The sequence below is a fragment of the Lissotriton helveticus genome, chromosome 1_1 (genome assembly GCF_964261635.1).
Source record: "Lissotriton helveticus chromosome 1_1, aLisHel1.1, whole genome shotgun sequence".
NCBI classification, from domain to species: domain Eukaryota; kingdom Metazoa; phylum Chordata; class Amphibia; order Caudata; family Salamandridae; genus Lissotriton; species Lissotriton helveticus.
In genome coordinates this window covers 1691501993-1691574081 of record NC_136057.1, presented here as the reverse complement: position 1 = coordinate 1691574081, position 72089 = coordinate 1691501993, and positions in this window count along the sequence as shown.

Below are 72089 nucleotides of genomic sequence, written 5' to 3'. Positions count from 1 at the left end.
CTAATTTCCGTACATAACTCAAGAACAACCTGCAACATAAAATTGCTAATATTTTCCCTTTCGGGGTTTTCAGTACCACCCGTACTGGTGCCCTCTTGTGGGGGGTCACTTTCTTTGCCCCCTCCCCATATATTCCTTTTTCTTCCTTTTCTGTTCCTTTCTAATCCACCTGTCTCTAATCTTATGTAAATTACTCCATGACCTCCTCGTTAGTCTTCCTCGCCACATGACTAACAAAGTGAGTTTCAGCTCCACACCAGAACCCTCCAAAGCAAAAAGTCAGCCTCCCATGCCTCCCATTCCTTCCCAATATGGCCGACCAAATACACCCTTGACCTCTATAAGAGGCGGTCCGGCCCAACCCTTCAGCCTGTTTTTTTTGTTCTGCGCAAGATTACTCTCCAGATGCGCGTTCAGGTAAGTGGTTCCTGCAGTAGCAGGTACATGGGTCCCTGGTCGGTGGTCCTGCTCTAGCGGGCCTGTGGGTACCCTCTTCCTTCCCCCGGTATCCTACAGGGTCGGTTAGACTCTGCTGTAGCGAGCCAAGGGTTTACATGGGGGCGGCCGGGGTGGTCTGGGGCTATGCCTTGCGGCTCCTTCTGCCGCCCGTCCGTCCGTGTGAGTCAATGGTTTTGGCTTGGCATTAGCTGTCATACATTGTTTTTTCCAAGCCTCCAGTGGGTTGCTCCTGTTGTTTATGTCTTTGCATACGGCTAGGGCAGTCAGGTGCAAATCTGGGAACCGCGTTCGAGCCTCAGCGATCTCCCCGTGCCTGACATGTACTTTTGTATCCACTGGTACTCCAGTAACAGCGCTCCGATTCATTTGGGTCAAGTTCGCGCTGTAAAACTCAGACAAGTACTGTTCTTGGCTATGGCCTTGGGTGTTGGGCGGGGGGTTCCGGCGGGCTGTTCTTTAGTCCCCGGCCACGCCCCCCATTTTCCTGAGTTCTCCCGCTCACTGCAGCGTGCTGTCCCGCGTTAGCGTTCAGCGCGGGCTGCAAGTGGGGGCCTGGGGTCTTTGACTGCGTCCGAGCTCCTCGGAGCTCTAAAGGCTTACCTGTTTGCCGCCGGGACAGATACTGTTCCCTGGCCTGACGTTGGCTTGTTCCTCAGAGGCTCACTAGGGGGCGAGGTGCCTTAGGGGGCCGCATTTATGGTCTGGCACGCAACGCCCATAGGGCTGAAAGGGCTTTACCACTACCGCCCATCATGTGTCGCAGCCCGGGCTTAGTCGGCTCCCGGGCACCTGAACAGCCGCACCCCAGCACTTCTCGGGCCTTTAAATTACCTTGTGCATGTTAATGAGGCTTTGATGTTGTTTCACCCCTTTCAAGGGCCCCTGCAGCTCCACTCTGCCTATCGTTTGAAATTTCAGCCCCTCCCGGATTTTTCCTAGCCCCCTCCCCCCGAAATGTGGCTCTAGTTGCACCTCTGGTCCTGAAGGGTTTCGGACGCGCAGTTGCGGTGGTAATGTGTTTGTCTAGCTGTTTTTGTTGGTTTGTATTGGTAAGTTTCCTGCTTCAAATCGCATTATGTGATGGACTAGTGCGCTATGGCATGGTGGTCAGTCTTGCGCCGCTGGTGGCACCGGCTCTCCCAGGCCGTGGGTTCGTGTTCTGCCTGTGATCCACATTGCGGCTTTGTGCTTGGTGTACGTGAATTCTTCCAGTTTTATTATCTGCTGGTCGTATTTTAAGATTTTCGTATTGCCGTTTTTTTTTTGTAGCGGCATCATGGGGCCGTACGAGCCATATGACATGCGCTACTCGTTGCAACTTTTGGCCTTCCTGGTGTTTTCTCAGTGTTCCTTTCTTCTTGGGTGGACATTGGTATGCTCGTTCTGGTGGCTCAGTGGACTACAGCAGCCTCTGAAGGGGCCTGTGTTCATCCTCATGGTCATGGTTTCTTATCCCGGTGGGTCTACTCGGCCTTTCATCCACCTGTGGTCGATAAATGAGTTCCATTGAGTTGGGTAACTGTCGGTATCTGTTATTCTGCGCATGTTTATTTTGATGTTCTTTTCCATCCTGGTGGAAGCAGATTTTTCATGTCTTTGGCGTACCAGGAGCTGTAGCTCATTGGTAAGTCATGTGCCTGTGTGGGAGCAAGTTCTCAATGTGCGGGGGTTCGCCTCCTGCTTTTGCTGTCACTGTCCTGCGGTGGCATAAATTCCCAGTCTCTGCTTTGAAAAGTTTGCAAGGGCTGTTGGCTTCTGCGTTTCTGATGGGGGCGGGCTGCTATTGGTGCTTGTCTTTTCCCATGGCTGCTTCTGTGGGTACACAATTGGACTGGGATGTTGCCTTCTTTCCTCGTCTGTTTCTTTCATATTTTCTGAGTCCTACTGGGGCTGGGGACACTGTGTTGGGCAGAGGCACAGTGTGATTTCTTTTCTGCCCTCCTCGTCTTCTGTTCGTGTTGTCGCAGGGGTGTGGCTCTCCACGGTGCGGCTTGATTTTGGCCTCCTTGGGCCCGTGGCGGGGGGTCCCCTTTATCCCTGAGGATGCTTCCGTCAAACGGTATGGCCGAGTATGTTTTTCGGCATTTAGTGGGTCTGTTTCAGGAGCCTCGGTTGCGGTAGCTTCTTGCATGCTGCCTCTATGTTAGTTCCCTGTGTCTGTTTGTGCTACCCTGGGCTCGTTTTCCTGCGGGTCGCTTGTTGTGCCTTCTCCTGTCCGTAGGTTACTGTGGCCTCGAGGTTGAGTTTCCTTCTCCTCTGGTATCCTGTGGGGCCCCTTGTGGTCTCCTCCTTTTCTAATGTCCCCCTCTCGATATTGTGGGGGATTCTGGTTGTGATGGGGGTCGTTCGCCCCTTGTTGGCTGGGTTGCATTTGGATGGTCTGGTGAGGTTGTTGGGTGTCACCTTCCTTCCTCTCTGTGGCGCCCTCACGGGTCTCTTTGTCCTTGGATGTGTGGCTTGCTGCAACATGTGTTGGGGTGCTCTGCCTTGTCTTTGGGCGTCTCCTCCTGCTTCCCGTGCTTGGGCTGCCTGGGCGCTGTGACCTTACTACCCTGACTGCTTCTGATCTCGTTTACTCTGTGAGTGTTCACGCCTTGATGGGTGCCTGCCTGGGTCTCCCTGGTGCGGTGGGCTCGCTCTCCTGTGGGGCCCGTGTCTTGTGTGTGTTTTGGCTCCCAGTCTTCGGATTCTTCCTTGTTGGGCCATTGAGCTTTCTGTTCTGGGTTCCCCTTCCCGGATGGTGGCGGCCTTTGCTTTTCTTTGGGGCGTGCATGGGTTCCCGTTCGGTGCTGGGTCGCTTGATCTGGCTTCTGTCAGCCGTTCCTTGGCTTTTCTGGGTTTTGCTTTGCCACTCCGGGTGCTTCTTGTTGCTCTCCTGGACGGTTTCTCTCCTGTCTTGTGCTCCGGTGGGTTTGCAGGGTTCGCCCCTTTTGTCTTTTTTGCACGTTTGTGCTGTCCTTGCTCTACCACCCTGGCTGCACATGTTCTCGTCTGATCTTGGCCGTTCCTCCGGGTCGGGCCTCTTTAGTGCCTGGATGGGTGTGGTCTGTCTTGGTTGGGCCTGGCTAGGTCGTTTGTCCTGTGGGTGGTGCTCGCCAGGGTGCTTCTCCGTTGGCGCCTGCTGCTGCGTTCGGTGGACTTTGGAGCTGTTGCCCAGGGGTCCGTGGTGTACCTCTGTGGGCGTGGGGTGTATCCGGTCCCTGCTTTCTGGCTTACCGTTGTTGGTATTTGTTTCCAGCGGTGCTTTTGGGTGTCCGGGGGTGCTGGATTTCCCGGTTTTCCTCTCCTGGTGGGGGGCCCTTGCTCCTCTGGTGTGGATTTTGTCTCTCGCGTCGGCGGCTCGCTTCCTTCTTGTGGAATGTTTCTGGGATGGTTTGCTTGGGCCCTGTGCAGGTCCTCCGTGCTGCGTCCCCCCACTTTGCTATTAAGAAGTTACAGGAGTGTGACCCATAACCCACGTTGGGACTGGGTTAGGAAGGTAGATAAATAAACAGTATCCCAACAGGTAATAGTATAAGACAAATAAGCATGTCTGCAGCAAGCATTACAATAACAGAAATAAGGAAGCCACTATTCAATTGATTTAAGATTGTTAATCATCTTATATTTCTTCAGAAAAGATTTTTTCATGGTCGGGCATATACAGTTATAGCAGCACTGTATAGAACAAATTGTGTGACAACCATAATGCACATGGTGCTCAAGAACGTGTAAGTGAAGAACGTGGTGACGCAAGTGATAAGGTGAACAGCGTGGACGGCGCACAGTGAACAGTAGTGAAAATAATATACAGTGGGTGGCTCAAGTATGGTGACAAAATGACATCACTGTATTAGGTAATTTGCAATTTATATTGAGCCACAATGGAAGGTGCGCCTAGTATTGCGCTGCAGAGTCGACAGCGTTTCGATCCTCTTGATTTGGGATCATCCTCAGGACGTGGTTGTCTTGCTTGCGAAGTGCTGGATTGCGAGCGGATATAAGGGGGTTATCCGTCTTCAGCAAAGGGCAATGTGTCTGCAAGGAGGCAGGGTTTCCGATGTGCAAGAGGCCGTCTTAGTCTCGGCCATGCGAGGGGCACAGGTCCTTGTCAATCAGGGAGCCTGTGGTGGAGTAAATCCGGGTGCTTGTGGTTGTCAGCGGCGCTATGTTCTTTCTCCTGCTTGGGGGGCCTCTGGTGGCCGTTCGCTTCTTTCGGGTGGCTTATCCTTTGTCCTGGTCCCTTCCGCTCTTCAGGTTCCGTGGGAGGCCTTGTGGGTTTCCGTTTTTTACCTGTTGGCCGGTTGGGTTCCGTTGGTGGCCGGGTTTCGTTGGTCGTTTCCGGCACCTTCCTGGGTCTCTTTTGCCTTTTGCCTGCCTGAGTTCTCCCCTTGGTGTCGCTCTCCCTTCTGGGGGTCTTTTGTGTTACTGTGGACCTGTGTCCTACCTGTTTTCTTTCCTTGCGGGTGGGGTTGTGGTGACCTTCGTTGTTTTTTCGGTTGGCGTGCTGAGTTCATTTTTGCACTCCTGTCCGTTCTTGCAGCTCCTGCCTGTCTGTTTGGTGGCGTTCCTCTGGTGGTTTCAGCTCTCACGGTTGGTGGTGCCCTGTGGGGTGTTGCTGGGTTTGTGTCGGACTACGTCTCCTTTCTGCTGTGACTTTTTTGTTGGGTCACTGTGGAGGGGATGCCCTCTGTTCCTCAGTTCCTCTGTCTGGGCTTTTGCTCCCCTTCTGTTTTGGGCTGTCCGTTGGGGTGTCTTGTGTTTGGACCGACTTACCGCTTTCTGTTCTGGGGCCTGTTGGCGGTTGCTTTTGGCTCCATGCAGTCTGGTCCTGGGCCTTCTCTGTTCTTCGGCCTTTGGTTGGGCAGGTTGTTTCTGGCTGTTCTTCGTGTCTCGGGGGTCCGGGTTTTCATCCCTCCCGATGTCTTTCTGTCCCAAGCTGGTTCTTCCTACTCATGGTGGCCTCTCTTGGGTGGTCCTTCCACTCATCTGGTCTGTTGGGTTTGCCCTCTTTTGTGGGCGTCCGATGGTTCCTTGTGAGTTTCCATGAAGCCGCTTGGCTTTGGTATGGGCTCACTTTGTTAGTCATGCGGCGACGAAGACTAACGAGGAGGTAATGCCCCGGTTACTTACCGGTAATCTTCATTACTATAGTCTTCCTCGCCACGTGAGTCCCCATCCCTCCCTCCCTATTTGGCTATTGCCTTCATGTTTATGCTTGGTAGTTCAGGCTGAAGGGTTGGGCTGGCCCGCCTCTTATAGAGGTCAAGGGTGTATTGGGTCGGCCATATTGGGAAGAGATGGGAGGCATGGGAGGCTGACTTTTTGCTTTGGAGGGTTCTGGTGTGGAGCTGAAGCTTACTTTGTTAGTCATGTGGCGAGGAAGACTATACTCGGAGTAATATAGATTACCGGTAAGTAACCGGGGCATTTCTGTATGCTTACCACCAACTTTCTAATGTGAATCTACATTCCAGAAGTCCTCATAGTGGTAATTATCTCTTCATCAACATGAACCCTGAAACTTCTTTGCAAAGCAGGACTCTTGAGTATATCAATATTATACTTATTAGCAAATTCAGCCAATTTCTCATGTGTCTTTGCAGCATGGCAAGTTATTTCTTTACTTAATAATTGGAGCTCATTTTCATGATTAGTATCCATACATGTGTCTTCAAATTTCCTTTAAGGAGTTCTTCCAAATCCACAACCAATCCAGGAACATCTAAAGGTCTTAAAGTCATTTGAGCCAGTGGACTATCTTCAAGCTCTTCTGTTTCCCCACTTCCCGGAGATGCTTCCCCACTTCGCGGTTGTGCTCCTTGATCAAAGACCCCAGTAGCACCCTGAGCTGAGTTGGTGTTGTGTTCACTAGAGTACGTTCTGAGGCTATAGCTCCTGTTAGCGGATTGGGATGCATGACTACTTGTGAATTTTGAGTCATGGGAACAAAAGTGTTTACAGGAGCTCCAGCAGTTGCACCTGAAATGATGGGAATCTGAGCTGTTGTGGTTGTGTAGCCACAGCGGAAATAGTTACAGTCTGGGCTGTTATATTAAGGTATTCACTCCTGAACTGGTATAACTGGGGGGGGGGAATAGTATTAGGAATTGTCACAATGAGGGTCATCTGGATCTGAGCAGTCACAGTTGATTCACCAGTTACCGGATCCAATGTGACCTGCTACGTCAGTGGTGCTGCATTTCTCACGTGCGACACGCTCTCTACATGCTCATTGCATGTGGTGTCCGATTCACAGGTTGCAACTCTCGGAGGTAGGGCATACCCGTAGTAGTGCCTCATTCTACCTCTTGTGGAACTGCTAAACTTGTGCCTATATGTGACTGGAATGGACTAGTGTGACCCATATCAACGTGCACCAGATGTTGTGCCTCATTTCCAGGGAGGTATGGAATTTGCAACTCTTCATTGTGTGTGACCTTATTGTCTGGTGTGATCCGTATCAATGCACACAGAAATTGTGCCTCATTTCTAGGGATGTTGAGTAATTGCAACTCATCGATGTGTTTGACCGGTATTGTCTGGTACGACCCGTATCAATGCACACCAGAGGTGTTGCCTCATTTCCAGGGAGGTAGAGAATTTGCAACTCTTTGTTGTATGTGACCGCAACTGTCTGATGTGACTCAGATTAACCTGCACCAGATATTGTGCCTCATTTCCACTGAGGTACTGTAGTTTGCGACTCTTCATTGTGTGTGACCAGAACAGTCTGGGAGACTGGTATCAACGCGCACGAGATGTCGGATTCGTGTTCCATTGGGCCCGGATTGCCTGGGTGCTACTTTGATCGACGTGTGTCTGAACAGTTACCTCCTTCTTCCGAGAGGGTCCCCTGCCACATCCCCCTCTCACATCAATTATTCCTTTTGTGCCATCAGTGAGGCGGATCAACTGCCCTCTTCTCACCCATCCCGACAACTTCATGTTGCCCGGTAGTATTGCCCGAATTGGGTCCGAGTGGTGAGAGTAAATGATTGGACTGAGGAACGCTTCCAAGAGGCATCGGTAACATATAAAGAACTGTGTGACACCCATGCTTCTCAGAATTGGGCTGGTACCGGAAGGCACATTGTGGAATCCTTTAAATAAAAGACTATCTCCCTAAGCCAGCTTCTGCTTTGCATCCCATGGATGAACTTCCCAAAGGTGGTGGCCAAACCCCCATTTGTCAACTGCCTTCTAATTAGTCCTGCGGCCTACCGCCACTTTTGTAGTGTAGTTCCTATTATCCCAATAGGCTCTGCGCATTGGAATAATATCTTCAATAGTATAGACGTAGGACAGAGGTAAACTAGGTCTTCTACTGTCGATATTAGACTTAAAGTTTAGTGTTTGCCAGCTAGCTCAGAGTTCACTAGAAACTTTCTCGAATAGACAAGGAGGAGTTTAACCTCCCTGGATAGACAAGGTTTAGTTTCTGACAACCATAGAACATGACAACTTTGCTCTCCCCTAATCAAGAGTGTATCTCTAGAGTCGTGTGAAAACAAAAGACAACTTATTTTACTCAGTCAGTTCAGTGCATTCTTAGTTTCACCAGATTGTAGAGAAAAGGAAGAGACGGGCGTGTTCAATAAAAAGATGTTATTTATTGATCAGTCTCTTTTCTCATACAAGAGAAATGAATCGCTATTATTGCAATACTTATAGTTAAGTAAAGTGCATACAGTAATAACAGAATTATAAAATAATACTGTAAAAGCATTGATATGGTTTCTTAGCCATATGATACTTAAAATGGATAAAATAGATACATACATATATACATTGACTAATCGTACTCAACTGGTGCTTCTAACTATGCCTACCCCAATGTACCTGACCTAAGCCTAATACGTGGGCGGGAGTAGATAAGTAGCAGTTTAAGTTAAGTTTGCTTTGCCAAGGGTCTGCTTCAAGAATTCTCTGCAAGGGGTTATTCAGTTCAGTACCTGGGATTTAGAAGGCTGGAGAGCTGGTATCTCTATCTCAGGTCTTGATATCCCAGCTGCCTGCAAGGGCGGCTGGAAGCGCCGGAGCTGGATTTCTCGGCAGGAGAAAAGGCAGCGTCTCTCTCTCAGCGCGTCAGAAAGGAGGGGCAGCGTCTGTGGGGTTCGCTGTCAGCTGGGCTCCTCTGCAAGTCTCGCTGCTTCAATCTTGTCACCACCTCGTGTGTTTGCTTAAGGCAATGTCGGTATTATTTATACCTGAAAGGTGCCGAGATTGACGTAAGGATGGACATAAATACGTCAATAAGGATGTCATACGAACTGGTCGTTCGCACATTCTTTACTGAAGTTCTCGGTTAAATCAAAACAATGGCTGCGGGGATTTCCCAGGTCGTGGTAGGTTTGATTTGTTTTGAGAACACCGTATGCCTATTAGGGGGCTGGAGAAATAGTGCTTGCCTAATGAGATGGCATGCGCTATGACCTAATCAGATAACGGGTTTCTGTGCCGTTGTATGGCTAATCAGATAACGGGTTTTTGTGCAGTTGAATGGCTGCTAGTTAATTATTAACCAGACAAGGGTCAGAAATAGGGGGATCGATACAGTACCCATAGTAAATACATCACACCCACTCCACGTGATCTATGTCCATATTTACAAATCTAGGCATAGTAAACAAAACTAGTAGTGCATGTGTATACCGAACCACCCCAAAATACAATCAAATGCATTTTGAAAATTGGAAATGCGAAATACACGAAAAGATGAGTATAGTTACTATATGCACTTCAAGCAGTATAATAATGCTAAATCTAAACGCATATTTTTAAATCAGTATGAACGAAATGCGGAAATTACACATGAAATGGCTCTTAATACAGAAGAAAAAGTTCGAGACCATCCCATCACAAAATCATAAATACTTGTGAACATGCTAGAGGGTAGCTAATGTCTCTAGAGTAGCTAAAAATAGAAACTTTGTTCTCTAAGAATAGTTTTACTTTAAGCAGAAGATAAGTGTCCCAAAAAATCGTAAATATTTGGAAATGGAAGGGGAAAGAAAAAAAATTTTTCTCGCTCTCCGTAAAAACTGGTGAGAAAATTTCTTATTGCTTTATTTTCAAAGTTGAAGGCCAAATTCAGGGTGTAGGGAACGCCGTGTGCTAGTTTGCTCAAAGTCATTCTTTCTGTTCTGGTGAAAACATCATATTGTTGAGACTTTCGAAAAAACTGTCAACTGCTTCTTGCGAAAGTTCCACTAACTCTGAAAAATTTTGTAACATGCATTCATGAGCATGACTGCCTTCATTGATGTTTCGATCAGCATAGCTGACAGAAGGTCGTACCTGATCGATGCTGCTTTCATCTTGTACTTCACTACTCTTCAATCGTAGTGGTGAAGTCTCCACGAATGCCGTCATCAGGATTGGTAGCCGCTGGGGACAGTACAATGCATGAGCCGTTACCGGACCCAACAAAGTCTCTGCGTCCATTGGCACATCCGATTGTAGTGTCAGACAGGTGTCCAAAACGCATTCTTCGCGCGCATAGCAAGCACCTTAATACAGGCATAACACAACTTTGCCACATCGGTCTAAATGAAAGAAACCAAGTCATGTTCAGGTCTCTAAGCCGGGCTAATCCAAGGATTTTCGTTATGCGGTCCCTGTAGCGTATGGCTAGGATCGTTTCTTCCATTGTCGCTGGTGTCTTGTCTGTGACGTGGTTTGCCATAGCGAAGTAACAGGATCAAAAATAGGATGCCTGCCACTAGTCCCAAAAGGAGAGGAAGTCCGCCAAAGATGGAATGGACAAAATCAGGAAAAATACCCAGGATGGCTTTGAATGGGGTTAAAGCTCCCGAAAACACTGTCTTAAATACACTCGAGATTCCACTTGTATCAGAAATATTTAAGATTTCGCTCAGTATTTCTGCGAAATGTATGGGGGAATTGGTTGATAACAGTGAATGAATCTCAGCAGTTGTCCTTGCAACTTGGAGATCATACGTTTCTTTTGATGACGTTAACTGGGTTGGCGTCTGTAGGAGCACAGTCTTCATTCTGCTTAAAGTATCAATTCGAATAGAAGAAATTTTCAAACTGGGCCATAACCTTGCCTCCCTGTCTTGAGCATCGTTTGGGAACAATACCCGTTCACAGCACATGACCTTCGTAGTCACGGTTATGAGATAAGGTTTGCCGGGCAGCAGACTGCAACATCTGCGATCTACAATTAGAATGTAACTCCCGTTCGAGAGTCTCTTAAAGAATGGTTCTATTTGTGTTGCAGGTGTGCCTAGCTGGTGACATGAAAGGTTATTTGTAGTCCCTTCACAGGCTCCATGCAAATTAATACCCTGACACAGAAGTGTACCGCTTAGCGACCTTGCACAATTATTGCCACTAAGAAACACATTCTGGCCTTTATTACTAACACATGTGTGTGTATAGGGCAGGTTCCATGTTGACTTAATGTACCCTTTACCCAACCTTTCATACTGGCCTGCCTGTATATATTTTTGGCAGTATTGAAACTGGAAAGTTGTTATCGGAATATTTATTATCCCATGTATTATCCATTCAATGACAGGTCGTTCTGACATTGTCAATGGTAATCTCTCAAGTTTTTCAATGCTCAGAATTGTATAGTCAGCACCCTTCTGTGCCAAACTGATTTGTTTATCAGTAAGGTTAAAGATATTAAATAGGGACGTTGTGTTGATTAAACGCCAAGGCACATAGCCTGAACGCAGATTTTGTAACGTCCAGCCAAGTTGTACAATAGAACGCAATTGGGACTGACCGTGTTGTAACATCAGTAAGTCTTGCTCTATTATATCGATTGCTGAAGACACAATTCTGTCCAGTGAATATATTCTGGAGGACAGAGTCATTAACCCATTGTCCACGACAGAAAGTGATTTTTCCAAATTAATACGGTCAATTTCCCGTATTTTTTCGGCTGTCTCAATTTGAGTTACTTTCCAAGCTTCATTGTAAGCTGCATATATAGAGGCCGCTATGAAACGTTTTTGACACTGTTTGCGTGGTCCCATAATGAAATCACGCAAGTCAGCACTTTCTTGAAGTAAAGTTAGGTGTTGCTTAATTTCTGCCAGTGTGGATGTTTGTAGCCATTGAAGGCAGAGCTTGCCCACACTGTAAGTAGTTACTATCCCTGGATGTTGTCTTTGGGAATATCTAGGGTCTGGCCTGGTCAATTTGAACCCCTGTATTTTGTTCAGGAATCTGTCTTGACAGTTATTTGTGTCTGTGGGCCAGATCAACCATTGTTTCCAACCAGGATGTGTTCTGTTTTGGTTTAAAATATGGTTCACGTCTATCTCAACATCTATAGAGCTATTACTGTTCGTTGTTGGCTTTGGAATAGACGGTTTGTTTAAGTCTTTGATTTTGGCTAAGCCAAGACAGGTAGTTTGTTGAATAGTGTCATTCAAAAATATAATTTGTTCTGGGATCATGCAGGCTCTGAACAATGATTCTATACCTTGTACTTGCCAATCTTTTGTACCCCAAACAGTTTTTGTTTCAATGTTGTTGTTCCAGAAATCAAAACCAAATGTATTCATTTGCTCAAAAAATGAATCTGAATATATCATTTTCGTGTTTGTAAGCATGGTCTTCATACCTGTCTTATTTGACAATTTGAAATAAAATGTTTCTGCATTACTTGTGTTAAACCCTGAAAAATATGAATATTTATCATAAAATGTTTTAGAACTACCCTTTGGAGGAGTAGCCCAATGTTCCCATTGGTTATAATTTAAAATATTTCTAGGTTGTGCAGATTTATGGAGATAATGGTTACCATAGTGGTTGTAGCAGAACATTTGATCATAATTAGACGAACCCTGCAAATAATCATGTTCTGTAAATTTAGCAGACATTACTAGGTCAGACATCATATCATTAATACTTTCAAAGTCCCAATCATCAGCAAATGTGCTTGGTTTTACAAAGTCACTTAACGAGATCTTAAATTGATGTGGATACTTCAGGATTTCAACCGGGCCATAGATTTCATAATCAGTATTGTCCCATGCTATACCGCCTGGTATAGGATTGGCTGTGAAGTTTACTGAAGAAAGTTCTCTTTTCTTGACGTGTGAAGATGTGTGTGGTTTAAGGACCAAGTTGATTTTCTGGCTTGCTGTGTCCATTTTAGCATATTTTCCCTCAATGAAATGTCCCAAGCATAGTACCATGATGAGCCAAAGTATGAGGACAAATGCACCTAATGTCACCCAAATTTCAATCCATGGAGAAGTCAGATAGGTTCCCTTTAGTTGATGAAAAAGTTCCTTTGCTTTGTCTTTAAAAGTTTTTGTTGATGGCTGTACTTCCGGTTCACTTGGATCTTCAGAAAAATCATCGAAGTTGATGAAGTAGCCGGATGCCGTTCTGTCAATTGTTCCAATTGCTTCTGGATTACTTTTTGCTTTTTGATTTTGCTTTGTTTCATTAGAAAACTCTGTAATTACATCATCGTAGGTCGGTGTTTCTTGATGAAAAGCTTTTATTCGGGTTTTAAGAGGTTTAAGTTCCATTGCTTCATTGCATAGTCCTTGTTGTTTCACTGTAGATTGTTCAAATGTGATCAGTCTTTCAGTTTGAACCTCTGTTGATGTAGCAAACTTTGGTGTTCTGCTACTTCTTGGGAGTCCACTTGGCCTACTATTTGTTATCGGCCACATGATTGTGGTTTAACCAGGTCGATGGATATGACTCGGTTCTCCTTTTTACCAGCAAGGGGCGGTAGTACTACTGATCTTGTCCCGTTGATAGACAAGACAGGAACTGCTTTTCTGTAAGAAGGCCCAAATTCCTTCTTTACCGCGATCTTCTCTCTGACCAGATCCCCGACTTTTGGAATCCAGACAGGCCTTGCTGGGACAGGTGGTTTTTCTTCAGTGGTTGTTGGCTGCTGTTTCAACTTTATGTTGCTCAGGTCTTTTCTTGTTTCATTTAAGTCCTGTAAAATAGTCAAGCGATCTTTGATATCAAAGCATTTTTCTTTAACCACTGAAGTCTGACTATCTAAGTCCTGGATTAACATTCTAGTCCCAAACAATAGTTCGTACGGACTGAGTCCTTTCAGAGAATTTCTTGGCAGGTTATTTAGACTACGTTGGACACTTATTAAATGTTTGACCCACCCAGCTTCTGAACCTAATATCTTCGCTGTTATAGATTGCTTTATGCCTTGGTTTTTTCTTTACACCATCCTGTTTCCCTCAGGAAGGAAGTGAGAAGAGTCCCGCAATGCAATGTTCATTCTGGCCAGGCACCCCCCATGAGCTGTTTTAGAGCTAAAGGAAAGATTTTGGTCAGAACGTAACATGCTTCTAGCGTATATGCCATTATAGACTCGCAAATCTTTGTATAACAGTTCCGACGTCAGCCGAAAGTTGGGGTCTACATTATAAGTGAAGATAGTCTCTACATGTTAATATGACGCATTATTCATACTGGGTTTTTATTTTTTTGTTGATTTGATACATTCTGGAGTGAAACGCCATGGTATTAAACCGTTTCTCTTGCCACTGCGATCTCTGTTGCAGTCTGGGCAGTTTTTTACAAAAATGTGATGATGCAGGCTCATGCCTGGCCACCAGTACACTGATTGTAATTCTCCCAGAGAATCTTTTAGCTTAAGGTGTCTGAGACCCTCACCCATATGTGCGTCTGCTATTAACAAGCCTCTCCTGTCCGTGTTTGGAATTACTCTATCCCCCACTCCAGGGATTCGAGCAAAAGGGACTGAGTTTGCATCGATTACGTATGTATAATTGAGTGGGTAATTGATCGGTAGCGCTGAGCAGTCGCCTTTTGATGATGTTTTTACTGCCAGCACAGTTTCACCGTCAATGTATTTTGCTGCACGCTTTTTTGTAGCTACGGAAGCCGATTTAGTTGCTACCGCTGTGGCTGTCTCAGCCAATGAATGCCCTGCAACGTGAACGCCATCACGCCGATGACTCAGTGAATGTATCACGTGAGTTTTTCGTAGTTCTTTCTGTAAAAGAACTACTTGTTCCCAAAGCACTTTTTGCTTTATTGTTGCACCTGTGTCATCTTTGTAACCGTTTTGAATCCATTTCTGTAGATCGTTATTGTATGATTTGACGCAGTAATACGAATCGCACACTATAAGTATCGGGAATTCGCGATCGGCATTATCTAGCGCCATTTTTAACGCTATTATTTCAGTTTGTTGTTCTGAATTATTTTCCACTGATTGTGTTTTTGTAAATAGAGGTCTCAATTTACCTCCGCGCCACACTTCTTTTACAATTTCGCATGTTGCGTTGTAAGCCAGCTCTCCCCAAACTGAGGGTTGAGCATGACCGTCTGTATATATTACACAGGCGTACTGTCGAAAAGGCAGAATGTCGATTGGCAGAGGGTATTCTCTCTCATATTCTAGATATTTTAATTCTTTCATTTCCGGGTCAAAATAGTATTTTACTTTGTCTGTAGCAACAGAATTTAACCATTGTATCCATTCTGGATTCAGTGCAGTTGTCGGTAAATTACATGGTGTTGTTAATGCCTCAAAAGCTGATTCTGCTGTTCTGACTGTAACCTGTCTACCGTCGGCTTGGTATTTTTCTTTTGCTACAGCTGTTTGAACCGCATGAACAATGTTTTCCTTAATGCTGAACCTTTTTTCAGCTTCTGTGTACAAATGTGATTTGCATGCAATTGGTACCTTCTCTCCTTCATTAGAGGTCAGGTATGTGAATCCGCATCTTCCTGGGATGACTCGAATCACAAGGTTGCGTGTGTTATCACGTGTTTGTAATTTTGTTTTAACTAACATATCTGTTTGTAAAGATCTCAAAATTTCTGTGTGTTTTTGAGTCCAATTGATTCTTTTAAAATCTGGTTTTATAAGATCATAGAGAGGTTCAACTCTCTCTGCATAATTTATTATGTAAGTTCTTCCGAAATTTAGGAAACCTAGAATTGATTGTAAGTTTTTTAGTGTTCTAGGTGCTTGGATTACAGCACATTTCTCTAGGAAATTGTCAGCCAGGCTTTTGCCTTCACTTGATAGTTCATATCCTAAAAACAGGACAGTTAGATGGGCAATTCTTGACTTTTTAAAGTTGAATTTGTAACCCTCTGCTGCGAACCCAAGTATTATGGTGTTCACTCTCTTCAAGTGAGTATCCAAGTCATCATCTGTTAGATAGATGTCATCGACATAAGATAATGCCTCATCATCATATATTTGTAGTAACTCTGTTACTCTTGCTGAGAATAATCCTGGGCTATTCTTGAACCCCTGGGGCAAACGACAGAATTGTTTTTGCGCGCCATTTATTGAGAACGCGGTCAAATATCTGCTCTCTGGTGCTATTTTTTGACAGAAGAATCCATTAGAGATGTCTAATGTTGTTTTGTATTTTTTGCGCACTATGTTATTCATTAGTGCAGCACTATGCGAATTTTGTACTGCAAACGTTTTGCAACATGAGTTCAAGTGTCTGTAGTCCAAAACAAGACGATATGAATTGTCTGGTTTGGAGACAGGAAACAAAGGATTATTCATTTGTGAGGTGCAAGTTTCAATCACCCCCTGGTATTCAAGTTGATCTAGGATCTCTTTTACCCGTTTCCTAGCTTCTTGCTTAATTGGGTACTGCCTCTGTGCAGTAGGTTGTGATTTTAACTGGATTTTGTGAGGAGGAGAGTCCTCATCCCATCCCACATGGTTTTTATATAATGCAGGAGCTTGGGCTACTGCCCACTTTCTTGCAAGTGTATATTTTTTATGAATTGGAATATGATTTGAGAAGGCAGGCATAATTATTTCTTCGCCATGAGGGCACTCCCTGACAAACTCTGGTGGCCAGTCTCTTTCAGCTAGAAGGATGTCATAGCCCTTGGAGAGATTATCCCAAAAGAGACCCCTTATTTTCCTAGTCTTATCCCCCTCTATACGCAATGTTATTTCATATATTTTATGAGGTTTGCTAACTCTGGTATCTGCAGTTTCCACCTGAATGTATTCATTCGTGTCCACTGTCTCCAGATGATTCATAAGGATCCTGCGAGCTATGCTCACTTCTGCTGCGCTGTCTAGCATTGTCTGAGCCCATTCTCCGTTTTTCAGCTGTGTCCTCAGTATTCTCGGCATGGTTGATTACTTTAATACTGGCTACCTTCTTTTTTGGAAACTGTAATTTTTTATTTTGATGAGCAGGTTCCTTGTCTTTGGACTTGACGTGCTCTTCCCTGTGTTCTGACCGTCCTCTTCTTTCCGATTTCTGCAAGGAAGTCTGAAAAGATTGAGAGGGACGTGTATCAATATCTTGATATCTATCAGGTTTTTTTATATTATCCCTATTTCTAAGGTTGTATTTTTTCTCAGAGGGCTCCCTCTGGGGAGACTTGTGTCCTTGGTCCGGAGATCTTTCTCTCCGCTGAGGAGACCTTCCTCTGGACTGGAATCTTTTTTCTTTGGGAGTGGATTGTTTATTTCCATCCCAGCTCTTTTTTTGAGTGTTTAGATTATTTTTAATAAATACCTTTTCAGGTTTTTCTATTAGTTGGGGTTTCACTGGTTTCCCAGCCAAACTATCTCTTCCTAGTTCTTCATAGGATTTTTCTATGATTCTGGCAATTTCAAATGGTTGGTCTGCTATATCTGTCTCTTTCAACCTCTGGCGGATCGCCACATTTGCTGCTTCTCCCTTTATATAGGCTAATAATATTGCCGAGACCTGCTTGAAGTCTTTTAGTAATTTCATACCAAGAGTTAAAGCAGGTTCTGGACCGTATTCATCTTGAATTTGTTTTAGCACATCTGGTATTACTGACATGGATGGAACACCATGTGTCTTTGTGTAAATGGAAGCAAAGACTGTACCCCAAGTGTCACAGTCCTCCACATGTGGTGCGATTCCCATTGGAAGACAGATAGTCAGAATTCTGTGTTTCTCAACCGGGGTGGTATCTGGAAATACCGCCTCTATTTGAGTGATTTTTTGTGCTAACCAGAATGGAATTTGTTCCCGTTTTGCGGGTACTTTACCTAGACAGGACTGTATGTTCTGTGGTGTAATTTTATTTGTGTTCCCCTGATGAGGGATCAGCTGTGGAATTTTAATAGCTGGTTGGACTGTTGAAGTCCGCATTACATATTGGACTAATTGTCTATGTATTTTAATTAATTGTTTTAGCTGTGCTAAAAGATCTGGTGCAGACATTTCTTCAATGTCTGGATGTGGTGTGTATCCGGATAGGACCGGCCACGTTGCTCCTGTTCTACCTAGTGGACCGAGCCTGGTGATGTGATTATTATGTTTTAGAGCGCCATTAAACCAGAGCAGGTGCTCTTGGAATTTGAGTGGTATTTCCACCTCCTCGAAAGGAGTGTACTCATTAGGAGGTTCCTCTATTTTGTAATAGTGGAAGTCCTTTGTTACAGCGTTTGCTGCTGCAAAGTTTATCCATGAATAGAATACCTCTGTCTGCCGATATTCGTGTGCCTCAATTACGAATATGACTGTACCACCTCTCGGTGTCAGCCCATTTTCTATAAGTTTTAAAGTTATAGATTTTCTTATGTTGACCGGGATGAGTATTGCATCCGGGTCTTGCTGTAGGAGACTATTGTCAGCCGCTAGCAGTTGAGCTGCTATTCTAGCTGTCTCCCTTTCTTCTTCAGCTTCTGACATTCTACTGTCAAGAAAGTTATTTTGTTTATTTGCAGATCACGTTTCTATGGAAACAAAGATTAGATGCACAATATTTTGGAACAGTGTATCCTTCAACGTTGAATAAACCAAGAACCATACATAGGAGTCTCCTCCTACTAAGTTTGGCGGATATAACCTTTCACCCACTCCAGACGTCTTTGGAGTATTATGGGGAAAAAGGGGTCTGTGTGAAAAAGCACGACTGAGTTACTCTAATGTCTTACGTTAGATTTATCGCCTATCCAAACAGTTGGGCGCCATGTAGTGTAGTTCCTATTATCCCAATAGGCTCTGCGCATTGGAATAATATCTTTAATAGTATAGACGTAGGACAGAGGTTAACTAGGTCTTCTACTGTCGATATTAGACTTAAAGTTTAGTGTTTGCCAGCTAGCTCAGAGTTCACTAGAAACTTTCTCGAATAGACAAGGAGGAGTTTAACCTCCCTGGATAGACAAGAAGGGATTTAGTTTCTGACAACCATAGAACATGACAACTTTGCTCTCCCCTAATCAAGAGTGTATCTCTAGAGTCGTGTGAAAACAAAAGACAACTTATTTTACTCAGTCAGTTCAGTGCATTCTTAGTTTCACCAGATTGTAGAGAAAAGGAAGAGACGGGCGTGTTCAATGAAAAGATGTTATTTATTGATCAGTCTCTTTTCTCATACAAGAGAAATGAATCGCTATTATTGCAATACTTATAGTTAAGTAAAGTGCATACAGTAATAACAGAATTATAAAATAATACTGTAAAAGCATTGATATGGTTTCTTAGCCATATGATACTTAAAATGGATAAAATAGATACATACATATATACATTGACTAATCGTACTCAACTGGTGCTTCTAACTACGCCTACCCCAATGTACCTGACCTAAGCCTAATACGTGGGCGGGAGTAGATAAGTAGCAGTTTAAGTTAAGTTTGCTTTGCCAAGGGTCTGCTTCAAGAATTCTCTGCAAGGGGTTATTCAGTTCAGTACCTCGGATTTAGAAGGCTGGAGGGCTGGTAGCTCTATCTCAGGTCTTGATATCCCAGCTGCCTGCAAGGGCGGCTGGAAGCGCCGGAGCTGGATTTCTCAGCAGGAGAAAAGGCAGCGTCTCTCTCTCAGCGCGTCAGAAAGGAGGGGCAGCGTCTGTGGGCTTCGCTGTCAGCTGGGCTCCTCGGCAAGTCTCGCTGCTCCACTCTTGTCACCACCTTGTGTGTTTGCTTAAGGCAATGTCGGTATTATTTATACCTGAAAGGTGCAGAGATTGACGTAAGGATGGACATAAATACGTCAATAAGGATGTCATACGAACTGGTCGTTCGCACATTCTTTACTGAAGTTCTCGGTTAAATCAAAACAATGGCTGCGGGGATTTCCCAGGTCGTGGTAGGTTTGATTTGTTTTGAGAACTCCGTATGCCTATTAGGGGGCTGGAGAAATAGTGCTTGCCTAATGAGATGGCATGCGCTATGACCTAATCAGATAACGGGTTTCTGTGCCGTTGTATGGCTGCTAGTTAATTATTAACCAGACAAGGGTCAGAAATAGGGGGATCGATACAGTACCCATAGTAAATACATCACACTTTCTTCCCTGGGACCCTGACTAAGTGTGACTCCGGCCGCATGCGGCCTAGTAGCCTAGTATTGTGGGGGGTGGTTGTGTATCTCCAACCCATGGGCGTAGGGTATTTGGGGTTAATTGAAAGGTGGAGGAGGATTGCTTGTATCTCATGTTCAGAGGAATCTGTCTGCACTATGAAGTGCTTGATATAACCTGGAGCTTTTTGAATTGGTACTGGGCACATTACCTCTTTTAGGGTGTCAAAGACCTATTGACAGCTCACTGGTCCGGTTAACCTTTTGGGCATTTTCTTGGAGGTTACTACTGTGAGTGGGTCACAATGGACCCATATCCCCTCACAAACCTCCTGTAGTATCCAATCAAGCCAAGGAATGCCCTAATTGGAGCTACCCAGTCCAGAATAGTCTGGATCCTGGGTCATAGGAGTTAAACTTGGCCTCCACCTACAAGGTGGCCCAAGTACACAACTGTGCCCTGCTCTATCTGGCACTTGCTTGCCTTTATAGTAAGGCCAGCACTCTGAAGAGCCTTCAGGATCACCCTAAGGTAGATTAGGTGATCCTGCCAGGTGAAGCTCAAGACAGTACTATCCTCAAGATATGCTGCACTAAAGGACTTCACCCAGCAAGGAATTTGTTCACCAGCCTTTGGAAGGTGGCAGGGGCATTCTTTATTTCAGAAGGAATCACAGTAAAATGATAGTGCCCATCTGGGGATGAAAACGCAAATTTATCTTTGGCTCCAGAGGTCAAACCTATCTGCCAGTTCCCTGATGTGAAATCAAATGTACTGAGATATTGGGCTGCCCTTAACCTGTCAATTAATTCATCAGCCCTAGGAATTGGATCTGCATCAGTTGTTTTTCATAGCATTTAGGTCTTTGTAGTTTACACAAAACCTAATTTACCTTTTTCGACCCTGGGAGTGAGGTTTGGGGACTAACACCACTGAGCTGGCCCAGAGACTCTCTGGGGGTTCAAGGACACCCAATTACAGCATCTTGCTTACTTCAGCTTTTATATTCTCTTTGACATGATCAGACTGCCTGTAGATTTTATTTTTGACAGGTAGGCTGTCACCAGTGTCCACATCATGTGTACACTGGTTAGTCTGCTCAGATATCAAGGAGATTTAGGACTTGCCTGCAATCAGTCTGCTATTGGGCAGTGAGGGTTTCTGGCAAGACCACTCCTGTAAACTGACCCATTGTAGTGTAGTTCCTATATTCCCAATAGGCTCTGCTCATTGGAATAATATATCCTATAGATTAGACGTAGGACTGAGGTCGACTAGGTCTCTATCGAATATATTAAACTTAATAGTGAGTGCCAGCTTGCTCAGAGGTCACTAGAAACTTTCTCGAATAAACAAGAAGGGATTCGTTTCTGACAACCGCATAAACATGACAACTTTGTTTCCCCAAGAATAAACGTATCTTCAGAGTTGTGGAAACAATAGATAGATATTTTACCCAGTCAATCGTGCATGCTTCGTTTCATCAGAAGTGCAGAGAAATAGAGAGACGGGCGATTTCAATAAAAGGATTTATTAAACAGTCTTCTTTCTCATGCAAGTAAAGTGAACTGCTACAATCGTAAGACAGGCTGCAAAGTATAATGCATACAGTGGGAAGAAGATTATAAAATAATACTGTATGGATTCTAAACCGTAGATAAATACATACATAAATAACAAAGACTAAAAGTACTCAACTGGTGCTTCTAAAATATACCTACCCCGATGTACCTAACCTAAGTCTAGTACAAGGGAAGAAGTAAGTGAGGTGTAGCATAGGTTTAGTTTCTTTGCCAAGAATCTATCCAAGATTTCTCTTTAGGGTCTAATCAGCGCCATACCTTAGTTTAGAATGAAGGAGGTCTGGTACCTCTGTCTCGGGACTCGGTTTCCCAACACCCCGTGAGGGGAGCTCGGAAACCCTGGAGCTTGTTTTTTCAGCGTGAGAAAGGACAGCTTCTCGATCAGTGCGTCAGCTGGAGGGTCGGCTTCCTTCGGCACGTGCTGTAGCAAGCTGCGTCGGGCAAATAGATAGTCGAGCTGCTCCGAACGACTGTGTCTTGCTAGAGCAAATGAAGGCATATTTATACCTTGAAGGTGCCTGGTTTGATGTAAAATTGGGCATAATAATGTCAGAATAGAACCCCAAGGAAATGGTAGTTCTTTGAAAACTCCATGAGTTCTTGGACAATTCAATTTTCAAGCAAGGGGATGTCCCTGACTGCTTAAGCCGATTTTCCATGAAATTGTTGTGGCTTTCTGGTACGGGTGGAAGTAGCCATGCCTGTATTTAGACTGCTGGGCTATGTATAAATATGGGTATGATTTCTATGCCTATATTAGGGCAATGTGAATTGTTCCTATATAAGGGCATGAATTGGGAAATTTTGCTCGGATCCTAAAACGCCATACAACACCCACTCCACTTTATTATGTTCGACATTACTAAATTCTAGGCATTTAAAACATATCTAAAGCATGATGTGTAAAAATCCCACCCAAAATACATAAAATGCATTCGAAATGGTTGTACACGAAAAATGGGCATTTGTGCTGTACGCATTTTAAAAGCAAGGTTTCATTCAAAGCATATAGTATGACATTGGAAATGCTATCCAAATGAATCATGAAATACATTTATGAAATGGCTCTTAAATACAGAAGAAAAAGTCGAGACCATTCCATGACAGAATATATCAATTGTTTTGGTTGTGGACAAGTTCAAATATTGTCTCTTGGAAGTATTCAAAGAATTATTGTTCTCTATGATTAGTTCTACTTTAAGCAGATTACTTTGTGCCAAAAAAGAGTTCAAATTTGGATTAAAGTCAAATCGTAGAAATATAATGTTCTAAAGTTAGAAGTTTTGTTTTGAAAAGTGAAGGTCAAATACAGAGTCCCATAGAACGCTGTGTGCTGATTTCAAAAGTCACTCTCATTGTTTGGAGAAAACATCAAATCTTCTAAGCTGGTAAAGAATTCGTCTACCACAGTAAGTGAAAGTTGGACCACTTCGTTAAGTAGACCGATTGCACAAAAATGTGAAGCATCGCCGTCGGCGTCAGCCGCATTAGCAATGTTCAATAGAGATGGTGATGGTACCTGTGTGCCTGTCGATCCACGTATCTCACCATCAGCAGATTGCATCTGTGAGACCTCAATGAATGCTATCATCAGGATTGGCAGCAGCTGGGGACAACACAATGCACGGGCCGTTACCGAACCAAGCAAAGTATCAACATCCGTTGGCAGGACTAATGGGAGTGTTAGACAGATGTCCAACACTCATTCTTCTCCACATAGCAGGCATCATAGTACAGGTAAGATACAATCTTGCCAGATTGGTCGGAATGATAGAAACCACGTGGTATTCAGATCTCTTAAACGAGCTAAGCCCAGAATCTGTATCATGCGCTCAGGACACTTCTTTGCCAGGAGAGTGTTCTCTATGGTAATCTGGGTGTCGCTGGTGACCGGACTTGCCATATCGGAGCAGAAGGAACAAGAATAGTATTCCTGCTACGAGCCCCAAAATGAGAGGCAGGCCGCCAAACACAGAGTGCATGAAGTTTGGAAATATGCCAAGGACTGCTTCAAAAGGTGCTAACAGTCCCGAAAAAACAGTCTTAAATACATATATAATACCACTGGTATCAGCCATGTTTAAGATACGACCTAACATTTCTACAAAATGTACAGGGCAGTTTGTCGATAAAAGGGCATGTATCTCTGCAGAGAACCTTGCAACTTGTAGTTCATATGTCTCTTTGGACGAGGTCAGTGGCACAGTTTTTTGTAAAAGAATGGCTTTCATTCTGCTTAAAGTATCAATTCTTATAGAAGAGAAATTGAGTGAAGGCCATAGCGGCGACTCCCCGTCTGTCTTAGTTTTAGGAAATAATACTTGCATACAACAAGTGACCGTGGCTGACACAGTTACGAAATAGGCTATTCCTGGCAACATGCCACAGCAGCTGTGATCATTCAACATAATATAGCTTCCGTTAGAAAGCTGCCTAATAATTGGATCTATCACTGCAGCTGGAGAACCTTGCAGGTGGCAAGATAAGTTGGTCGTAGAACAGTCACAGGCTCCATGTAAATTAATACCCTGACATAAAAGTGTACCGCTTAGTGCGCTTTTGCAGTTTGCACCACTAAGAAATACCTCTTTTCCCCCACATTCCCAGGTGGACTTAATGTATTCTTTACCCAACCTTTCATACACGCCAGCTGGTATATGTTTCAAACAATATTGAAAATGGGAAATTGTGACAGGCAGAGTGATTGTTCTGTGTATTAACCATTCTGTTGCCGGCTTTTCTGAAACAGTTAATGGTAATCTTTCCAGTTTCTCAATGCTCAGCACCGTATAGTCTGCTCCTCTTTGTGCCAAATTGATTTGTTTATCTGTAAGTTTAAATACAGAAAACAATGACGTGGTGTATATCCAGAATGAAGATTTTGTAACGTCCAGCCTAAAAGCATTATAGAACGCAATTGTGACTGTCCATGCTGTAGCATGAGCAAGTCCTGTTCCATTATGTCTATGGCAGAGGATACTATGCAGTCCAAATAATAAATTCTGGATGACAGAGTCGTTAACCCATTGTCAACTACAGAGAGTGCTTTCTCTAAATTAATATGATCAATTTCTCGTATTCGTTCTGCAATCTCTGCTTGTGTCGCTTTCCAAGTTTCATTATAAATGGCATATATACCAGCGTATATAAAACGTTTATGATGCCGTTTAGCAGCACCTTGTAAGAAGTCCCTTAAATCAATGCCATCCTTAAGTAAAGATAAGTGTTGTTTTACCTCTGTTAGTGTGGATATTTGCAGCCAGTGAAGGCACAGTTTTCCTACACTGTATGTTATGTTACGTTATGTTACTAATATTTATACAGCGCACAGCTGCCCCAGCAAAGGGGCGTCCTGGCGCATGAACAGGTACTAAAACACAACACGCAGGAAGAGAAGAAAGACGGCTAACCAGGTACAGAAAACAAGAAGGTTTTGATAGCACGCCTAAAAGCGGTCAGATTATCCAGAGCTCGAATGTGCACCGGGAGTGAGTTCCACAAACCAGCGGCAAGCACTCGATAGGAGCGGCCACCCATCCTGCTGAGTTTAAAATGGGGGCAGGCCGCGAGATGAAGAGCCTCCGATCTCAGGGACCTCGATGGGACATAGGGGATAAGCAAGTTAGCGAGTGCAGGTGGCGAAGAGAGCTTCATGATTTTAAAGGCCAGACAAAGCGACTTAAACTTAATTCTTTGTCTGACCGGCAGCCAGTGAAGGGTGGAAATAGTACTGGAAACAGAACAATGTCTGGGAAGGCCAACAATGGCCCGCGCCGCAGCATTCTGCACCCTTTGTAGCCTAGATGCCTCAGCCTGGTTTATCCCCAGCAGCAGCGCGCTGCCGTAGTCCAGCCGAGATAGAACCGAGGCCTGGACCACGAGCTGCCGGGTGGAGGGATCAAAAAACTTAAGGATCGGTCTTAGACCTCGCAAGATGCCATAGCAGGTGGCTGCAACCTTCTTCGTATGGCCCGTGAAGGTAAGCGCCGGCAACCATACCCCTAGGTTCTTTACTTCGGAAGCTGGAACGGGAGTGACGCCCAATTCTGGAGGCCACCACTGATCTCCCCAGAGCTCCGCATGTTTCCCCAAAACCAAGACTTCGGTCTTTTTGGCGTTCAATTGTAAGCAATTGGTTCTCAACCAATTTGCTACTGCCACAAGTCCAGCTCGGAATCTGGGGGCATCCATTTTAGGATCTCCACTCAGTGTCACCGCCAGCTGCGTATCATCTGCATATGAGGTCATCGTCAAACCCCACTGTTTGACGATCGCAGCTAGCGGTTTCAGGTAGAGGTTGAACAAGGTCGGGCTCAACGAAGAGCCCTGTGGAACCCCCAGATCCAAAGGATGGAAGGTGGACTGGCAGGGTGGTATAGCCACCTTAAAGGACCGATCAGAGAGGAAGGAGCGGAACCACTGAAGAGCAGTCCCCGCTACTCCAGCTTCATCTAGGCGCTGAATTAAGACACGGTGGGACACAGTATCGAATGCGGCGCTCAGGTCTAATAAAAGGAGCGCCGCCGTCCGCCCGGAGTCGAGCACCAATCGCATGTGCTCGGTCATGTAGAGCAAAGCGGTCTCGGTGCTGTGTCCCGCCCGGAAACCATTCTGACTCGGGTCCAGTATATGGTTGCGGGAAAGATGATCAGACAGAATGGAATTTACATGAGCCTCAGTGACTTTGGCGGTCCAGTGGAGAAGAGATATGGGGCGGTAGTTCTCAGGCAGGAGCGGGTCTAAATTTGCCTTCTTCAAAACTGGGGTGACTACCGCCTGCTTCCACGAGGAGGGGACCATTCCGGATGAAAGCGACAGGTTGATCAAGGAAAGTATCGGGACACGACACAGGGGGGAAAGGATCCTGATTTGGGCTGGCTTCAGCGGATCCATAGGGGAGCCTGATTTCATCCTGAGGCTCAGCATGTCAAAAGCCTCCATAGACAGGTCAGACAAGGAGGTCAGAGTCTCACAAGCAAGGGAGATAGGACCAGCTGGCTCTGGATCAAGCTGAGACCAGTCAAATCCTCGGTGGATAGACTGCACTTTCTCTAGAAAGAAAGATGCCAGCCTCTCACAATGAGAGTCAGTGCAGAAGTGGCCCTTTTATTCATAAGGTCTTTAAGGACCTTAAAAATTAAGTTTGTGGGGTTAGTACTGGTTTGGAATTCCTGGGCATAGAATGCGGCACGAGTTCTGCAGATTGCCCTATGATAGGTCTTAAGTTTGGCAAAATAAGAGGATTTCAGGCTGAGATCATAGGACTTCCTCCATTCCCTCTCAGCTTTCCGGCATATTTTCTTAAGCTCGGCAAGAGGGTCGTTGTACCTCGGGCTAGGTGCCTTAGAGTGGCATTTCAACCAGCACATAGGTATGAGGGAGTCAAGGGCATCCGAAATCCATTTGCAAAACAGTTCGTAACCTCGTTCCACATTCAGAATGGGGCTCAGGGGTTTCTTCCCCAGTAGCCTGTAGAACTCCTCAAGTTTAAGCTTGTGCCAATGTCTTTTTAGAATCAGCCTATCCACAGATTTGAATGGCGGATCGTCAATGGGACAGAAAACTTCCACCAACAGATGGTCAGTCCAGCCAACCGGGATCGGGTTGGACACCTTCACCCTCTCAAGGGTGGTGAAGAAGGGATCAAGAATGTGTCCCCCAGTATGAGTGGGGAGTGTGACAAGTTGGACAAGTTGCAATGCTTCAAGGTCCGCAAGCAAGGTGTCTATGGCTGTGGATGACCTGCAATCAAAATGAATGTTGAGGTCGCCAATGATGTTAAAATTGGCACAGCTAGGCGCTAGAGAGCTTACCATATCGGCAAGAGCGGCCTTGAAGATGGTGTCATTGCCTGGAGGGCGGTAAATAAGGATACCGCTAAGCGTGAAATGATGACTAAAGGCCACTTTAAAAAGAGCACTCTCACAGGCTGGCAGACCGAGGGCTTTCCATTCCGAGGGGAAGCACGATTTTACTGCCATGGCAATGCCACCTCCTCTCGTGGCGCGATTCAATGTAAACACAGTATATTCCGATGGAAAGGTAAGATTAAGGATAGCGGTATCCGAGTCCTGGAGCCAGGTTTCGGTAAAGAAGAGTAAATCGGGGGAATCCTTTTCAATGAGGTCATATATAAGCTGGTGATGTTTGACCAATGACCTCACGTTAAGGTTCCAGATCCGAAGCACACGGGCCGCGGTGTTATTGCGCGTGGTCGGAACAATCCCTTCCAGAGATCAGATCCTAGCCGGCCTGTCTAGGGACCAACCCATACAGGTACATACATATGGGCCGGATAAGGGGTCCACAGGATCACATGCACAGCCATCGAACCTATACCCAATGGTCAGCAGTTCAGCCCGAGTATAACTAATTGTCGGTGGTGCCTGCATGCTGATAATCGAGCCTGGTGACCAGAGCCCTAACACGACTCGCGCTTCCTCGTCGCTGACGGGCGCAGATGGGCAGGACTCTGGCACGACTCAGGCTACGCGAGGGCGCCCCGACTGCGCGTCCCCGCTGCGCGGTAGAGGACGACTTTAAATAGGCGCGCCGAGGAACAGTGCGAGCGCATGGACGCTCAAAGATGGCGCCCGCCGGGATGAGCAGAGCCCAAAGCAAGATGGTGCCCAAACAGGACCTGTTGTTGTTACTATCCCTGGATGTTGTCTCGGGACTTATCTTGGATCTGGCCTAGCGAATGTAAACCCTTGTGTCTTATTCAGGAATCTATCTTGACAGTTGTTTGTGTTTGTGGGCCATAATAACCATTTTTTCCAATCAGGATCAGTTCTGTTTTTAAGTAAAATTGTTTTTACGTCGACCCCTCCTTCTGAAGTGTTTTTACTATCAGGTGTAGGTGTAGGTATAGACGGTTTGTTCAAATCTTTTATCTTGGCTAGACCAAGACAGGATGTCTGTTGCACAGTGTTGTTCAAAAAAATTATTTGTTCAGGGATAATGCAGGCTCGAAATAAAGCTTGTATTCCCTGCACCTGCCAGTCTATTGTGCCCCAGACAGTTTTTGTTTCAATGTTGTCTCTCCAAAACTCAAAGCCTAACGAGGCCAGCTGGGCATTAAAAGGATGCAGAATAAATTTGCTTAGTATTAGTCAAGATACTTTTCATTCCTTTCTTATTTTAAATAAAATGTTTCCGGATTTGAGACCTTAAAACCTGAGAAGTATGGACATTTTTCATAGAATATTTTTGAGCTGCCTTTTGGTGGCGTTGGACAATGTTCCATTGATTATAAGTATAAACATTACCAGGGTTTGCAGATTTGTGGCAATAATGATGACCATAGTGATTATAACAGTACATTTGTTCATAATCTGATCAACCTTCTAAGTATTCATGTTTTGTAAATTTCGCAGACATCTCTAAGTCTGACATCATATAATTAACAGTCTCAAAGTCCCAATCATCAGAAAATGTGCTGGGTGAAACAAAGTCACTCAAGGAAACCTTGAATTGATATAGAATCTTCAACAGCTCTGCAGGGCCAAAGATGTCATAATCAGTTCGGTCCCATGCTATACCACCAGGTATAGGAACGGTTGTGATGTTCACTGATGTCAATCAATCAATCAATCAGTGGCATTTATAGAGCGCGCTACATACCCGTAGGGTCTCAAGGCGCTGGGGGGGGGGGGGTGCCGCTACTGCTCGAACAGCCAGGTCTTCAACTTCTTCCTGAAGGAGAGGTGGTCTTGGGTCAGGCGCAGGTCGGTCGGGAGGGAGTTCCAGGTCTTGGCGGCCAGGTAGGAGAAGGACCTTCCTCCTGTAGTCGCTCTTCGGATGCGGGGGACGGCGGCGAGGGCGTGGTTGGCTGATCGGAGGTGGCGTTTCGGAGCGTAGAAGTTGACTCGGCTGTTGAGGTAGCTCGGGCCTTGGTCGTGTAGGGCTTTGTGTGCGTGGGTGAGGAGGCGGAAGGTGATTCTTTTGTTGACGGGGAGCCAGTGAAGGTCTCTCAGAGGTCCGGAGATGTGGCTGGTTCGTGGGATGTCGAGGATGAGTCTGGCTGAGGCGTTCTGGATCCGCTGGAGTCTCTTCTGGAGCTTGGCGGTGGTACCGGCGTAGAGGGCGTTGCCGTAGTCCAGTCGGCTGGTGACGAGGGCCTGGGTGACGGTCTTCCTGGTCTCGGTGGGGATCCACCAGAAGATCTTCCGTAGCATGCGTAGGATGTTGAAGCACGCCGAGGAGACGTTGTTGACTTGCCTGGTCATGGAGAGGGAGGAGTCCAGGATGAAGCCCAGGTTTCGTGCATGGTCTGTCGGTTTGGGTGCGGTGCCCAGGGCGGGAGGCCACCAGGAGTCGTCCCAGGCGGAGGGTGAGGAGCCCAGGATGAGGACCTCCGTCTTGTCCGAGTTCAGTTTCAGGCGGCTGGTCGTCATCCACTTGGCTACCTCTTTCATCCCTTCGTGCAGGTTGGCTCTGGCGGCGGCGGGGTCGTTGGTCAGGGAGAGGATCAGCTGGGTGTCGTCGGCGTAGGAGATTATGCTGAGGTTGTGTTTGCGTACGATGGCCGCGAGGGGGCTCATGTAGACGTTGAAGAGGGTGGGGCTCAGAGATGATCCTTGGGGGACGCCGCAGATGACTTCGGAGGCCTCTGACTTGTACGGTGGTAGGCGGACTCTCTGTGTTCTTCCGTAGAGGAAGGAGATGATCCATTCCAGCGCCTTGTCCTGGATTCCGATGTTGCTGAGGCGCCGTACTAGGGTGCGGTGGCAGACCGTGTCGAATGCCGCGGAGAGGTCTAGGAGGATGAGGGCCGCTGTTTCTCCATTGTCCATCAGGGCTCGGATGTCATCGGTGGCGGCGATGAGGGCGGTCTCGGTGCTGTGGTTGGCTCAGAAGCCGGACTGTGAGGGGTCGAGGGCTCCGTTTGTCTCGAGGAAGGCGGCCATCTGCTTGTTGACGGTCTTCTCGATGACTTTGGCTGGAAACGGGAGGAGCGAGATGGGGCGGTAATTCTTGAGGTCGGTGGGGTCCGCTGTTGGTTTCTTGAGTAGAGCGCTGAGTTCGGCGTGTTTCCAGCTCTCCGGGAAGATGGTGGTGTCGAAGGATGTGTTGATGATGTCTCGCAGGTGGGGTGCGATGACAGCGTCGGCCTGTTGAAGACGTGGTGAGGGCAGGGGTCGGTCGGTGATCCGGAGTGGATGGAGTTCATCGTGCGGATGGTGTCTTCGGTGCTGATCGGGGTCCAGGCGTGGAGGGTGGTGGTGGGGGGTGGTTGTTCGGTCATGGTGTGCGTTGGTTGGTTGTTGAAGCTGTTGTGTATGTCCGCGATTTTGTTGTGGAAGTATGACGCTAGGGAGTTGCAGAGGTCTTGCGATGGGGTGATGTCGTTGTTTCCTGCGCTGGGGTTGGAAAGCTCTTTCACGATGTTGAAGAGTTCCTTGCAGTTGTGTGCGTTGTTGTCCAACCGGTTCTTGAATGCTGTTCTCTTGGCGGCGCGGATCAGCTGGTGGTGTTTCCGGGTGGCAAGTTTGAGGGAGGTCCTGTTGTCCGGTGTCGGTTCCCTTCTCCAGACTTTCTCGAGGGCTCTGCAGTTCTTCTTGGAGCTCTTGAGTTCGTCGGTGAACCATGGGGCCTTCTTGCTGCCGGGTCTGCTAGGCGGGGTCCTCAGTGGGGCGAGTTCGTCCGCGCAGTTGCTGATCCACTTCGTGAGGTTGTCGGCGGCCTGGCTGGGGTTCGCTGAGCTGGCAGGAGGGTGCTGGCTCAGGGAGGTGGCGAGCTGGTGTGCTGTGATCTTGTTCCAGCTTCTGCGGGCGGCCTGTTGCTGGTGGTGGTGGGTCGTCGTTCTCTTGAAGGTGAAGTGGACGCAGCTGTGGTCCGTCCATTGAAGCTCAGTGGCGTGGCTGAAGTCGATGTCTGTGCTGGATGAGAAGACTGCGTCGAGTGTGTGTCCGGCGAGGTGGGTGGGGGTGGACACCAGTTGCTTGAGTCCCAGGTTGGCGAGGTTGTCGAGCAGGGTGCTGGTGTTGCGGTCGTTGTTGTTCTCCAGGTGGAAGTTGAGATCCCCCAGGAGGATGTAGTCTGCGGAGGGGAGGGCATGCGGGCTGACGAAGTCGGCGATGTCCTCGCTGAATTGTGTGCGTGGTCCAGGGGGTCGGTAGATCAGGGTGCCTCTGAGGGTGGTGTTTGGGTTGGTGTGGATCTGGAAATGCAGGTGTTCGGCGCTGGTCAGGGTGTTGTCGGTGCTGGTCGTGAGATGGATGGTGCTCCTGTGGACGATGGCGATGCCTCCTCCCATCTGGTTGGCGTTACGGTCCCTCCGGACGATCTTGTAGCCCTCTGGGATAGCGATGGCGATGTCGGGAGCTGAAGAGGTGTTCATCCAGGTCTCCGTGAGGAAGGCAACGTCAGGGGCTGTGGCGTCTAGGAGGTTCCAGAGTTCGATGGCGTGTCTGTGGACGGAGCGGGTGTTGAGCAGGATGCACTTGAGGTGGGTGCTGCTGGTGTTCGACTTGGCGGGTGCTGGTGCGAGGCAGGTCCGGATGCAGGTGAACTTGCAGGCGTGGCAGCTGAAGGGTCCGTGGGTGTGCTTCGGAGTGGCTCGGTAGCATCCGTGGGTCCCGCCGGGGTTGAGTGCGATGAGTGTTGCGGCGGAGTACGTCCTGCGGGTCGGTCGGGATCTTCGAGGTCCAGGGGTCCTGGCACTGGGCGCGGTCCAGGCGCGGACGGGCGCAGACGGGCTTACCTTTGGCGCGCCTTCGCCGCACAATCGGCGCGCCCGCTGCGCGTGACCGCTGCGCGTTCGCACGGTCGCCATTTAAGGCCAAGTGCGCGGGTGGGCGGAGCAGCTGGGAGGCGGGAGCGGGGAGGGTTACAGAAGAGAAAAAAGGGGCGGGGACAAGCGGCGGTGGCGGGAAGGGAGGGCAGAGGGCGGCGAGGTAGGCGGACAACAAGGAAGGAGAGCCAAAAACACGGGCAAAATGAAATTAAGCTAAACAGGCACAAATAATCGACAAAACAAGGGAAAAATGAAGTTAAACGAAGTTAAACAAAAACAGGCACAAATATTCGACAAAACAAGGGAAAACAATCCCCGCAGCGGAGGCAGCCGGCAACCGGCAGACGAGGCAGCAGCGAGGCAGAGGGCAGGCAGGGGGCACACGCAGCAGCTGGTGGCCGTGCGGCGCGGGGGTGTCCCACAAGTGGGTCACACTCACCTGCGTCGCACGGTCGCCATTTAAGGCCAAGTGCGCGGGTGGGCGGAGCAGCTGGGAGGCGGGAGCGGGGAGGGTTACAGAAGAGAAAAAAGGGGCGGGGACAAGCGGCGGTGGCGGGAAGGGAGGGCGGAGGGCGGCGAGGTAGGCGGACAACAAGGAAGGAGAGCCAAAAATACGGGCAAAATGAAATTAAGCTAAACAGGCACAAATATACGACAAAACAAGGGAAAAATGAAGTTAAACGAAGTTAAACAGAAACAGGCACAAATAATCGACAAAACAAGGGAAAAATGAAGTTAAACGAAGTTAAACAAAAACAGGCACAAATATTCGACAAAACAAGGGAAAACAATCCCCGCAGCGGAGGCAGCCGGCAACCGGCAGACGAGGCAGCAGCGAGGCAGAGGGCAGGCAGGGGGCACACGCAGCAGCTGGTGGCCGTGCGGCGCGGGGGTGTCCCACAAGTGGGTCACACTCACCTGCGTCGCACGGTCGCCATTTAAGGCCAAGTGTGCGGGTGGGCGGAGCAGCTGGGAGGCGGGAGCGGGGAGGGTTACAGAAGAGAAAAAAGGGGCGGGGACAAGCGGCGGTGGCGGGAAGGGAGGGCGGAGGGCGGCGAGGTAGGCGGACAACAAGGAAGGAGAGCCAAAAACACGGGCAAAATGAAATTAAGCTAAACAGGCACAAATATACGACAAAACAAGGGAAAAATGAAGTTAAACGAAGTTAAACAGAAACAGGCACAAATAATCGACAAAACAAGGGAAAAATGAAGTTAAACGAAGTTAAACAAAAACAGGCACAAATATTCGACAAAACAAGGGAAAACAATCCCCGCAGCGGAGGCAGCCGGCAACCGGCAGACGAGGCAGCAGCGAGGCAGAGGGCAGGCAGGGGGCACACGCAGCCGCTGGTGGCCGTGCGGCGCGGGGGTTTCCCACAAGTGTCAAGTCTCTTTGTTCATGATGAGGTGATTTGTGTAGCTTGAGGAGTAAGTTGATGTTCTTACTTGCTGTGTCCATTTTACTATATCTTCCATTTATCAGCATTCCCAGACTTAATACAAGAATCAGCCAAAGTAGGAGAAAAAGTATGCCTAGCACAATCCAAATTTCAACCCATGGTGAAACCAGATAAGTTTTTTCAAGTTGCTGAAAAAGTTCTGTTACTTGTTCTTTAAAAGTTGTATTTGCTGGCTTCGCTTCAGGCTCACTCGGATCCTCTGAAAACGTATCAAAGTTAAGGAAATAGCCAGATACAGTTCTGTCAATTGTAGGTATTGCATCAGGATTACTTGAAATCACTGGAGCTACTGGATCCCTTGTCATATTAGTATAGACAGGAGTTTCTTGACAAACTGTTATTCGGGTCTCAAGAGGCACACGTTCCATGGCTTTATTGCTTAGTCCTTCTTTTTGTACTGCAGGTTCCTCAAAGATGATGAGTCTCTCAGTTTGAACCTCTTGGATAGTAGCAAGATTTGGTCATCTGCTACATCTTTGGAGTCCACTGGGCCTACAACTTATGACTGGCCACATGATGAGGTTTTACCAGGTCGATGGATACAAACCTGTTCTCCTTTCTTTCAGCAAGGGGCGGCAGTAACACTGTTCTTGATCCGTGGATTGCTAGCACAGGTACTGGTTGTCTGTGAGAAGCCCAAAATTCCTTCTTATCTGTGATCTTTTCTCTGACTAGATCCCCATTCTTTGGAATACAGGCAGGCTTTGCTGGGACGGGTGGTTCTCCTTCAGTGGTCGTTGGCTTCTGTAATGTGTTGCTTTGCCTTCTCCTTGTTTCATTTAAGTCCTGCAAAACAGTCAAACGGTCTTTGATATCAAAAGGTTTTTGTTCTACCACTGAAGTGACGATCAAGGTCCTGGACAATCATTCTATTACAGGGATTCTGCTCCTACACAGAATTGTACACATAGACTTGGGACCTCAGTGAATTAGGGTGTGCCAAAACTCACCTTAGTACCCAAAATTCCCTACCAGACTAGCATCAGTGTCACATTGGCTCTTCCAAAAAACCAATGATTAGACAACCCAGAGCATGCGACTTAGGTTACCTCAGGCAATGTGGAAAACATGAACACTCTTTTGTTATACTCTCTTACCAGTCCAAAACAGGGAGTAAAAAGAGACACAAGCAAGTTTGAAATATTTATTTCTAACGCCGTGTTCTCATGTGCAGCACCTTAGCTAATACAATCAGACATATTGTTAGAAACAAGATTGTCAGCATAGTTACTATTCCATAAAATACAAAGGGAGAAAGCATGTCATAATGCTAAATGGAAACAGATTTAAAATATACCTATATTTCACCCTCCCTTGCTAGTAGGTTATTTTATAACTACAGAAGTTCTATTGGGATTACATAGGCGGCCCCATACCTCTGGTATTAGCAGAAGTAGATCACATCAAATTCTGCACAAGCTCTCAGCATACGAATGTTCTCCAAGTGTGTGTGACCATGCCTACGCAGTGCATTATTAAACGCACCAATATCAGAGGTGGCCACAGCTGCATATGTGTTATGTCTAGAACGTGCGCTGCTCAGTCCGAACAACAACCACAGTGTTGAAATAACCTTGAAGGCCTCGGCACTCACTGTTCAGACTAAGCTTACCAAGCAAGGCTACTAATGTAGAAAAACACGTTATTATCGTGTGAAGCAAAACACTCTGCTAAACAATAAAGTGTGTGCCATGTGCAAAAGGCAGCAGAAAGGAAAAATGGCATTTAAACTTCTAATAAACTCATGTCAACCTATCACTGTGTGAATGCAAGGCTCAGCCGCACGACAATTCTAGCACCAAAAAGGATTTCATATGGAGTGATTCCACCCTGAGAATTTCTTGGCAGATTATTTATACTACGTTGGACACTTATTAGATGTTTGACCAACCCGTCACCCGAGCCTGATACCCTAGCTATTATAGATTGCTTTATGTCCCGGTTTTTTCTTTCCACTACAGAATTACCCTCAGGATTGAATGGACTAGAATACCGCAATCCAACACCCAGATTGGCCATGGCCTCCTTGTAAGCTTTGGAGCTAACCGCAGGACCCTGGTCAGAATGTAGCGTGCCGACTGCATATGTGCCGATAAAGACTCGCAAATCTTTTATAACAGTTCGGGTGTCAGCCGAGCGCTGAGGCCACATCCAAATGAATCTTGAGCATGAATCCACTGCGATCATGATATATTTATAGTTACCATCCCTCTGTAAGGGACCACACTGGTCTAGGTAAACACATGCCAATGATTTATCTAAAATTAAAAGGGGTATCTGCACAGGGCATTTCACTGTTGAAACCTTCTTTTTCTGGCAGATTTCACATTCCAAAACATGGTTTCTGGTCTGTTTCCTTATGCGTGGCCACCAGTATCTCTCTTTTAATAACAACACTGTGGCGGAAACACCTGCATGTGCAGAGGCGAGCCCTTCATGTGCTGCTAAGATTAGTCCTAGTCTATGTTCCATGTTTGGAATTACTCTATCCCCCACTCCAGGGATTCGGGCAAAAGGAACATTATTTGCATCAGTTATATATGAGTATTTGAGTGGAAAGCCTTTTGGTAACGTTTTACCGCTGTCTTTGTTGGAAGCGGCGAAAACCTGCATTATTTCGCTGTCTATTTTTGTTTTAGGACGAGTGATTGCAGCTATGGAAGCCGTTTTCACAGCTGCCTTCGCGGCTTCATCAGCCAATGAATTCCCTGCAACGTGAACGCCATCACGTTGATGACTCAGTGTATGGATCACACAAGTCTTTTGTAGTTCTTTCTGTAATTGAACTACTTGTTCCCAAAGCAACTTATGCTTGATTGTGCCACCTTTTGCATCTATGAAACCGTTTTGAATCCAGTTCTGCAAGTATTCATTGTAAGATTGAACACAGTAGTACGAATCGCACACTATGAGTGTGGGGAATTCGAGATCAGTATTTTCAAGCGCCATCTTGAATACCTGTAGTTCAGCTCGCTGAGCTGTACAAACTCCGAGAGATTGCGTTTTTGTGACCATAGGTCGCAATTTACCATCACGCCAACGACATTTAACAATCGCGCATGCAACACTATAAGCTTGTTTACCCCCAATTTCGGGCTGTGCTGATCCGTCTGTATAAATTATACATCCGTACTGTAATAGAGGTAGAATCTCAGTGGGCAGAGGACATTCTTGCTTGTATTGTAAAAAATCTTGAGTCTTCAAGTAGGGATCAAAAACGTATTCAACGTCTGTTGCAGCAAGAGAGTTAACCCATTGCATCCATCTCCAGGGATTCGAGCAAAAGGAACGGAGTTTGCATCGATTATGTATGTATAATTGAGTGAGTAATTGATCGGTAGCGCTGAGCAGTCGCCTTTTGATGATGTTTTTACTGCCAGCACAGTTTCACCGTCACAGTATTTTACTGCACGCTTCTTTGTAGCTACGGAAGCCGATTTAGTTGCTACCGCTGTGGCTGTCTCCCTTTCTTCTTCAGTTTCTGACATTCTACTGTCAAGAAGGTTATTTTGTTTATTTGCAGATCAGGTTTCTATGGAAACAAAGATTAGATGCACAATATTTTGGAACAGTGTATCCTTCAACGTTGAATAAACCAAGAACCATACATAGGAGTCTCCTCCTACGAAGTTTTGGCGGATATAACCTTTCACCCACTCCAGACGTCTTTGGAGTATTATGGGGAAAAAGGGGGTCTGTGTGAAAAAGCACGACTGAGTTACTCTAATGTCTTACGTTAGATTTATCGCCTATCTAAACCGTTGGGCGCCATGTAGTGTAGTTCCTATTATCCCAATAGGCTCTGCGCATTGGAATAATATCTTCAATAGTATAGACGTAGGACAGAGGTTAACTAGGTCTTCTACTGACGATATTAGACTTAAAGTTTAGTGTTTGCCAGCTAGCTCAGAGTTCACTAGAAACTTTCTCGAATAGACAAGGAGGAGTTTTACCTCCCTGGATAGACAAGAAGGGATTTAGTTTCTGACAACCATAGAACATGACAACTTTGCTCTCCCCTAATCAAGAGTATATCTGAGAGTCGTGTGAAAACAAAAGACAACTTATTTTACTCAGTCAGTTCAGTGCATTCTTAGTTTCACCAGATTGTAGAGAAAAGGAAGAGATGGGCGTGTTCAATAAAAAGATGTTATTTATTGATCAGTCTCTTTTCTCATACAAGAGAAATGAATCGCTATTATTGCAATACTTATAGTTAAGTAAAGTGCATACAGTAATAACAGAATTATAAAATAATACTGTAAAAGCATTGATATGGTTTCTTAGCCATATGATACTTAAAATGGATAAAATAGATACATACATATATACATTGACTAATCGTACTCAACTGGTGCTTCTAACTATGCCTACCCCAATGTACCTGACCTAAGCCTAATACGTGGGCGGGAGTAGATAAGTAGCAGTTTAAGTTAAGTTTGCTTTGCCAAGGGTCTGCTTCAAGAATTCTCTGCAAGGGGTTATTCAGTTCAGTACCTGGGATTTATAAGGCTGGAGGGCTGGTATCTCTATCTCAGGGCTTGATATCCCAGCTGCCTGCAAGGGCGGCTGGAAGCGCCGGAGCTGGATTTCTCGGCAGGAGAAAAGACAGCGTCTCTCTCTCAGCGCGTCAGAAAGGAGGGGCAGCGTCTGTGGGCTTCGCTGTCAGCTGGGCTCCTCGGCAAGTCTCGCTGCTCCAAACTTGTCACCACCTCGTGTGTTTGCTTAAGGAAATGTCGGTATTATTTATACCTGAAAGGTGCCGAGATTGACGTAAGGATGGACATAAATACGTCAATAAGGATGTCATACTAACTGGTCGTTCGCACATTCTTTACTTAAGTTCTCGGCTAAATCAAAACAATGGCTGCGGGGATTTCCCAGGTCGCTGTAGGTTTGATTTGTTTTGAGAACACCGTATGCCTATTAGGGGGCTGGAGAAATAGTGCTTGCCTAATGAGATGGCATGCGCTATGACCTAATCAGATAACGGGTTTCTGTGCCATTGTATGGCTAATCAGATAACGGGTATTTGTGCAGTTGAATGGCTGCTAGTTAATTATTAACCAGACAAGGGTCAGAAATAGGGGGATCGATACAGTACCCATAGTAAATACATCACAAGCCCAGGCAGAGACAGTATTGCGGGCTGGCGAGCATCTAATTGCAGCCACACCAGAGTACTTAACAGGTCTTTAAAAGACCATTTACTTGTAAATGATGTAGTACTTGAAATTCTGGACCCATGTTATAAACATCATCGTACCATGATGATTTTGATCACAAGCATTTTCGTCAAATTCGAGTGACGATTTCACATTGAAATCGTAGTTTTCGTCCTGAAACCTCGGGTTCCATTTTGTGTACGGCAGCCATTTTGTGAGTTGCCCTCACATAGGCCAATGGTTAAAGCCAAACACGGTCCTGAAGGACACGTACACCTTTCCTGACTTATCTGCGACCTGGGCAAGCTGACTCCACTGCCCCAGGCCAAACCTGTTCGGTCAGGTCCTCTCTCAGTGGCCGAACGAGATAGTATCAAGGCACAACATGCCATAAAACCTTTCATCGCACACAAACCACGCCTAATCTTGCACACACCTGTCCCTGTTTCCTACTTTATGACTTGCTTTACAAGGAGGAGGCGCCCGTTTTTATTGGGGTTTCGTCGATATCTGATGAAAATACTGGGCCTTGCCGGATAATTGATTGTGGGCTGAACAAACTGAAATATGGGCTTGTCATCATGACCCTGCTTTTTCTTTGTAGTGAAAATATGTGAATGGTCAACTGTAATGTAAAGAATGTTTGCCTGAAGCATAATATTTTGTATAAAAAGAGAAGGCTGGCTTTGTAAGATTGAGCAGTCTCCTGAGAATATACACCGTGTTGTACTTCTAGGATACCTGTTACTTGGTTGCAGCCAATAAATTCGATCTTTGACTTCACCTAGAAGACTCTGTGTTTCTGTAGTCTGAAACAGGAAGGACCCGAAGTCTTAGGGTGTTGTCTCTGGCACCGCTGGGTTACCGGTTCAGTACCGGTTCTGAAAAACCCAGTACTTCAGTTGGCGCCCAACGTGGGGCGATATCAGCGGTACCGGTCCAAGCCAGAGGTTCGTGAGGAGCTTTGTGTGAAAATTCTGGAGGAAAGCCGCCACTTCATCGACCCCTGCATGTCGACGTGGTCCGAAAGACTTTGCTGCGAGGTTCCCCGCTTCCCGACGGCTACAAAGGACTGCTGCCCTGACTATCGCCCTGTTTTGGACCCTTGATGATTGGTAGAGCGAAACGATAGACGAGTCTTCCGGTGCAGTCATCGATACCTCAGTTAAGTATAAGTGGAGCATCTCCCAGTCCTTAGTTGGTTCTTAGTTTTGGGTATCCCCTTGGGATCTTTGATTTGGAACTTGCAAGTACCAAAGCCGAAGGATTCGTGTATTCACGAGAATATCGTATTCGATAATCCTTTGAAGTTTGAAGCTAGACTAGTGAGCGAAGATGCCTGGTCTTAGCAGACTTGGAAATTTGTTTTGTCCTGGTTGTAATAGGGATTCCCGATTGGAGGACTCGTGTCCGGTTCCTCCGATTGGAACTCCAACTTATGAACTATATGTGAAACATGGAGTAGGCCCCATCACATATAATGAAGTGTGGATCAAATACACCAGAAAGGATGGTGTTTTAAAATGGCCCCAATATGGTAGCTTTGACACAGAGGTTTTAGATAATCTCGAGGTGAAACTTTTTAAGAAGAAAGCCCGGCCGGCGATGTTTGACTCTTTCCGCCTATGGCGAAAGGAAGCCAAACAGAAAGAAATTAAATTAGCAAAGAGAAATAAGAGAGAAAGGGGTATTTCGATAATGCAAGCTGCTATGCAGTATAAAGATAACGAAGAAGAACAAGCGAGTGAACAGTTGCACAGGCAGCGTAAAATGGCAATCGATAAATGTTATCCAGTCCTGCCGCCTCTTCAGCAAGATGCAGCAAAAGACATTGAAAAAGACCCCCTAATGTCGCATTTATTGAGTTCGCCACCCCCTTATGCGCAGAGTGCTACAGCACCTCCGCAACCTTTAGTTGTGCAACCCCCGGTTGTTGTGCCTCAAGTTCCTCCACAACCACCAGCTGCTCTTCAGTTGGCTCCTACTCTTCCGGTGCAGCCCCCTCAAGGGCCACCGACTTTGACATCTCCTCTGCCTTTACTTCCTACAACTTTGACCACTATATCGACTACCACTCCTGGTATTCCCCCTGACACTGCCTCTGCGTCTGCCTTGCCTCACTCTGCTTTTCCGCCTGTCCTTTCATCAACTTCTCCTTCTGTTCGACAGAGAATGACTAGCACTGTTGCTAGCCTTCTATATCCTCTCTTTGGAGCAACAGGTGTATCTCCTGTCTCAGAGCGTAAACAGTTACGTAGCCAACTGCCTAATTCTAGGGAGAAGGAAACATTGAATTATTTGGCACATAAATGGGTTACCGAACCGACTAGATATGAGCTAGAGTCTGTTATGGATGTCTTCCATCAGTGGGAAGCCCCAAAACAGAGATACGTTTTTGAGAAAATGTGTACTTTCCTGAGTGAGGATTTAGAGGAGAATGATTTGGAGCCCAATCCACCTGAGTTATGTCATATACGGTTCGAGTTTGGGAAAGGCGCAATTGTGGGTTCAGATGTTAAGAAAGCAGTTGCGACATTGTTGTCGTTTAGGAGTGAAGGTGTTTCCCGGTCATTGTTTGAGTCTGATTCCTCTGTCAAGAAGAAGGTAAGACAGTATCCAATGAGAGAAGTTCCTCTGGTATGGAAGGACGCCGTTGCGGCTGATCTAGCCAATCACGTTGACGCTGTTCCAGCACACTTTCAGCGTGTTTGGGTACATGTTCCATGGAAGCGAGCTGAAGTCTTGGCCCTTAAACAGACATTGCCTGATCCACGTAAAAATCCTGCAGGGTATTACAAGGAATTGTCACAGACTGCAGGCTCATGTATTATGAATTTAGCCGACATAGACATGTTGTTTGGAAATGTTGTTCCACAGCCTTTATGGGGAAAGATTCGTCATTCGGATCATGATCAAGAGTTAGGTGACTCATGGGCTAATATTAGTGCTGCAAATGACCGACAAGTTGGTGGCGCTAAACCCGAGCCTTTAGTAGCAGATCTCCCTGGTAGGATCATTACTTACATGAAGACTTTGATGCCTGCGATGCGAGTGAATTGGGACAAGTTGTCTGCGTGTAAGCAGAAGAAAGATGAAACAGTGTCTGATTTCTTCACTAGGTTTGAAGAAACGTTTATCGACCACAGTGGTCAAGATATGAGTACAGAAGGTGGTCAACGGTTGTTCGTTGACAAGTTTGTACACAATTTGCTTCCCGAATTGTGTAAGAAATTGAAAGATTCAGAGAGTTCTTGGGCCGTTTCCTCTTCAGCACAGATATTGGCTACTTCACAGTATTATGAAAATAGAGATAAAGATGAGAAAGATAGAGCAGACAAGAAAACAAAAGAGTTAAAAACAAAGGTTCTTTTACAGCAGGCGTACCCGCCTCGTGGTGGTCAGAGTAACTATCAGCATCCTCAGCAGTTTCAGAGAGACACGCAAAGGACCGAATATCCTCAACAACGTTTTCCTGTAGGCCCTAATCAGTGTGCATATTGTAAAGAGGAGGGCCATTTTAAAAGTAGCTGTCCTGCTTTATTACAGCGTATGAATGGTGTTTCTAGCGCAAGAGGTCGAGGTATTCCACAAGCACCTAGAGGTAGAGGACGTGGAAATTTCCCCCAGAACGCACGTTCCTTTCCGCCTCAAAATTCAATGAATAGGTTTGATCAGCAGAATAACGCGTCTAGTAGGACAGCTCAGTACTATGCTGATGACTACTATGCAGAAGATGAGCACATGGAAGGTAACGATTGCTAGGACAGCCATAGACAAAGAGAGGGAGTTGTTTCAGTTCCAGTAGATCAGAGTGGACCTTATGTTGAGGTAATTACATCAGGTGTGTCAGAGCCTTTTCTGTTGGATACTGGTGCTACAAAGAGTTCCATTATGCACTCTAAACTCCCTGGCGCACCTTTGTCTGGCGAAATGAATGTCTCAGTAGGTTTTTCTGGCGCCCCGGTTAGGAACCCGACTTCTAGTCCTATGTTCCTTTCTGTTGGACCTTGTGAATTCGAAGCACCCCTTATTCTGACGACAGGTTGTGGTGAAATCTTGTTGGGATTAGATCTGTTGAAAAGATTGTATGCGACTTTGTACTGTTCTCCTTCGGGAGTACAACTTAAACTGGGTAAGAAAGTGGTTTCTCCAATGTATTTGTCAAAGGACAAACTTCCAACAGAATTGTCATTTCTTCCTGATATTCTTTGGGCTACTGGTCCTAATGATGTGGGTCTTTTGGAAATACCGCCATATGTTGTGACATTGAAAGCCAATGTGAAAATGCCACGTATTCCCCAATATAAAATATCTAGTGAAGGTGAAAAAGCGTTGCTAGCGATCATTTACGATTTGATTGAAAAAGATGTAATTGAAGAGACAAGAGGCAACGTTTGCAATAGTCCTGTTCTGCCTGTTTTGAAGCGTACCGATCCTTCTCAGCCACCTGTTTACAGATTCGTGATTGATCTTAGAGAGGTCAATAAAATAGTTGTGCCACAATTTCCAGTTGTTCCTGATATCACTGCCCTATTGACTATGATTCCAGCTTCTGTGACTTGGTTCTCGGTGATTGACTTGAAGAATGCTTTCTTCAGCATCCCGATTGCTGAGGAAAGTAGGGATATATTCGGCTTCAGTTTAGGAGGTCGAAGCTTCCGCTTCAAACGCGCTCCCCAGGGCTACTGTGAAAGCCCATCAATATATAGTCAAGCTTTGAAAACACAACTTGATACGATTGTTTTACCTGATGGCGCTACCCTTATTCAGTACGTTGATGATTTGCTTGTTGCTGCAGATACTGAGGAAATCTGTAAAGAAGCCACGTTGTAATTGTTGCGTCATTTGTCTGATTTACATCACAAAGTGTCGCTTTCCAAATTGCAATATTGTCGACAAGAAGTGACCTACTTAGGTCATCTCTTATCGAAGAAGGGAAGGAAACTGACCCCAGAGAGAATTCAGGCAATAGCGAAACTAAGTGTGCCAAAGACACAGAGAGAAGTGCGTGCTTTCTTGGGTATTACATCATATTGTAGACAATAGATACCAAATTTTTCGTTGTTGGCCAAACCTTTGGTAGCATTAACTTGTAAAGATACACCGAATCCCCTTCCATGGTCTGAAGAGTGTCAGAAAAGTTTTTCCGAATTGCGCAATGCATTATGTTCGGCTCCTGTGTTGGGTACCCCCGACTACAGTAAGCCCTTTACATTGTATGTCCATGAGAAAGAACGTTGTGCATTATCAGTGTTGACACAGTTGTTCGGAAACAAGCAGCGTCCATGTGCGTATTTTTCGTCGACTTTGGACCCAGTAGCTAAAGCACTGCCAAGCTGCTTGAGAGCGACAGCTGCAGCAACTGTTTCTATTCGACAGTCTGCTGGTTTAGTCATGAATAATACATTGGTTGTGATGGTTCCACATGCAGTGGACACGTTGTTAAATAGGACCAAGACACAGCACTTAACTAGTGCTCGATTGTCAGGTTATGAGTTAACATTGTTAGCGAGTCATGTGCACATAAAAAGATGCAACACGCTTAACCCAGCTACGTTGTTGCCGATTGAAACAGAGTTAGATACTTCTGAACAGCATGATTGTTTTCTCAGAACAGAAGAAGAAACGAAAGGGAGAATAGATCTTAGTGACACTCCTCTTTCAAAGTGTGATGGTACCTTATGGGTGGATGGTTCATGCTTCAAGCTTCCGAATGGAGATACGACTGCGGCATATGCTGTTACGACTTTGCATACGATTGTTGAAGCTGCACGTATCCCACATAATTCAGCCCAAGCAGCAGAGTTGATTGCACTTACACGAGCGTGTGTGTTGTCGAAAGGAATGAAAGTGACCATATATACCGACAGCCAGTATGCATTTGGTATGGCCCACAGTTTTGGACGATTGTGGAAAGAACGTGGGTTCCTGACTTCGCATGGAACTAAGATTCAGCATGGTCAATTGGTGAATGAGCTCCTTGAATCACTTACTTTGCCGTTGCAAGTTGCGATTGCAAAATGCAGTGCACACAAGAAAGTGACTGATGATGTTGGTCGTGGAAATGCATTTGCCGACGAAGTCGCAAAAGAAACAGCAAGGGATGTGATGAGTCGAATGTATGTTACGGGCCCTGCAAGATGGATTGGTGACGTTGGAATGTGTGAAGACACGATAGAAAGTGTAAAGTCTATTCAAGCTGAAGCTACAGAGAAAGAGTTGAGTGTGTGGAGAGAGAGTAAGGGTAAATTGGATACAAATGGTTGTTGGGTTGAATTGTCAGAACATCAGCGATGGTTGTTACCCGATGCGTATGTGCTTGCAGTGGTTACAATGGCTCATGGAATGGCTCACATCAGTGTGAAAGGGATTTGTAAGTTGTTGGCTCCAGTATGGCAAAATGCTGGAATTCCTAAGTGTGCAGAGAATGTGGTCAAGAATTGCATGGTGTGTCTGAAATACAATCCTGGTAGGGGAACCCCAACTCCAGCTGGTCATTTTGCACCTCCAACGTATCCATTCGAGGTTTTGCAGCTAGATTTCATCCACATGGAAAGGTGCAACAATTTGAAATACGTACTCGTTGTTGTTTGTGCCTTTTCAAGATGGGTAGAAGCGTATCCCTTAAAGAACAACACTGCCTTATCCACAGCTAAAGCCCTTGTCAAAGAGTTCTTCCCTAGATTTGGAATGCCGAGAATGGTCTGGAGTGACAATGGGAGTGAATTTGTGGGTCGAGCGATGAAGAAAGTATGTGAAGGGCTAGGCATCCAACAAAAATTCCATGCTGCAAATCACCCCCAATCAGCTGGACTAGTAGAGTGCTACAATGGCACGTTAAAACTGAAATTGGCCAAAATCCAAGCGAGCTCTGGCCTTAAATGGCCTGACGCTCTGCCTTTGGCACTCCTATCAACCAGAATGACTGTGCACTCGCGAGTGGGACTTAGTCCGTACGAAATAGTGTTCGGCCGTCCGGCCAACATATGGGGAGTGCCAAGGCCGACCAAATTCAGTGAAATCGAACACCCTGTTTTGCTTGATTATTTATACGAATTGACGGCTAAATTGCGTGTTTTACATCAACAGGTTCACGATTCTCTGCCTCAGGTCTCTGAAGATCCGGGTCACCCCAACAATCCTGGTGAAATATTTCCAGCGAACAAAGAATGACCAGCCCCGGTGGACCGGCCCTCATCTAGTTCTTCTCTCAACAAGATCAGCCGTTCGAGTGGAAGGGAAGAAGCACTGGATCCACGGCGTACACTGCAAGAGGGTGCCTTTGCCTCTACCGTACGACCGGTGGGTCCAGGAGGGTGTTGCTGACTCTGAGACTGAGACTGTGCCTCGATTTCTGCCTTTCAGTGATGCACGCATAAAAGGAAGAATTTCTGAACAAGAAAGTGACAATATTTTGCAGGAAGCCGTGCCACCGTCAATTCGATTGGACACTACAGAGCCTGAACTCCTGTTTCAAGACCAGACAGTATCTGGGAAGCAACACTATAATCTGAGGCCGAGTACTATGGACAAATAAAAAAAACTTTCCTTTTCTTTACTAAAATTTTGAAAGCGCAGCTCTCTCATCTGAGAAACTTTTTTATTTTTGTTTTTCGAACCACCATCCGGGTTCCGCTGTAGGGTCGCGGTTGCCCAAGTCTTTGGGGTGCACCCGAAGACGTTAGGTCGACGGTTCTAGTTGGTCTAAGGGAGTTGCCCTGGACTGACAGAAGCATCCTTTAGCATAGAACACCCTACCATCGCCAGCAGCATTTTAGAGAGGATGGAGTTTTTCGAGATGGAGAGACCTGCCAAACAAATTAACTTTAAGACTACAATTTGTAGAATGATGACCAAGAAACGTTTTTTGATATTATGTATTTTCATGTTGTTCAGTGTTATGATGTTTTTAGTAGGATATGTTTTATTCTCTTTTCGAGTGACATTTGCACCCACTACATCGCCCATACCTCCTCCTACTGTTTCCTCGCATTCTTTCCACCCCTTTCCTGAACATGAATCCGCTAGGAGATTAGAGTTTATTAATAACTCCTTCGTTCAACTTTTGCACCAACACCAACTAGTAATAAACACGACTAACTGTTGGGTGTGTGGTCTTATGCCTCACACAACGGATAAAGGTATCCCTTATCTGGTTCTGCCTTTCAGCCATAATGGTTCCGTGTGGGCATACAGAACAATGTTCATTTACGCACATGAGACCTACCCCCTACGTTCTGTGGAAGATAATCCTAAGAATAGTGCTCTAGTTAAGGGTATAGTAGACATGGTTAAGGAAGATATCTCCTATGAGACTATCCCGAGAGATGAGACACTAGTATATATAGGATGGAACGTGACCGGATATGGAGTTACTCTGAGTGAGAAACAGCAAGCTAAGAGATCTTCCCCAATTTGGATTGTACCCCATCAGGGTCACTTATGTCTGCAAGGTATTGGCAAGAATCCCAGAGCTCAGTTAGGGAAAAGCACCTGCACTGAGACATATGTTTTTGCATCTCAGACTTCCCCTTTGTTTCTAGCAGCTAAGGGTACCTATTTCATCTGCCATGATAGGGCCTATACATGGTTGCCCCCTGACTTTTCGGGCACATGCTTTGTTTCGTTCCTGTTGCCTCCCACCTACACAGCGGCGGCAGATTACCATAAGACAAGGATAGTTAGAGGTGTCTTCAGTGAAGAGGACACTGCAGAACAAGAATTTCGAGACTTCGTGAGGGGTTTGCTGCCGTTCTGGGGACCCATGGTTAACAGCAGGAACATAAGGCAATTAACAAGGGTGGTTGAATCCACCGTGGTTGAAACTGCTGGTGCCCTTAGTAACTTGACTGCTGAGCTCCAGTCGGATTGTCTTATGACCCTTCAGAACAGGGTCGCGTTAGACGTCATACTTGCAGACCGAGGTGGGGTATGTAAATTGATCCAATCGAGTTGCTGTGTTTTCATTCCAGATAACGCTCCAACAGTGTACCAGGCCATCTCCAAACTACATAAGATTTCCGAATCTATTCATGTAGACAAAGGAGATTGGTCGTTAATGGGATGGTTCTGGGAACTGGTATCCGGCTGGGGATGGAAAATTCTGATGGTCATTGGGATGGTCTTGGCCATCCTTTTCCTGTTCTGTCTGTGCATACAGTGTGCTCCTGCTATATGTGGCCTCTGTGCTACATCGTGTATAAGGAAGCCTGTATCAAGGGACGAGCTAAGTAATAGGATGATGCTACAGCAACATCTCAATGACTTTAGGAATATAGACCTGGACTCAGATTAGCATGAGTATAGGTTATTGCCTATGTAAGGGCAAAAGGAGGGTCTGTAGTACTTGAAATTCTGGACCCATGTTATAAACATCATCGTACCATGACGATTTTGATCACAAGCATTTTCGTCATATTCGAGTGACAATTTTACCTTGAAATCGTAGTTTTCGTCCTGAACCCTCGGGTTCCATTTTGTGTACGGCTGCCATTTTGTGAGTTGCCCTCACATAGGCCAATGGTTAAAGCCAAACACGGTCCTGAAGGACACGTACACCTCTCCTGACTTCTCTGCGACCTGGGCAAGCTGACTCCACTGCCCCAGGCCAAACCTGTTCGGTCAGTTCCTCTCCCAGTGGCCGACCAAGATAGTATCAAGGCACAACATGCCATAAAACCTTTCATCGCACACAAACCACGCCTAATCTTGCACACACCTGTCCCTGTTTCCTACTTTATGACTTGCTTTACAAGGAGGAGGCGCCCGTTTTTATTGGGGTTTCGTCGATATCTGATGAAAATACTGGGCCTTGCCGGATAATTGATTGTGGACTGAACAAACTGAAATATGGGCTTGTCATCATGACTCTGTTTTTTCCTTGTAGTGAAAATATGTGAATGTTTTGAATGAATGGTAAAAAAAAAAAAAAAAGAATGAATGAAAGGTCAACTGTAATGTAAAGAATGTTTGCCTGAAGCATAATATTTTGTATAAAAAGAGAAGGCTATAGCTTTGTAAGATTGAGCAGTCTCCTGAGAATATACACCGTGTTGTACTTCTAGGATACCTGTTACTTGGTTGCAGCCAATAAATTCGATCTTTGACTTCACCTAGAAGACTCTGTGTTTCTGTAGTCTGAAACAGGAAGGACCCGAAGTCTTAGGGTGTTGTCCCTGGCACCGCTGGGTTACCGGTTCAGTACCGGTTCTGAAAAACCCAGTACTTCAATGAGGCTCTTGTTGCATGTTCACCCCATCTTACAGCCACTCTGTCTATGGTTGGAAGAATTAGCCCCCCCGTAATATTTTTCAGCCTCCCCCCGAAATTTGGCTCTAGCTGCCCGCCTGACATGCATAGAAGACCCGCCTGTTTGGCCCCTCACCGCACACTAGCGGTATCAAACATCTTCCCGCCCTTTCCCAACTATGATGGACAGCTCACTCAAGGGACCTCGGCGCCTTTTGGCGCGGTGGCAAAGTTACAGGCACACATGGTCAGTGGAGACAAATCATCTGGCCCTTTACGCAGCTGCAGTGTAGGAAAAGCACTATACGTTTACCCAACGAGGTAGCACTGTCGAGGCTCGGCAAGTGTGCTTTAACCCCATATCTGCCATCAAAAATTAGCTGTAATACTCGAGGGAGGTCTTTGAATCCATGAGTTTTTCGAGCGCAATCGCCGTGTAGTTCCTGTGACCAGGAGGCTGCTTTCTCCTCATCTGCTGCCCTGCTCGCTCTCTGACCCTTTATACACAGGAGGCATGTTGACACGAAAAGAAGCCCCGCACAACACACTAGCGGTATCAAACGTCTTCCTGCCCTTTCCCAACTATGATGGACAGCTCACTCAAGTTACAGGCACACATGGTCAGTGGAGACAAATCTTCTGGTTCTTTACACAGCTGCAGTGTAGGAAAAGCACTATACATTTACCCAACGAGGTAGCACTTACTGATTAGCCAGTCGAAAACACTCCAGTTGAGTAGATGGAAATCGCAAAACAATTCGCGGACCTTTTTGCCATTTCGCGCGAATTCGCGGACCGCAGAGCCGCAAAATTCGCCCATGCTTAGTTTACATGCAGCGCTTCGATGGCAGTTCATTGCTCACTGTACTAGATTATTATTGTAACTTATGAACTGCACAGTAGCAAAAGAATCTCTGTGACAAATGCAGTTACCCACTGTACGATGCATATAAAATACTGTTCTTTGATATGCATTGTACACGTTCTTTACAGCAGGCATATTAACCCTCTGCGCTATCTTAGATGAGTCAAAGCTAACACTAGACAGAACTCCCATCTCTCTCCAGCAGGTACATTATTCACCAGAGTTATTGTTATACTTTTGTTGTAACTTGAAAACTGCTGAATAGACAGGGAACTTTGCTGGGCTTTCAAAACTGCTACACTTCTACAAAATTGGCCCCACAATCAAAACTGCCCCCCCTCCCTTCCAGCCTCCTTAGGAAATGCCAGATGACCAGTATGTCTATCTGGTTTGGAGCTGGACCGCGGCTGCAAGACCAGAAAGGACTACCACGCCAAACAGAGTAATTCTATCTTACGTGTCTGTACATTAACTGATGGCACAAAAGTCCAAATCTGGCGTATGGCATGCAGCGTGTCATCTACTAGTCATGGAAGTATTACACACATGAGGACATAGGCCTGCTTGTGGAACCAATCCTGATGATGGTTGTCATGCTCTCACTCATCGGGTAAGTCCCAAAAACACAAGAAGTCGAAGCGATCTTCGACTTCCTCATATCAGTCCAAGTCATTGGATGAGGGGTGGGGAGCACTGGCACTCTTGGCCTCGCTCTGATGTGAAGCCCATGCCAGGGTTTGCTCTGTGTCTCCCAGAGTTTCCTGGAGCTGGAGTGACCTCCCCACCCAGCTTAAGAAATTTTATGAGGCCGTGCACCTCATATTTGGGCAGCCTGATCGCTCTGAAGTGCCTTTGGGCCCCACTGTGTTCGGGAGGGCCCCCTCTTGATTTCCTTCAGCTGGTCTGCCCTCAGTGTCATTACACAACAGGAGCACAGAGGGAAAACAGGGGCACAGGTTGCCCCCCACTCACATTACTATTATCAACAATACCTGCCCCTTGTCTGATAGAGTCTTTCTAACAGCACCTACCTCCTTAATTAGTGAGGATGTTCATAGTACGCGACATGTCTGCAGTACTGACAAGGTGCACCTATATCCTTTCTTAAAATCCTAAAATCCTCACTGTCTGTGTCCTTACAACTTCAAAAGCCCTCCAACCTATAAGGGTGTTCTAAAAAAGTGTGTGCAAGGAGGGACGGAACCTCATGGAAACAACCACCAGGGAACTGCTGACAGGTCGTCAGTGTGTTCCACTTTTCATTATTGGTGCCTAACATGTAAATAATGTGTGTAACTCAAGAGTGAAACTAACTACACAAAAATCACTGCAACCCAACCCCCTAGGCTGAAACACCTAAATTTCATGTTCCAACCCCCTACAAAAGGAGCTAGGCATCACTAGCACTATGATCAATTTTATTTGCTGCTAGGTATCTGCTCATATTAAAAACCAAAAGCTACTGTTGAGCTTCGTTTTAACATATATGAAGCCCACATGTTTCATTGCCTATCAATGTTTGTCAGCCACTTCTTCAGGGCTAGGGGTCAGTCCACACCCTACTGTGACTTCACAGCAATAAAACCTGTGGAACACACGAATCATGCGCTATGAGTAGGCAGTGCGCGGGAGTGAGGGGCCCCTTAATGGGGGTATTATAACCCGCGGTGGGGTGAATTCGCATGATTCGTGTGTTAATTAATTCTGCTTTTACTTCCTCCTATCCATGTCACAATATTGCACCAAAAACATGCCAAGTATGCTCCTTAAGAAGCCCGCATTATGCTCCTTAAACCATTCTTTCTAAGTAAACAAACACCATCTTACCGGACCTGTTACCAGCGCGTTCGGCATAGAACTCCCCGCTCGGGATCTCTCCCAAACACGGGTCTTTTTAAAACTCTTCTGGGCAGGCTCAGACGCTCTCATAGCGCGCATCCTCGCAAATCACGTGGTGCGTGACTATGGCGGCCATCTTGCAATGGGTTAAAATATATCGTGTACATCCTATAATCAAACATAAACATGAACTGTGTGCAAATGTGCCATTTTACCATTAGTATTAGACTCATCCTTTTACCGGCATTTTATTATGCGCACATATTCGCAGCTTAATGATTTAAAAGCAAAACAAAAGAGTATACATTTCAACAGAGTCAGGCTTATCTTTTTATTTTTATGTATATGAACCAGACATCTCATGTAAAAAGACATCTCATGTAAAAAAAAGCGCTGGAAACTCCCATCTAGTGAGGGAATCTTACATTTTTAAAAGAAAAATGTGATTGTAAATTGTGACTGGAACCACGGGTTTCAACCCTCCTTTGCAAGTCTGACCCTCAAAGTAAGCCAATGGTGCCCAGCCTGTCAGTCAGCCGTAAAACACAGGGAAAGACACTTATTCCACGTCCTCTCATTCTACCCCTCAAGAAAGATGTAGGAGGTGGGGGATCAGAGGGAAACGGGGGCGAAGCCAGACATTGTGAAAACAACCTCTGACGAATACCAAAAGAGTGACACCATCCATGGCTAATAACAATACAAATCCTATACTTTATATAGCTATGTAAGTGCTGTGACATTATTCCACTCAATCACATCATTCAATCCTGTCTTGTCTGCCTTCTCCTGGTATATCCAATGTGCCTCCTTGGAGGTCAATCTGTTTTCAATATGAAACAGGTCACCCCATACTTTCTCCAGAACCACCCATCTGATGTCCCTGAACTCAGGTTTCTGTTCGCGTTAATGCACTACCAGCCGTGTAGTCAACTTGCTGGCTTTGATGGTGCTGAGGTGTTCCTGTATGCGGATTTTAATCTTCCGTGTCGTAAGGCCAATATAATAGAGCCCACAGGGACAAGACAGACGATAAATAACATTGGCCGTATTACAATTGGTGAATTTGTTCAAATGCCGTGTTCTTCTGTCCACCAATTGTATACTACTCACTCTCTCCGTAAAGTCACACACCTAGCAACCACCACACGGGTGGTGCCCTGCAAGAATGTCCAAGGTGTTCGACACTTGTCTGGGGTGGGTGTGTACCAATTGATCCCGCAAATTCTGGGATCTTTTAAAAGCGAACCTGGGGGCTGGCATCTTAAAACAGTTCGTACTCAGAAGGTACCAGTGTCTCTTGATGATTTGGCGAATTTTTGTAGGTAGGGGTCAAAAGTAGCGAACACTGGAAGGCACTCTCCTTTCTCTTTTTTATTCCTTTCCAGTAGCACTGATCTAGGTGTATTCAATGCCCTCTTCCGAGCATTTCTCACAATCTTCTTGGGGTATGCACGGCCATCAAGTTTCTCTGTCAGCTCAGTGGCTTGTTCCACAAATTTCTCTGTTGTGCTGCAATTCCTCCAGTACCGGAGAAATTGGCCCACTGGCAGATTGCCCGAAGGGCACGCGGATGGAAAGACCTATAGTGAAGTAGAGAGTTCTTATCTGTCGGTTTTTGGTGGACATTGGTGCATAACCGTTTATCCACTGCAAAGATGTCCAAGTCCAGATATGTTGCTGCATCCCTACTGACCTTCCAGGTGAATTTAAGGCATTCATCCAGACCATTCAGCCAAACCAAAACATTCTGCAGTTCGACTTCTGTGCCCATCCAGATACAAAACACATCATCTATAAACCTCTTCCAGAGACAGATGTTATTCTGGAGGGGGTTAGATGTATTATGTATGTAATGTGCCTCGAACTGGCCCACATGGATGCAGGCCAGACTGGGGGCCAAAGTAGCCCCCATTGAAGTCCCAGACACCTGGAGGTACAGCTGTTCCTTATACTTGAAGAAGTTGCGGGTGAGTGCTATCTCCACACACTGGAGTACAAATGATTGGGGCGTGTCATAGAACCACTCACATACCGACAGGGTTTGCGCTGCTGCCATCAGCGTGGCTTCCTGGGGTATGCTCGTGTATAACGATTCGATGTCAATCGTTACCAAAATTTGATGACTCGGATCGCATTCAAGAGTTTGTAGGATATTCAAAATATCAGTGGTGTCCTGCAAATAGGAAGGTTGATTAACCACACATTCCCTCAGGAAAAAGTCAGAGAACTGCGACAACGACTCCAACACAGACTGGATCCCTGAAACAATCGGGCGACCCGGTGGGGGCCGTTGCGCTTTATGAATCTTAGGCAGTATGTAGAATGCCAGGGTTCTTGGTTTGGTATTGATCAAAAAATCAATTTCCTTAGAGGTGATCCATTTTTTCTTCTTTGCCCCTGTCACAAGGCCTGTTATAAGGTCCTGTAGTTCCCCAGTATGGTCACGAGCCAATGGTCTATAATTCTGGTGGGCCCCCAATAACCGCAGCACTTCAGCCTCATAGTCCAAGGTGTTCATCACAACCACCGCCCTGCCTTTATTGGCTGGTTTGATGGTCAGTGAGCTGTTATTTTGCAATGATTTAACAGACAATCACTCAGGCTTGCTCATATTACTAAACCTGTGTTTGCTCTCAACTTTCTCCAGCAGATCAATATCTTGGAGAGCTTTCTCCTCAAACACCTGTACATGCGGCCCCACCGAGCTTGTGGGGGGCAAAACAACAAGGGACGGTGCAGATTGGTACTAAACACAGAAGGAGGTTCACGTTCCTTTCCAGCAAAGAATTTCTTGAGTTTGATTTTCTTCATCACTTCAAAAAATTCACTCCTACACTTGAAGCTGTAATGTACGGGAGTGGGTACAAAGCTGAGTTGAGAGCAAACGCAGGTTTAGTAATATGGGCAAGCCTGAGTGGTTGGCTGTTAAATCATTGCAAAATAACAGCTCACTGACCATCAAACCAGCCGATAAAGGCGGGGCGGTGGTCGTGATGAACACCTTGGACTATGAGGCTGAAGTGCTGCGGTAAAAGGATGAGTCTAATACTAATGGTAAAATGGCATATTTGCACACAGTTTGTGTTTATGTTTGATTATATGATGTACACAAATCAAATCAAATTTCAAAGCTTTTTTCGACAGCATGTCATAAAAGCAATTTGTACATCCTAACACTACACTATAAATACTACATGATTAAATTCATTATTTTAAAAACTCATTAAACCATAATGCTGTCACTTGCCAATTTTTAAAACAATTTATACAGAATAATTAAAAACAATTCAATAAAGTGTGAGTTTAGAAAGTTAATCGTACATAAAACGGTGTCATAGAATTCATTAGGCGGTGTCTGAGAACAGCAAAGTACGGGTGCGTAAAGTCCAGGCCCACCCTAAGAATTTTGCAACGGCAATCGCCATACAAAGTGTGCAATCTGATTCAAGTACTCTTAGCGCCTCTATGTATGTACATGTTCCTAGATTTAAACACACAGGTTTTATCCACTTGCGGCGGGGGCTCACATAAAGGGGACATACAAACAGCAGATGAGGGATGTTCTCAATCAAATCTTTACAATAGTGGCATTTATCATCCTGAGTTACTGTCCATTTACAAGTAAAAGCCTTTATAGGAAGGGTCCCTGTTCTGAATTGAAAATACAATTTTCTATCAAACGGCCTTTCAATGATGTCCCAGTAAGGCTCAAATGATGGTAGAGGTTTGATATCAAGAAAACGACCAGTTAGGTTAGGGCTGGATCCAGTACTATAAGCAGTCATCCAGACCATATCCCAGTACATTTTTTTCAAGGTTGCCTTTGGTGGAATACTTAAGGCATTGGGATTGATCCATAAGTGATCTAGTTCCAACTTAGTTAACATATCCCTTAATTCTTTAAGCCATGGAATGGAATGAAAACGATCCGCCCTGATAATATCCTTCAGGGCAGTGGCATAATGGACTAATTCGGGGGTTGTGATAATCCGTCTCCAGTATAATAGAGGTCGTAGCCGTGCCAAATCCTCCATATTCTTCCTGCCAAGATCATATACTAATGGAACGGTAGGAGTACTTTGGGGAACCCCGACTAGACGGCGTAGAAACCTGTTCTCCGCCAAGGTTAATTGTTTCAAGTTGGAGAATCCCCACAATTCCGACCCGTACAAGGTGGCGCTTATCACCTTCATGTTGTAAATTTCTACGGCAGGTGTAATTGGCTTAGTCAGTGAAGCTTTATGCTTAAATGCCACTACACCCGCCAACTGAATTTTGAGCAGCCATATCAATATGATTATTCCATCTCATATTACACTGAAGGGATATTCCTAATTACGTAAAGGACTCAACCTGTTCTAAGGGAGTTCCTTTGAAATTGATTGTGCCTTTGAATGTTTTCCGCTGGTTCAAGCACATGAACTTGGTTTTGGAGGTATTTATCTCAAGTCCACGCGTCTGACAGAACTCACCGAAAACATTAACTGCCTTCTGGAGCCCACTCGGTGTTCGAGAAACTATCAGCGTATCGTCCGGAAACATGAGAACTGGCACCCGTGCCCCTGCTAATACAGGAGCATCAGTGGGAGTGCGATTTAGATGGTCTACTATGCCATTGATGTATATAGAAAACAGTGTGGGTGCCAGAACACACTCCTGCCGGACACCACGTTCGACAGGGAAAGGGTCGGTCACTTCACCCTGAGCCTCCCACCTAATTCTTGCATAATTGTTCTTGTGCAGGCGGACAAGAAGCGCTAACAGTTCCGGGCCCAATCCAGCCTCAGCAAGTACACTCCAAAGTTTAGAACGAGGGACTAAATCAAAAGCTGATTTTAGATCTACGAAAACAGCATAAAGGGTCCCATTGGTTAGGGTCACGTTCCTCCAGTAAAGAGCTATAAAAAAGAATACCTGATCAACTGAGCTTGTACATGGGCGAAGACCAGCTTGATATGGGGACAAAATATCTTTTTCTACTATCCAGGATTGTAATTTATTTTGCACTAGTCGACCTATTAATTTTTGAGCCGAGTCTATAAGACTGATGGGTCTATAGTTGCTAGGTAGTGATTTGTCTCCCTTTTTAAAAACCGGAATTATTTCAGCTCTCTTCCATGATGTGGGTATTGGAGCACCCCTCGCCACAGAATTGGCTAGCCACTCGAAATATTGACACCAAGATAGTCGATCACTTAGAAACACATCGGCAGGTATGCCATCCATACCTGGGGCTCTGCCCCCTGTCACACAGTCTAGCGCTATACTAACATCTTTTATTGTAAATAGCTGACACTGATAAAAAAACTGTAGGGGGTAGTGTACACTCTCCTTCAACTAAATTACAAGCATATTGTGGTTTGAAGAAGTCTACCCACTGATTTTTAGCAACGTTATTTTGCGGGGGTTGTGCAATCCCACCTCTATCCCACTTTACTAGGGCCCAAAATTGCTTTTGGTCCTTTACTGCACAAGCATATTTCAGATCACGCCAGTGTTCCTCGTCCCACTGTTTCTTGGCATCTTTCTGGGCCTTCCTGTATATATCCGTCGCCTTTCTCACACCTGGGATGTTCCTACTTCTGAGTTCAGTACTAAGATTCCGGCGGGCTGCTCTACAGGACTGGTTATACCACCCCACCTTTGGTAAATTTTTATTGACCTTATCTGATTTTGTGGACGTCATAAAGAACCCTTGGAGCTTAGCAAAAAAGTTAGTGTGAGCCTCTAACATAATTTCAGGAAAATTTTGTTTTTTACTGTATGAGTTTATCTTACCCACTTCTTCGACCACCGCTTTTTTAAGATCCTCCAGCCTCTCCGAGTTCTCGATCAATCTACCCCATTTTATATGGCACAGGTTATTCGAGGCTACAATATCTAAGGTGACTTTGCCCCCCCCCAGGGTTTGGTTCTCTTAACCCCACCTTAGTTTGGAAATCCATGCAGAGAGGGTTGTGGTCACTCTCCATCCTGTTTTTTACTGACATGTCAATCAGCCTATGCCATTCTCTGATATCCACCAGGAAGTAATCTATTCGGCTTGAAGACCTACCATTATCAAAAGTTTTATCCCCCTGGCGATCTGACGGGGTGCGCCCATTGGCTGCTCTGAGTCCTCTCACTAAACATAAAGCCTTGAGTTGGATGGCCACCGCTGTCCATCTTTTAACTGCCGGTAGTTCAAGCTGGGGAACGCCCCACTTGCTATCCTCTTCAGCAGCTAGAATTTGGTCCTCTTGACCAAGTGGTTCAAAGGTGGTGTTAACATCACCCCCCACAATGATAGACAACTGGGTTGGGAGCGCCTCAAGCTCATGGTTGAGGGCAGTGATTACTTCAGATGTTTGGCCCCCTGCTACTCCCCTAGCATAAATGTTAAAAATAGCCACCCCCTGGCCGTTAGCCCATATAATATTAACTGACAAAATGTCATTTGATGGGGAACTCCTTTGCTGGATTCTACAGCATAATGATTGGCGAATCCAGATTATCAGGCCCCCTGATGGGCGACCTTTAGGATTTTTTGTAGCTGGCATCTGGAAGTTAAGAAACCCAAAACGATGTACAGGAATCAATGACCATGTTTCCTGGAACAGAATGATGTCAAATTGGTCAATAAATTTACACCATTCTGGAGATATTAGCTGTTAGCAATACCAGCAAGATTCCAAGAAAGGAAGGACAGCCCTGGCTCAACTACTGGAAAGCATAAAGGGTCCTGAGTTGTTAACATGCCTTGTGTTTCAACCACCAACCCGAATTCAGGTTCTATATTATTAAATGGATGACCTGATGGTTTAATTGAAGTACCTCTAAGCCAGGACTAATACATATCTCCAATAGATTGGAGCAGGACTGTTGGTCGGGATCTTTATTCTCTGTTCTCAACCCTGTGGGATTAAATTCACACACCCTTTGTACTTGGGTCGTAGGAATAGCATTTATAAGAGCAATCCCCTCGGCTGTAGAAACACACGTTCTATCCAGGTCGGCTAGATCAATAACCACAACACTATCAGCCCTCTCAAGTCAGTCGCATTCATTCAAGTCTGACAGAGCCGCAAACCTATTTTCAAGGCTAATTCCCCATTCACTGGTTTGGGCACCCCTGCCCCACTTATTTGACACAGAGTTCCACATTGTCCTCAGTATACTGGGGTTCGCTATGCTACCTCTATAATTGAAAAAATCAAGTGTTAGCGGAATTATATCAGTGCTCCTACGTTGTGGGGGGAATATATTTGTCAGGACATTAGGAAGTACATCTGGACCTGAAAAATGCAAGACTACACAATCTCCTCCAAATTTTTTCGGGCCGTTCCCTATCCATTCAACCCTTCTTGCCATATTGATTTCCCCAGCTAGCTGCTGTTTACCCCATGGAGATATCAACACGTTGTCTGATAACCAATGCAATGCTTTACTGATCAAAGAGGATGTTGATTCCACCTGGCCAGGCTTCAATGGGGGTACATTTGCCAGGACCAGGACAAGCGGAGAAGCCTCTAAAATAAGTTGAACAGAGCCTTTCTCTAGACACGGTGTAGTGGGTCTTGTAGTGGGTCTTGATGGGGGGTCTTCTCTGGCTATTACCTGGCCACCTTTACCTGCTGGGGGCTCAGTGGGGGGAGGATTCAATCCCACTTTCTCCCCACCCCCCACCACACTCCCTAAAAGCTCCTCATTTGATTGATTTAATTCAACTCTACTTTAAACTAGGTTTGATATATTACCCACCTCCTCCACTGTTTTGTTTAAGAGACCTCCTAGTCTGTTCACCTCTGCTGTTAGCTTGTCAATTTTAGCTACCAATGGTTTAATAATACATTTTATCTTTGAGTCAATCATGCTCACTAACTTCTTAATTTGCTCATCTTCCATGATCACCTTCCCACCATCCACCCCGTTTGCTTCATTTCTAACCATATTTTCGGGTGGAGAGCCTATCCTTTTTCTACCTGAGCGTGGCCCACCTCGTTTAGTCTGACCTTTTCTACATGCTCAGACAGCTCTAGTTATAGGCACAAGCACAGGGGGCGGGGAATTATCCTCTATCATGTTAAGATGATCTTCTGAGTCGTTTTCTAAGTCAACAATGGGAGGTATACTTTGTTCAGAAATGTCATTTGTAGGATGATCAATATCTAGGACATCGCTACTGTTCTCCTGTACCGAGGGTACTACCAGGGAAGGTTCAGGCAGGGAACTCGGTGTAGTAGTAGTGGGAGAAGTGGGAGAAGTGGGAGAAGAACTCAAACCCAGTGACATCCTTCTTTTGCTATTGATTTTACTTACAACCTGTACTAAATAATTGTCCATGGTGTTAGATACTAAGGGAGTCTTATGCTTGGACATACCACCCACAGTTAGGTAGTATCACACTAGCACTCAGTAACCCTGTGGCAAATGGTAGACAATGGTGTTGAATAACAAAAAAGCACAGGGTGACCACAATGTTTATGGAAAGAGTTAAATCGCACTGGATAAATACCACAGATGTCTCACAACAATGACAGACAGAAATCCTGGCCCAGCCCAGTCACGGTCAGTCTCGGACTGTCTCCGACTGTCCGCCCTTTGTCCGGGCTTCTCCCCGTGCTCCATCCCGCGCTCCATCCCGCGCGCGTCCCGCGTGCGCGTTGTAGTAACTCCTTATGAGGGCGGGGACACAGGATGGGGCGGGAAGAGGACCAGCTGCGGCCGCTCAGCGCCGCTGAGCACGCTGGTCCTCGCAGTCCCGTCTGTCCGTGTGCGTAGCACCAAGTCCAAACAAAATCCTCAGGGTCCCAGGCCAGGAGAAGGATCAGGAGGCCAGGAGAAGGATCAGGGTTCCAGTACCAGCGAGACGTGGCGTAGTGGCCAAACAGGCAGCAAACAGGCAGGTGACGGCAAGTTCCGTGAGAGCAGCAACCCGCAGACGTGCAACAAAAAGACTCACCGGACACACTCACTGCAAGGACTTTTTGTGCAGGGGTGGGCAGTCATAATATCGAGTCTTTTATTTCGACTGGACAGAATATCGAGTAAAAATATAGAATGGACATAATATCGACTAGACATAATATAGACAACAAAAATATCGACTAGAGAAAATTAATATCGAATAGAATGGACATAATATCGAATCAAAAATATAGAATGGACATAATATCGACTAGACATAATATAGCCAACAAAAATATCGAATTTTAGGTAAGTTAATATTAATTTTTATTTTTTGTGTAATATAAGTCTGTAGCGGGTTGTGGGTTTATAGGGGAATAGGGTGGGAAGTAATTTAATTATAATTAATTAAATATGTTAATTTATTTATTGATATTTATTTAGAATTAATTGTTAATTAATTATTAATTGCTAATTCATTAAAATATAATTGGTAATTAATTATAATTGATTAATTGATAAATATTTTAATTTTAGTAATTTATTTTCTGTAGCGGGTTGTGGGTTTATAGGGGAATAGGGTGGGAAGTAATTTAATTATAATTAATTAAATTTTTTAAATTATTTATTGATATTTATTTATAATTAATTGTTAATTATGTATTAATTGGTAATTAATTAAAATATAATTGGTAATTAATTATAATTGATTAATTGATAAATATGTTAATTTTATTAAATTATTTTCTGTAGCGGGTTGTGGGTTTATAGGGGAATAGGGTGGGAAGTAATTTAATTATAATTAATTAAATATGTTAATTTATTTATTCTTAATTATTTGGAATACATTGTTAATTAAATAATAATTGGTAATTAATAATAATATGATTGGTAAATAATTTTAATTGATTAATTGATAAATATGTTAATTTCATACATTTATTTTCTGTAGCGGGTTGTGGGTTTATAGGGGAATAGGGTGGGAAATAATTTAATTCTCATTAATTAAATATGTCATTTAAATTAATGGTATTTATTTTGAATTAATTGTTAATTAATTTTTAATAGGTAATTAATTAAAATATAATTGGTAATTAATTATAATTGATTAATTGATAAATATTTTAATTTTAGTAATTTATTTTCTGTAGCGGGTTGTGGGTTTATAGGGGAATAGGGTGGGAAGTAATTTAATTATAATTAATTAAATATGTTAATTTATTTATTGATATTTATTTAGAATTAATTGTTAATTAATTATTAATTGCTAATTCATTAAAATATAATTGGTAATTAATTATAATTGATTAATTGATAAATATTTTAATTTTAGTAATTTATTTTCTGTAGCGGGTTGTGGGTTTATAGGGGAATAGGGTGGGAAGTAATTTAATTATAATTAATTAAATTTTTTAAATTATTTATTGATATTTATTTATAATTAATTGTTAATTATGTATTAATTGGTAATTAATTAAAATATAATTGGTAATTAATTATAATTGATTAATTGATAAATATGTTAATTTTATTAAATTATTTTCTGTAGCGGGTTGTGGGTTTATAGGGGAATAGGGTGGGAAGTAATTTAATTATAATTAATTAAATATGTTAATTTATTTATTCTTAATTATTTGGAATACATTGTTAATTAAATAATAATTGGTAATTAATAATAATATGATTGGTAAATAATTTTAATTGATTAATTGATAAATATGTTAATTTCATACATTTATTTTCTGTAGCGGGTTGTGGGTTTATAGGGGAATAGGGTGGGAAATAATTTAATTCTCATTAATTAAATATGTCATTTAAATTAATGGTATTTATTTTGAATTAATTGTTAATTAATTTTTAATAGGTAATTAATTACAATATAATTGGTCATTAAAATTAATTTATTAATTTTGAAATTGTAAATTAATTTATTGTTAATAGGTAATTAATTAGTATGAGTAGGCAATTTTTATAATTAAATATTTTTATTTTGTATTAATAAATAAATATGTAATATTTTTTATACACAAGTACAATATTTTATTTATTTGTAATTGGTATTACTATTTATGTTATTTATATCTATTTGTGAAGTATTTACTTTCCCTATTATTGCACTCTCTGAAGTTGGAATAGTAATTTTAACCCCTACGCTATACAACACTTTCCCTAATGTTGCACCCACTGGAGTGGGTATGCAACGTTTACAACGCAACTTTTACTATGCACTACCATTACAATGAAACTTTTACAACGCAAAAACTTTTACAACGCATACATTTACAAAGCATGTTTTTACAACGCAGATACCTTTACAACGCATACCATTACAACGTAAGTATTGCTAAGTATATAATTATTTTTTATATGTTATATGTTTGGGTTTTCGGGTAAAGGGGTATTTTTAGGGTTCAGGGTCAGTTTTCAGTATTTGGGTAAAGGGGTATTTTTAGGGTTCAGGGTCAGTTTTCAGTTTTTGGGTAAAGGGGTATTTTTAGGGTTCAGGGTCAGTTTTCAGTATTTGGGTAAAGGGGTATTTTTAGGGTTCAGGGTCAGTTTTCAGTTTTTGGGTAAAGGGGTATTTTTAGAGTTCATGGTCAGTTTTCAGTTTTTGGGTAAAGGGGTATTTTTAGTGTTCAGGGTCAGTTTTCAGTTTCTGGGGTAAAGGGGTATTTTTAGGGTTCAGGGTCAGTTTTCAGTTTTTGGGTAAAGGGGTATTTTTAGGGTTCAGGGTCAGTTTTCAGTTTTTGGGTTAAGGGGTATTTTTAGGGTTCAGGGTCAGTTTTCAGTTTCTGGGGTAAAGGGGTATTTTTAGGGTTCAGGGTCAGTTTTCAGTTTTTGGGTAAAGGGGTATTTGTAGGGTTCAGGGTCAGTTTTCAGTTTTTGGGTAAAGGGGTATTTTTAGGGTTCAGGGTCAGTTTTCAGTTTTTGGGGTAAAGGGGTATATTTAGGGTTCAGGGTCAGTTTTCAGTTTTTGGGTAAAGGGGTATTTTTAGGGTTGAGGGTCAGTTTTCAGTTTCTGGGGTAAAGGGGTATTTTTAGGGTTCAGGGTCAGTTTTCAGTTTTTGGGTAAAGGGGTATTTTTAGGGTTCAGGGTCAGTTTTCAGTTTTTGGGGTAAAGGGGTATTTTTAGGGTTCAGGGTCAGTTTTCAGTTTTTGGGTAAAGGGGTATTTTTAGGGTTCAGGGTCAGTTTAGGGTTTTTGGGGTACAGGGGTACTTTGTAAAAATAAAGTAAAATTACATTTAAATTACATTAATTAAATACAATTACATAAAATTAAATTATATTATAATATTTTAAATTAATTTATATTAAAAAAAATATTATATACTTACCAATACTTACGTTGTAATGGTATGCGTTGTAAAGGGGAAAGCGTTTTAAAATCTTGCGTTGTAAATGTATGAGTTGTAAAAGTTTTTGTGTTGTAAAAGTTTTGATGTAATGGTAGGTGTTGTAAAAGTATGCGTTGTAACGTCATACATCCCTGGAGTGGGAATAGTAATTTTAACCCCTACGCTATCCAGCGCTTTCCCTACTGTTGCACCCACTGGAGTGGGAATAGTAAATTTTACCTCTACGCTATCCAACACTTTTGCTAATGTTGAACTCACTATAGTTGTTACAATAAATTTTAACCATTTTCTATGCTACGCTAAAAATGTTATATATGTTTATTTAATAATATGTTTATATATATATATATATATATATATATCATCAACAACTTTCCCGCTAAGGAGCCCCTCTCCAACATGGCAGGCAGTGCAGGGTAGTGGAGCACCCCTTTCAACAACAATCACCAAATCCTTTTCGTTTCAGAAAAAAGAAAAGCACTGCACACTGGACTTTCAGGTAAGCAGAGGTTTTAATCTTCGTACAACACTGTGGCTGGGCAATCCTTCAAGTTATCCTGACGCGTTTCAGCTGTCTCAGCAGCCTTGTTCACAGGTAAATGGATTGTGGCGTGCTCTGCTCACTTGCACGCTTGCACGCTTTTTAAAGACTGCCCGTGTGCCGAGTAGTCTGTAGTTACAACAATCCCCAGAATGCATTGCGCCACCTTCCAAACTCAATTCCTCGTAAATGCAATTCGTTTTCAATTCAGGGACATTGCACATAAGGAAATTTTAGCATGGTTTTGCAGTGCACGTTTTCAAATGTTGTTGTCCAAGCCACACATTAAAGTTTTTAAAAGAAACCTTCGTGCACCTTCCAGTCCTGGGCACACTGGGCAGAATTAATTAACACACAAATCATGCGCTATGAGTAGGCAGTGCGCGGGAGTGAGGGGCCCCTTAATGGGGGTGTTATAACCCAAGGTAGGGTGAATTCGAACTCGAGTAGAAACATGCAAAACCAGTGAACATACAGAAACCCCGTGGGCCCTGAACTGGTAGTATATGTGTGTATTCCATCTACAGGTTGACGGAGTGCGATTGGGACCAACAGTCGTGGATGTGTACATGTTCTGTATACTGGTGGCTGCAGGTATGCCAGAGAGTGGCAACCACCAGGTAAAAATTCTATCTTCAATGAGCAAATTGCAATGCAATTTTATTTGTGTTTGTTGGGGCAACTACTTATCAGTGTCACCCCATGTTTGTCGTCATGTGTTACGTTTGTGTCTGTGTTCCACAGGTTCTATTGCTGTGAAGTCACAGTAGGGTCTGGACTGACCCCTAGCCCTGAAGAAGTTGCTGACAAACATTGATAGGCAATGAAACATGTTGGCTTCATATATGTTAAAACGAAGCTCAACAGTAGCTTTTGGTTTTTAATATGAGCAGATACCTTGCAGCGAATAAAATTGATCATAGTGCTAGTGATGCCTAGCTCATTTTGTAGGGGGTTGGAACATGAAATTCAGGTGTTTCAGCCTAGATGGTTGGGCTGCAGTGATTTTTGTGTAGTTAGTTTTACTCTTGAGTTACACACATTATTTACACTTTATTTATTTTTATGTGGGAAGGCACCCATGATAAAAAGTGGAATACACTGACGAGTACCTGTCAGCAGTTCCCTGGTGGTTGTTTCCGTGAGGTGCCTTCCCTCCTTGCACACACTTTTTTAGAACACCCTTATAAGTTGGAGGGCGTTTTGAAGTTGTGGGGACACAGACATAGTCAGGATTTTAGGATTTTAAGAAAGGAGATGGGCACACCTTGTTAGTACTGTCCTCAGTGTCAGTCAGTCCCCTTGGATACAGTGCTTTATCAGGAGCAGTGCCACCTGTGAGGCTGCACCCTTCCTTATGTCAATTCCAGTGCCATCTCTCCTGGCGCCACTGATGCCCCATGGCGGTGTAGACCTCATCATCAAACCCAACTCCAACACGGAGCCGGACGGACTTCGTCCGATGCAAATCTAGGCACCATTTGGTACCATGCCTTCTGAATCAAGCTAGTGCCTTTTTCCTTTGACAGGCCTGGAGAGGGTGCTGATTGGGAGGGGTCTGATGGCCCTTATGTTTACCATCATCCGCTTGATGAAGAAGAGGACAAATGGCATGAGGAACTGGCGGATGGCAGTGGATTGGACACCTCACCAGACACTGTCCTGGTCTCTCCCTGTGTCAGACTAACCTTGTGCCAGAAATCTCCACAGGAACAGAAGAAGGGTCCCAATGCCTCTCTACAGGTGTGTGCAAAGGACCATAGGTTAAATTCCCTACCTCACACCCGCAGGGTGCTGCAGATGCTGTTGATGGTACCCACATGATTTTCCACTTCACCCTCTAGAGTCCTACATTCTCTTCCTGTGTGTATTCCATTGGACTGTGGTGATTAAGTTGTGTGGTGCATCTAAAATAAAACACCCAATATGTATATATATATATATATATATATATATATATATATATATATATATATATATATATATATATATATATATATATATATTATACATTTTAGTACTGTATGTTGGAGGAAAGTAAGGTAAACAAAGCACTTGCACCTTGTATAATTGTGAAATAGCAATAATGAGGCACAGGCCCTTCTACTAATTAGAATGGATTTATTTATTGAATACATTTGATAAATAAATGATCCAACATGCTTCTGCAATATGAGGCAGGCATTTGAGGAAATGTGATGAAAAATACAAAGAATTAATTTTCTTGCAATAATTATTACCGATTGCTGCAATTGTGATACATATTTTCATCTACATAGGTACTTTAAAACATTGTAAAGTGTTTAATGTTATAACATGTTGCAGTTCCAATTGTTATTTATCTTTGAATCAAATGTTCTAAGATGGCCGCCATATATTGCACAGCACTTTGTTTACAGGTAGTCTGTCGCCCATGTCTACGTCTCTTAATGCCTATTTTAATCGAAACAGATGATTCATCTACATCGTGAACAAGGCAACGAGAAGCTGTTGAAACGCGTTGATGTAATCATCACTTGAATAAATGATTGAGTGACTTACCCTTTGGAGTGCCGGCTGATCTCTGCTAAAATGCGGTAATCGTATTTTTGGATATTCGGGAACGTGGCGAACGTTTCGTTTTCCGGCACCACCGGCGTTCAGGAAGCACGCCAGCATAAACACCAAACGAACTAAGAATCAATGGAGACAGGCGTGCCCCCCGTCGTACTGCACCAGAATACCGCCTGACGCTTCGGGAAGTGATTGCTCCGCGAGGGTGAATTCGGGACCGGCGGTCGGAGGATCACGGAAACGAAGAAAACTGCTCACGGCTAACTCCGGTAAGCGAGGTGGGAGAAAAGTGCAGAGGGAGCCGGGTTGGGGAGTGGCAATGCTACGAAGTGTAACTCGTGGTTTTATAAAACCAATACCTGCCTCCGATAAAAGTCACCAAACGGGAATAATGAGTGATGAGGAATGTGCAGCGAGGCAACAAGAAGCCTTAAAATTTTTTGATGAAATAACGCTACCAGTGCAGCGAGCAAGAGGGGCGGCTGCCCCTGCTGGATCAAGTGACTTGGGAAATCAGTTACATGAATTGGAGAAATTAAAGAAAAGGGAAATCTCACGATGGTGGGAAGTGGCATCACTGCGCCAGTATCTGCAAGTGGGGAAAGTCCCGCGAGGACTACGTATAATGATTACCCCCACATATGAAAATCCAAAAGCTGAAATGTTATCTGAATGGGCAGAGAATAGTGCCACAAGCTCGACCAATATGCTGCATATTTGGTAAAGTATGCTGAGTTAGAACGACAGGAAATAGTGAAAAGAATAAAGGAGTTAAATGCAATTCTTGAGAAATGCGATGACCAAGCCAAGATAACTAAATTTAAAGGTGACATGAAAATCAGACTGGATAAATACGAAAAGCGTATTAAAGATAGAAAAGCTACAAAGTTTATACGCGACCACCTTGATTATGAATTAGGGCGAATTTACACCTTTGCAAAAAGTATGATTCTGTCAGAAGAGAAAAAATCCAGAGTGGGATAATGGAACAACAAATGATGTCACAGAGCGAAGTAAGCTCAGATACGGGCTCGGAACAAGAACAGGATGACCAAAGGAGAAGTGGGACAAAAGATGTAAGACTTGCGGTCACAGATGAGTACCGTTTTATGCAATTGGAACAACAAACCGATCATTGCATAACGAGGCCAGGGGAGGGGAACTCGCAGAGGAAGAGGAAACAGAGAAGAGGAGGAGAAGGTTACAGGAGGAGCATTAGAAAAGCAAACAAACAGATCCATGCGCTCGCAAGACAAGAAATCAATGAAGAAATAATTGATGACAAGACAGTAATCAATCTGAGTACTGTGATTTTAACTAAAGAGGATCAATCAGTGTTAAAACTTGGACTTAGTTACTGTGATGAGAATAATTTTGATTATCCAAACAGTAGGATTGATCTATATCGATTCATTAGGAAGTTGAAAATGTCCAAAATGCATATGGACCGAAATGCTCAGAACTCTTCTGAAGGAGTAGTCCGTCCAAGTGCGTCCAATGACCCTAGTGCTTTAACTGTGAATGATGTATCTGTCTGTGGAGACCTGATGGCATTATGGAACAATAATAGTCAAGAAGTAGTGATTACTAATGAAGCAATTGAAAATGCTGATATAGGAGAAGCCAACTCAGACACACTGGAGAGAGAAGATCACACCCCATTCCGTTTACCTTCCAAATTTACACCACAGGGAGCATGAGATAACCTGGATATCTTTGGGGAAAATGTAATTAAAGATCTTAAACAATTATATGGCAAAATTCTTCAAAGAAAAAGAAATTATAATCCGAGGAAATCAATGCTGCATAAAACTGTGACAAAAATACAGAAAGAGGACGGTATACTGGTGAAACCCTCAGACAAGGGGGGAAACGTTGTTTTATGGGGACGAGAACTATATAAAAAGGAAGCTCTAAGTCAATTAAATAACAGTGAATGCTGCTCCCGAATCAGTATGGTGAGTTATGAGAAAATGAAGGAACAATTCTACACAAGGTTGAAGCATGGAAACAGGAAGAACTACTCAGTTGGGATGAGCTCAAGTTCATTAAAAAAGAAAAACCTGTTTTACCAGTATTTTATATGCTCCCAAAGTTGCATAAGAGCGCCACTAATCCACCAGGGAGACCTTTAATTTCCTCTTGTGGCAGTTTATTTGAGAACGCTTCGAAATATATAGACTACTTCCTGAACCCCATTGTTCGGACACTAACATCGTTTATTAAAGACTCAACTTATTTCCTAAAGTGTATATATGATGTGCGGTGGGACAAGAATAACATGGTATTGGTGACGCTAGATATTGCCACATTATACACGAGTATAAGACATAGGGATGGCCTTAAAGCAACCGAATATTTTCTAAATAGGAGGCCCATAAGATTTGCGAAACAGAATTCTATGATATTGGAATTGATGGAGTGGTGTTTAACTAAGAACATATTTTTGTTTGGTGATGGTTTGTTCCAGCAGGAGCAGGGGACGGCGATGAGCACCTGCTTCGGCCCCTGTTACGCCAATCTACATCTCGGCTGGTGGGAGGAGCAGGTGCTCGGAGGCCCCCCCTGGAACAGTGGTCGAAACACATATAACTATGGGTCAGATTTATAGATGACGTCTTCCTGCTGTGAATAACAATAAAGGGTCTGGCTCAAAAGACAGCAAGGCTGAGCACACACTAATTAAACAACGAAACCAAATGCAAATGCTGCTACTATTCAAACAAAATTGGTACCAGATGTAAGAAATTACCATTCATACATCTTTAAGCTCATTAGTTGTTTTTTTAATTTTTGTACGAAAATGATCTCTTCATTTTTTCAAAGGGACATTTTTTATTTTTATATATAGAGACAGTGCTTTATACAAATACCCACTAATAAAATACAATGAATCACAAATTACACAACACCTCACATCTCACTCTCAATTTCAAACATTCTACATTCATACACAAACACATTACTCCATTCAACTGGAATAAACCAAACATATATCTTTAACACAGCAGACCTAGTTGCCAAAAAGTAAATTGTTACATCTAATCAACTTGATATTTTTTGCATCAATCATAATAATGAACAGAATATACATTTAGTAGAAAATATCAATGTTTGGTTTTATCCTCTGGTCTACGCGTTTCAAACCTCCATATTTAAGAGGTTCTCATCAGGACCAAAACTCTCTACAAAAAAAGACATAAAAGACTAATCAGAACATGACCTTATATTAAAAAATCTAAATGTGCTTCACCACACACCCTGGCACCATGTGCTTACCTCTAAGTCAAGTCAAATGCCCAACACCACTACGGGCGTATATTGAAGATAGTAAATCTGCAAAAATACAAGGAATAGAAAAGAAACTGTCATGTTTGCGTTTCTGAATGTCCGTTTGGAAAATGCATTTAATCAATGAGCGGCAAAGGCCATTGAAGTGCACTTACATCCGGGTTAAAGAAGGATTAAAGTCAAGGCTGGTAGTGTAGGTTGTTGCGTGTGAAGATCTGTAAATAATGGAACAAGAATGCCGGACTTATTCAATGAGTTCCCTCAGAGGTGTTTGTTGACAACACAATGCAACGTGAGCCAACATACTGCAATTCTTACCTTGTCTCCACAGATCTCTGTCCTAGTTTCGTAAGTTTTGTTGGACAGTATCTGCAAGAAGTACAAGGAAGCGTGAGTGAGCCTTTACCTGCCCCTGTATTCCATGGAACAAACGTTGTGATATCCGAGACGAGTGACTCTTGCACTCACCAGCCGTATTTCGGGTCGATTCCGGATCGGGTTTCCAGCGGCCTATCGGTGTGCCTGGAAGGACCGAATGCAGCGCCTTCAATTAAAGCAGCTTTCTGAATGGCCAGCGTTGAATGCTGGGGTATATAGTTTTTGAGGGGCGGAGAAGCGCCGGTTCTTGCTATTTGGTGCCTCGCATGTTACTTATTGTGTGTTTATGTTATATTGATGACAAACTGATTTGGATTGCGGAAAATATAGATGCAAAAATATTAAAAAAAATTAGTGGTTGTTCTGATTAAACATTATGTCCATATTCCATGAGGGGGCATGGAGGGAGCCAAGTGCATCTCAAAAACAAGTTGCGGTTGTGCTGGTTGGCTGATTGCGCAATTTGACGACGTGTACAATGGTGGCATTCTTTTTTTATATCCGCCTCTGAGGATGCTGGGAGATGTAGTCCAGCAGGCGTATTTGTTGACAACCTGTAATGAGCCAGTCTGATGTTTCCTACTTGTATCATTCCTTGACGTGTATGAGTCATCATAATGGATACCAAATGATGTTAGGAGCTTAAATAATCTCGCAGATGAGCTCTATCTGGTGCTGGGTTATAAAGTCATAGGGTTGATATGTAACTTGTGCAATTACCTAAATGAATATTGCAATCCACTGAAAATGAGCCAGAAGCTGGATGGACAGGAGCAAAATCTAGACTTTCATTCACAGTTTATATATCTCAGAAATTTCATTTAAACCCCACACGGCTGTATCAAATTTAACTATGAGGAAGGCTTCTGTTTTGGACAATTTTTGTTCCCTATCACCTCCACGGGGATCCAACTCTATAATAGAGATCACAGTCCATTTTAGATCATTTTCTGTGTGAGAGTTCCTAGTCCAGTGATTGGCTAGCGGGGCTGTTTCAACGTTCTTTCTTATCCGTGACTTGTGTTGGCATATCCTCTGGCGAATTTCTTGGCTTGTCTTTCCGATATATAAAAGACCGCAAGGGCAAGTGATCCCATATACCAAGAATTTTGTTTTGCAATTGGAATACGAATCATGCCACCAATGTATTCCTCTGTGACTAAATAAAGAGCCCTCTAGTGTAGAATCACAGCACATACATGTGCCACATTTGTGGTGTCCTTTTACTGGTGTCAATCCCATCAAATGTCGTAATATAGATTTGGGTTCCTTCTCTAATGCCGCTCTTACGACATAGTTCGAGATGCTGCTCTCTTTCTTAAAGGCAAATAATGGGGGTGTTTTAAACTCATCATCGAGTTTTTTGATGAGATGCCAATTCTGATTGATTGTTTTTTTCAATAGATTCGAATCTGGGCAAAAAGTGGTCACACAAACTTGTCGTGACATTGGTGGTTTCTT